This window comes from Anopheles bellator, chromosome 2 (genome assembly GCF_943735745.2).
Source record: "Anopheles bellator chromosome 2, idAnoBellAS_SP24_06.2, whole genome shotgun sequence".
In the NCBI taxonomy this organism is placed as follows: Eukaryota; Metazoa; Arthropoda; class Insecta; order Diptera; family Culicidae; genus Anopheles; species Anopheles bellator.
In genome coordinates this window covers 73,286,183-73,351,182 of record NC_071286.1, presented here as the reverse complement: position 1 = coordinate 73,351,182, position 65,000 = coordinate 73,286,183, and the positions used below count along the sequence as shown (strand labels likewise).

Here is a 65,000-nt window from a genome sequence, read left to right as displayed (position 1 = left end):
TATCTGCAGCATCGAGAGCAGCGGATCCTCTCACCTGGACCGTGATTTTAACATCGTTTCACACTCCTTCCCACACATTCGCCAGCGTACGTGTATGTGTGCGCCCGCGCAATGCTTCTGCGGGTTTTCAGCCGATAACTGGAGGGCACCGCCACCCCGCCGCCGTCGCCGCCGCCGCCAAAGTCTCCATAGTGTTCCGGAGGGGCAAATAAATGGATACTGATAGTGGACCGCAACCGCAACGTCTCCCAACGGGTTCACCCAACAACAACGGAGAGGATTCCCGGCGGCCGGCGTCGTCGTCAGGGCGCAAAACGATGAAATTGATTTTCGATGTAGCATTGTAAGAATGCTTATGTTTGATTATAAATCGATTATTGCGCCCGGGCCCAGGGACTATTCGTTTTTTAAAAGCCTTCCTCCAAAGCCGTCCGTGGCCTGCGGAATGCAGAATCCTGCGCCGCGCGTTAGGCTATTATCATTTACCGGCTGACACCCGGGCGGAGACCCGACCCCCACCTGAGGCCGATTCCGCACAGACACGAAGGCGCAAAGCACATTCTCCACTTACCTCGGGGGTTACGGGGTTTTTTTTTTCTTTGCGCTCCGGTGTTGGCGGCGCAACAACAACATGCAACAAATATGGCCGAGAAATGGTTCCCGGGTTGGTCGGGATCCGGTCTGCAGCGGGCCAACGGGGTAGGGCCAACGGCAAAAGGGTGTATTACGCATCGCCAAGATTTCGCCGAGCTCCGATCACAGAAACACAGCTCCGGGCGTAATGTGAACCTCTTCAGTTTTTGGGTTATTATTTTCCTAGCCAGAACGAGCCACCACCAACCCGGCCTCGAGACGCAACTGTTGCCCGTGTGCGGACCGGGGCAGACTTTTGCCGCACCCCGCCCCCCGGCACCCCGGTTCCCGGGGCCCCGTAATTCCAAAGTAAATAAACAACGGCGCAACAGCCAGCGCCAGAGAGAGCGGAGTAGCGAAGTACACTTCTTAACCCCTTGATATTTATTATGTTCACGCTTGGTGAAATAATTGAATTATAGAATTTTACCTGCAGGCCATCTTTAGCGTCGCACGGCAGTGCCGGGATCCGCGGCCATAGGAACCACCTCGGGGGCTCGGAGAACAAAATTGTAATTGAAGCCGAAACGCTCCGACGCATAACGAGCCGGGCCGCCTGGCTGGGCGCGAATTCGTTAAGGAAGCGCCCGCTGGAATGTCTTGTCACACGAGTGAGAGAGAGCGAGAGAGAGAGAGCAGCGGATGGAGTTGTCGAGCGGCAGGACGAAACGATGTCCCGATTTAGTTGGCCCCGCAACGTTGTTAAGAAAATAATCGATCTACAGATCGTCGTCCAGCCAGGTCCCGGCATCGGGCTCCGGATCGGCCACGAGAGTTATCGCATTTAATTACTTTAGGACAACTGTCCAACAAGACAATACCGTACCGTACGCCACCGTGTCGCCGCCGCCGCCGCCACCGCCACTGACCATGCGGGAGCCCCGCCGGTCTTGTCGCCGGTCTTGTTTAACAACTTAATAAAGTCGAATGCGCGTGATTTCGGTTCGGGTGTTGTTCCCGCAAACACAGCGTCCGGCCGACGGCACACGCGTGGCCAGGGAAAAAACGCACGGGAACACGTGGGGGTGAGGGGGGTTGAGGTTCGCAGGAGGGCCGAGAACAATGCCCCAGAGTGGGACGACGACCGGGGCGTGTGCATTCTTGTGGTGCGATCATTAAAATTGTTCCGTTTGTTTATCTTGTCTTTCGACCCAAGAGTCCGGGCGGACCCCAAGAACTACGCCGAGAGGTAGCGTTTTATCCGATTAAAGGTGGCTTACCGTGGCTACGACCCGCGAGATACGGGCCTCCGCCGGTAAGATGTCTTGTCTCGTGAGGGCGCCCGGGCACGAGGCGACACTGGACTCGTCGCTGGCCGTGTCCGCGCCCGGGTCCTTATCGCGCATCGCCCGAGCGTTCGCGAATTCCGCGATACGTTCGTTTGATTATTTAAATTAGCCCGGCCAAGTCCGCTCGGCTACGGCGGTCAACTTCTGCATAAGTCGCCCGGTTCGCCTGGACTGGATCGATATATCGATACATGTAGATGACATTAGAGAGATTTGAGGTCCTGGGATCTGTGCGCCTCCCCCCCTTCGTACCTGTGGACCTGCGGACCTGGGGATAATTATGTCACATGCGGTGCCTCCGCTGCGTGCCCGCACACTGACCGCAAAATAGCACTAATTTAGTCAAACGGCTGCCTGCCTGCCTGCCTGCCTGCCGTTGGCTGGTGTCCTAGCTGCTGACCGGAACCAACGGGTGACCATTTATCACGTGTAGTGCGCGGGCGAACCGCAAGCGTTAATCGCATCGGAAAACCGCAAGAACGTAAAATGTGTTCCGTCCCAAAGTGACCGAGAAATGTTTTACGGTGGATTTTATTTACACTCATCCGCGCGGCCGGCCGCGGGCGCAAACAGGTTCGCTGCGTTTCCCCGGGCAGCGGAATTCGGAAATTCGAAAGGGGACCGAACCGGTGCTCCCTCGCACCGTACACGCTTCGGACGGGCGGACAAAAAGAGGTCCCTTGGTCCCTTGGTCCCTTGGTCCCGGGCCGGGCCGGGCTGGTTAACATTTGATTTGTTGCACAATGTCCGGATGATGATACTCATTTAGTGCCCCTGTCTTGTCTATTTGGTCCGCCTTCCGCAAACACACGCGCGAAGCGAGACAGAAAACGGAAGAATAATAAACACACGGGGAAGTTCATCACAGCACAACCCGCCATTGTGGCCATCCCCAACCCGGGCCGGCGTGGTGTAATTAATAAGAGAGTGTTTAACACGTGCGCCACCCTGTGGCCAAGGCACCCGGGGGGCCCCCGGGGGCCCCGGGGGCCCTGGGGCCGACCGCAAAAGCCTACTGAGAGAGCTTAAAAAAAGCCGACCCCGACGCAGGGTAACCCGATAGTGTTACCGGAGCGCCAAAGACGCGCGCGGCAAACGGCGGTGGCCAGTCTGTGGTTCCTTGCGGGCAGATCGGTGGGGGCCCTGGAGGGGGCGTTTTGACAAAGGTGCGAAAGGTGCGAAAGGGTGGCCGAATATCTCGCCAGTGCGAAAGTGCGATTGCCCCTTTAAGGTGCCGCGTAACAGGTGGGATAATAAGCCGTTAAGCTAAGCCTCGTGTTACTGGCGTGTGGACTTGGTGGCATCGAATATTCATGGTCAGTTCTGGTCAGTGGCGGAGCTAAGAGGTTTTTGTGCCACGAGGAAGCACAAAGGTAAGTTTCCTCAAGAAACTGGTTGGCCGGTATTTAGAGCATCATCGACGCTCATCGTCCGGTTGGAATAGGCTAGACGGAACGGACGGACACGAGACACAACTCTGGAATCGGCGTCTGCAAAGTCTCGCATCGCGAGTGTTGTGCCAAAAATATCTCTTCAGTGAATGATTATGAAATCCAATATAGGCCACACAAAGAATTGTGTTTCCAAGCGTTTCTTTCTCTCCTTTATGATATTAAAAAATATGCAAACAGTACCTTAAATCCTTGTGGAAATCTGTAAACAGTACAGATAACGGCAAACAGCCTTTTGATACGTTCAAGTTGCAGCCTACTAGACCAACGGGTTCTTGCAAATTGTCATTCGAAGATTTTGATATACGAGGTGTGTTCAAAACGTAGTGTTAATTTTGAGTTTTTTCAAAAAGCATTTGTTTATTCAGAAATATCTGTTTTGTCCTTCTTAAAGTAATCCCAATCAGATATTATACACTAGTGTCGGCGTTATTTTTTTCCAATCCTTGAAGCACTTCCAAAAATCAATTTGTTGTGGTCTTGTTCAGGTCCTCCTTTGATGCCATTTTCATCTCCTAAAACGTAGCAGAGCGCCGTCTTTTCATGGCCCTCGTCAGTTTCCGCAACAAGAAAAGACACAGAGTACTAGATCTGAAGAATATGGTAGCTTTGGAATAAGGTAGAGTGTTGTTTCGGCCAAAAAGAGTGTTGTGCAGAGGCCAATTTTTGTTTTCCCACAAATTCGGGCGTTTGTAAGGGATTACTTCGGGCAAATTGCGCATAACTTGCAGATAATATTCCTTATTATATTCCACCACGCCCCGGCAATCGAGTAAAACTGTTTGCAAAACCTTCACATTCGACCGAACCTGGCTCTTCGTCGTTCGCATCTTCTCGGCCCTTTAAGAACATTTTGAACCAACCAACTACCTGCCAAAATTTTGGGCCAAAATATCTTCACGCGTCCATCAATAATTTCATGACTCTTTTAAAAGCTCACAGTATACCACACCTTTCGTATCCCACCACATGTACAGCAATAAACCTTTGCGCAGTGAATATTTCGCTTTGGTTACGATGGACCTGGTTCACCAAGCTGTATCCAGGCCTTTTTGGGCTAGGATTCTTGTAATAACTCCCCGTTTCATTACCAGTGACGATTCGGTACAAGAACCCCTTTTTTTCTGCCGTGTAAGCAGTAATGATGAAGTACTCCCCGCAAAAACACTTTATCAGGAACCAAACTCGACATTTTCAGACGCTTAAAACAGGTGTTGATACTTTGTCCAAACAAAAATTACGTCCTACACCTAATAGTAGTAGCGTGAAAGGAGAATGTGTTGAAGGACTTAGACTTAGAAAAGAACTTAGACATAGGTGTACTGCATAGTGTAGGGATAGCTTTAAGGGTGATGACATAGATTTAGAAGAATAAAGAATTGTCGAGTTATAAGCGAATTCCAGATATTTTCTGGCCACAGTCATAGGGATCAAAAGTATTACCGATGTCCACAGTCCACATATGCTGAAGGATGTGACGAGAGATGACAGATACCGTCCTCAACGCCACCGGCTTCGATAGGCGAAGGGAGCTGCCTTGCTGGTGCGCTGACAGGAGCGCCTCGGATACAAACGAATAATGGAGTGCCAACGCGAACCAGGATGTAGTTCTGGCCCGTAGTGCCTGCCTGCTTATCTGCTTATTGACCGGGCTGTTATTGGTTCGCGCGCGTCCGTTTGGCACACAATATCACGGTCAAACGCAATCATCACCACCGGGACTGGGCAGGACCGGGAACCCTTCGCGCGAAACGCGTTGTCGTCCCCCATTTCCGAGCGTTGATTGCCGGGCCGGGCTCTAAACGGTTCGGTTCACGGGCGGCCCCTCTTCAATTCTAGAGCAATTTGAATATTTGTAAACGCAGCGCAAACCCCTGGCGGCCGCCGGCGGCATGTTTGGGCATGAAGCAGCGTTTTAAAAATCGCTCAGTAGTCGGCGGTTACTCTCTCTCTCTCGATCGGGGCGGCGGCGTCTGGCCCCGGCATGCATGACCTTGTTTTGTTTCCATTTTATTCCCTCCCTCACCGGCACCTCGCGCTATCAACTTCGAAACAGTTGGCTTTTTGTTGACTTGTTGTTTGCGCACTGTTTTCCCGGCGCCCACCCCGCGCGACACACGACGACTTGCGACGGCTGTCCTCCGCAGTTCCCGTCGGCCAACAATAGGCCAACACCAGCGTAAGCGTATGTGTGCGACCGGCCGCCCGAAGAAGAAAGGGTTTTAAAAGGTTTTAATTAAATACTCATTGGGCGATTGTTACACGCAAGTCGCCGGAGTGCCGTTTTTAAATCCCCATTTATGCAAATGTAGTTCGAAATGACTTTTGAGTTGCCACTTTCAGGACATCCTTTCCTGAATCCCTTCTGGTTTCCGGTGTCGACACCGCAACAAAGAGAACGCTCGGCGAGAGTGTTGTGTTGCGACCGGCGGGTGGCCAGTGGTCAGTGAGTGTGGACTGACGTCCTGTGTCATCGGAGGAAGATCCGAGATCAAAGAGCGCCTTTTCGGACGAAAATATCAAATGCAGATTTTGATTGTTACCGTTCCCTTGCGTCAAACACCCGGAGTGAGCGTGGAATGGCCCATTAACACCCCGGAGCCGGAGCGCTGGTGTCGATGGGAGTATATGTTTTGTTTGCAATCATAAACGGAACGATCGCCCGGTTGGGGCCCCCCCCGTGAGAGAGAGAGAGAGAGGGGGTTGGGCCGTAGAAAAGTCCACCCGAAGAAGAAGGTGTTGGCCGCCGGTTAGGTGTGTAGATTGAGCGCCGGCGCCGTAAGCGGGACAGCGCCCGTCACTTTGAACTATCTTGATGATGGCCAACGCCAACCTTCCTTCGCCGCTTCCTTGTCGTCGTCGTGCATACGTGATAAGGACACGGCAACAACCGACCGTAATAAAATCAAATAAAAGGATCACTCGCTCGAGATAGTGTGTGGCGCTCGGGCTCGCGTGACAATCCTTTCTCCTTCGGTTGGCCCTACCAAGGATCTCGCCGGGCGTCGTGGCGTGTTTGTCGGAATAAATTAAAATCTTGTCCCGAGATCTTATTAAAGATTCAATCTTGCTCTCGCACACACACCGGCAGCGACATTAACCGAAGCCAGCAAAGTGTAAAATATTGTTTGGAATTATTATTACATTCTCAGGGACGATTATTTTCTTGAGCGCTCGGCTTCCGCGCTGGGCCGCGCCCCGCGCACACGCAGGACACGGTCCGGGGTCCCGGGGGTCCGGGGGTTCGGGGCGCGGCGCAAATGGAGAAACTTCAGATTTGTGTGTAATAAAAACATGAAACAAAAAGGGCACACGCGCGGGCGGGCCCTTCCCGTTTATTAGGTATTCAAATAATTTATATCCGCTCCGCCGCGCCAGGGCCGTCCTGGACCCCGAAAAAGGGGTGAACGTTTCGATTTTCGGCGAAGAAAGTTGGGCAAGGATTATTTCACGATTTTTCGGGGCACAAGCTGCGGGGGCCGGAGGCCCAAGAAGTTTTGCGGACCAAAACCGAACGGAAAATTGGGGTGTTCCGGTCGTTCCGGTTCCGGCGGAGCGGGGTCGTGGGTAGGAAACGTAAAACCAGAACACCGCACGGTTGTACGCATTCATTGTAAAAACACGGCGGGCGGCTCCGGGGGGCAAGAGTTGGAAATAGAAATAATATTATCTAACGCCCAAAACCTTAACCTGTTGATGATGGTTGTGCGGTGTGTATTTGCGAGTGGTTTTCCCGAAGAGGCGAAGTAGGCGAAGTAGGCGCAGTAGCCCGTAATACCATCGGACGGGGCGCGCACTGGATCTAAGGCTACTTGGGCCCGGGAGTATTAAGGAGCAACAGGCTTTAAGGCCGTGCCGTAAGACAGCGCTCCGAAGGGACAGGCAGAGGCCTATTAGAGCGTGAGGGATGTTTTAAGCGTGTCCGAATACCAGATTTTACGGATATTGTGGGGACCACGCTGTAAGGAAGAGTTGGACGAACCGTTTGCGGGATGTTGCTAACCCGTTACCTGCCCGTGGCCAAGGAGCAGAAAATTGAAATCGCTCTTTCGCTCGGTCCCCTTTGCCGAATGAATTATTAATTGCTGCTGAGCTACAGGTTTTCGCTGGACCGGGTTCGGGGGCCCGGGGCCAGGGGCCCGCGGTCACCCGCCCGCCGGTTGCGCCGTTTGCGCGAAATGTCATTTGAATTTTTGCCAACGATTTGCAAATGTAATCATACTTTGCATACTTCACAAAACGAGACGCCGGGTAAACAGCACCACATTTGAATTCCTGCGTGTCCTCCCCCGATCCCGGGATCCCTTCCGAACTCCGGAACGGTTGGCAAATCAAATAGTGTTTTTTCAATTACCCGATCCACAGCGCGGAGCGCGGTGGTTCCTCAAAAATGCATGGATATGAATCTTTTCAAGTATTTCTATTTGCACACGAAGCATAAAGGGCCACCCACTGGCCCCCGGGGCGATTGCATTGCGATTCGGTTGCGAATTGCATGCGTCTGCCGTAAGGGAGCCGGGACCTGATTTGCTTAGTTCGTGTTCACGTGGACGACACTCTGAAGAATTCAATTCCGAAGTTTATTTTTCATCAAACTCCCACTTCCGCCCCGGGAACCGGGCGCGTTGATGACGGTGGTGTGCCCTCTTGGCCGGTGTTTCGGTTAATTTTACGACGCCAGCAGGAAACCGCCGGAGCTGGCCGGAAATATTGATTTTCCCCCTCTCGGGTGCATTATGATGAAAACAAAAACGGCCAACAACTTGTCGGGCGGGCAAAAAACAGGAAACTCGAGATAAAAAAAAGACAGCCTCTTCGTTGGAGGTACGTCGTGGTCAGTGTAAGTGGGCCGATGAAACAGAAGAAGAACAGCAACAGTGAGCGAAGTGAAATACGGTCCAATACGGGAAAGAAAATCCATTCAGAGCGGCCCCCCAGCAGAACAAAAAATCCGGGTCCCCGGCTGGCGGTGGGGAGTTCGGAAATTTAATCTAACATTATTGGTTAAGCAACAGGAGAATGAACGGGGGAAAAAAAATGCTACCAACCACCGAAAAAAAAAGAGGCTCAAAAAGAACCACATTGAAGCTACTTTTTTCCTCCTTCGGTTCGGCCTCTATCGACAATGCACAGAGAATGACAACATCGCCGTCGCCTCCTAAGACAAGACGACGGCCGAAACGTCATTGATGCGGGCCGCAGGAGTGCCGGTGCTGGTTATTAAATGACAGGTAGCCCGCGTTTTTTTGTTTTCCTCCCGGGATGTGGGCCTCCCGAAGATTATTTTTCAGTTCGTCCGGCCCCCAGATCCCGGCCAGGCCTGCGGTAATGCGTCCTGACAGATGCACGCCGTAAGAAGATGCTGCCCGGGCCCGGTGGTCCCGTAAGAGTATCCCGAACGCTTTTTTGCCTTCCGTTCAAACGATTTCCGGCGCCCCGGTCCGCCTAATTCGGCGGGCAAATTTGAATATCGGCTTTCATTCGAATGAAATTCTGGAGTGTGATATTTGATCTCATCAAACATATAACCCGGGACACTGGCTGGCTGGCTGGCTGGCTGGCTGGCGGTACCGTATCCTGGGCCCCAATATCTTACCGGGCCGGGGTTCTTGAATTAGCCGGCAGGTTTACCGAGGCCCATCCGGCTGCCGCTCCTGGTGGCCCTACTAATTGGGCGCTGGACGCTTTCATCGATTGTGCCGCGCCGAGTGCCGTTATTGTTTGTTGTTTTTTGTCTCAGATGTGGGGTTCCCTCCCTGGCGGTGGACGAATGCATAATTAGACCCAGGGGGAATTGATTGCAACACTTGCAAAGGCGCCAAAGTCGCAGCCACTAATGGGCAAGACGCTGTGTTCTCTAGTTACCCTCTCAAGCCGGATGCTCCACGGTGTGTGTCTAGTGACCGAAGACGGACCGAAGAATTAGGAGGCCATTTGCATCGTAAAACTTAGTCCGGGCGACTGGGGCCGGCTTCCCGGAGTGGCGCATGCTAATTCGGCGGGGATTCTAATAATGCCGGACCATATGTTGAGGCTTGGCCCGATGAGTTATTGAACTAATAAACTTGTGCATACAAAACTTCACCGGGCCCGGGCGCCTTTTGTGCCGGATGGCCCCCGGAATCCTCGGCAGTGCTGGAGAAGGAGATTGGAAATAAGAAGAATTTAATTTGCATTTAACATCGGGAAGGCAGCGGCAGCGGCAGCGGGACGCCGGGCGCATATGGGTGTGCGTGGTCAGGATTGTATCTATTGTTGTGTCCGGATAAGAACCATAAGCCGGTGGGCCCAGCCGGGGCAGGGTGGGGGGGGAGGGCATAAAAAGTCGCAGACCAAGATTGCCCGCAAGATGCACCAGGGAGTCCTTCCGCGCGCGGGGTCGGGTCTGGATCCGGCGGTTCTGATTCTGCGCACCGAGCGCCATCGAGCTGTAAGGCGTGTTTTTGCAATGTGACGCACACGTACATATACCCAGGGGGGGGAGCCCGGATTGGGGACGACCGGCTCGGGGTGCTTCCGGAGCTCGCGAGCTATGTTGTGCTGATTCGCATACATAGATTAGGGCCCATCAAGGTGACGACGGAGCGTGCATTCCCTGGGTGCCGGTGTAAAGATTCGGTGCTGCCCCGGGCTGCAGCTGCATCCTTCGACGATAGCGTGTGCGCCGGGAGTTCTCCCCACACGAAAGTAATCCCTTGCCGAATCGAACAGTGAGGTGACTTCATATACCGCACCGCGCCCCGGTCTTGACAGCCAGCCGAGGGTGAGGGTGATAATCGATTGATTTCCTTCGGAAATGAACACCCGCAACACCCTTCTGGAGCGGAGCGAGCGAGCGATTCCGAACTGATCCTTTATTATTGCGCTTTTATTGCAGTTGTGAGGCACCGGGAGATAATAAAGTGGACCCCGGCCCCCGGCCCCGGCCGGGTGAGTAGTGCGCGCCGGGGATGATAAAACATAAAATATGTGACGATACGACGGCAATTCGGGGCCACTAGTTCGGGGGTATAATAACCGCCGCCCCGTGGGAGAGAGAGATTACGCAACAACCTTTGTCGAATTATTTGATTCGAAGCACTTCATCATAAATTGGCACGCGATAAGCAGTAACGGAATCGACGGTACACACGACGTTTGATTACGCTACGCCAGCCGATGCCTGACGACGACGACGGCGACGACGACGAGTAGCAATCAAAACTTTGATCCTTACGCAATTTTTCTTCTAAGCTCCCCAGCTTAGAGCACCCGAACGGGCTGATGGCTTATGCCTGCCACGGAAGGTGTTGTCGCTGTATTAGCCGGCAATAAGCATAACGCTGCTCGCATACATAAGCAGCGGACAGCAGCTTTTACGATCTCATCTTGCGCGCTGCCATCTTGCCGAGCCATATTGGCGCGCGCCGTTTTTTTTGGAGGCCCTGGAAAACGTGAAAACTGTGCGTGTTTTTCCCGGTGCTGTGAACGAACGTGATTCCCACACCGGGCCTGCGGAGCGAAAAATGGCTTATCATCGTTTGCATCGCTGGCCACTTCACCAGATCCGGATCCACGGACAATCTCTCTCTCTCTCTCTGTGTGTCTCGGGGCAAGAGATATCAATTTAAGGAATCTGACAGATCGGTTAGTTCACGGCAGCGCCCTGCATCCGAAAGGCTTCGTCATTGTATAGACAATTAAATCGGAACACCGATTTCGGTCCAAATTGAATTACATTACATCGCGCGGGTCGGCCGGCCGGCCGGGGATTTTAAAATCCTTCCCCCGGGGGCCGCCCGGGTGCGCTTTGAATGATAAAAATGGCCTCCGATAAGGGACGAGTATGTGCAATAAAAAATAATAAATAGTCATCGTTTCCTTTTCTGTTCATCGGTTGCGGAGTGTGTGCCGGCCAAGAAGCCGCCGCCGTCGCCGCCGCCGTGTGAAAGGATAATGGTAAAACGGATAACGGTTCCATCATTACGGTGGTGACATACGAAAAGCGATATTAAATTTATGTTCCGAGCCGGGGGCCGAAAGGGAGCTGCCGCGAAGAAAGCGCTGCGCTGAAAAGCCATCGAACGGCATCGGCACCGGGAAATATGAATATTGCGACATTTTGCCCGCCAGCCAGCGCAATGGTTTGATAAATATCGGTGGCGACGGTGACACACAACAAAGGGCAGGACAACGGGAACGCCAAACGGCGCAAAAAAGAAAAAAACGGGCAATCCTGTGGGCCATCAAGAGACCGTGACGGGCGCGCCACGGGAAGGTGATCGGAAAATGGGAAATCGTTCACGCGCGCACCCTTTTCTATTATTTTTCTGCCCAAACCCGGCCGTCCCAAAAAAACCGAGTGAAGAAAACCGAGAATCGAGAATGACATTTCACATTTTTGGCTTTTATGGCCCTTGATGGTGGCGGTGGTGGCGGCACGGACCTGGGGAATGAGTATTGACAAAAGCATTTTGAAATAACATTTATCACACGCGGGGCCACACGACACGATGAGGTTGCAAATGCACCCAGATATCAGACACAGATATCCTGTTACACTTGGTGGTGGTGGGCGCCCCTCGCCGGTCGGTTGGTGGCGCGAGCGGCCACGGATTCACACGGGCGGCGCACCAACTTCACAGCTTCGGCACTCCGGGTTTTTTTTGCGCAATCGCAAACGTTTCAATCACGGCCCGGAGAGAGAGAGAGAGAGCGAGGGCCGGCGACCCGCGAAATGAAAATTGGATAAATTAAGACTTCTTAAAAGCGCGATGACACAAAATTGAGGCTAAACATAATCGAGTTGGGGTTTCATTAAGGGATCTTCTTTTTTCCGCCGTCTTTTTCGCTGCGCATAAATAACGTTACGCCGTGGCCACGGGTCCGGCGGGAGCGCCTATTAAACAAAGTGATGGATTTAAATTGCAAACCATCGAGTGCAAACCGGGCACCGGGTTTTCTGCTACTTTTGGGTGAAGTTTTTGGAAAAAAGATTTTCAGCCTGAACAAATGCAGGGTTATAAATGCGGCTCCGATCCGTTATGCTAACATTAAAAGGCAATACAAGGTTATTTATTTTATTTATTTATTTGCTCCAAAGTTGCCGGCTTATCAGCATAAACACGATCTTTTGTGTAGCTCTTCAACGGAACGTTCAACGGAATCAAATCGCATGATCTTGTTGGCCAATTGACATCAGCAAAGCGCGAAATTATACGCCCAGTTCTCCCGCAGATCGATCGATAACCCAATCGTGTTGTGTGGCTCGTTGTTCAGTGTTGCTGAAGTCACTTGTCTTCTAAGACCAAGTCTTCAATTGCAGGCCAAACACATTTGTTATCATCTGACGATATCGCTTGGAGTTGCGGGTAGTGGTCCTGCCTTTCCTCTATAATAGGGTCCTATGACGCTGCCAACACATAATGCGCAGCATACAGTTATGTTTTCTGCATATAAAAACCTCTTTCATTCGATTAAGAGTTGTCAGCACCCCAGATGCGGCAATTTTGCTGGAAAAATTGGCGGTTTTGGCCTGTCGCTCAGGAAGCCAATTGACGGCGCCACACATGTCGACATAGATATAGATGAGGTGCCGCTTTCCAAACATTTGGAACAAGTAGCTTGGACAATCCTAGCGATGGTTCAAGATCCGCTGCAAAAAACAGAGCCGTTTGTGATCGGCACCTACACAGGACAGAAGCGGCCCGAAAGGATGCGTGATTTTCTCTGTCCGTTCGTTGAAGAGGTGACTTTTTTGTATGAACAAAACTTCGCTATAAATGGGGCATCCGTTAAGGATCACGGATTAAACAGTGTATGGTACCATTACGTCAGCGGGATTGGTACGATCGTTTGTCGTTAAAATTCAATCCTGCCTTTCTAGGTGATTTTTTTCGCAGGACCTCTTACTAGAGAATCCATCCCGTAGCTTAAGTCGATATATTCTAGACGGCATATTCTACTACGCGTTACTAGGGACCCCATGCACATTTTAGTATTAGGCGCTTGAATTGAAACAATAACAGTTGTTGTTTTGTTTAACAAATCGTTGTTTTGTAGGGTTGTCAGCAAAAACACGATCTTTTGCTTAGCCCTTCAAGAAAAAGTTCAACGGAATCAAATCGCATGATCTTGTTGGCCAATTGGCATTACCAAAAGGCGAAATTATGCGCCATCAAAGTTCTCTCGCAGATCGATCGATAACACGCTCGTGTTGTGTGGCTCGTTGTCCAGTCTTGCTGAAGTCACATATGTTGTAAGTTCATATCTTATGACGCTAGTCCATAATGGGCAGCACCTTTTACAGTCACCTTTACGAGATGTAACGGCCTCTCTTCAATCGATTAAGAGTTTGCAGCGCCCCAGATGCGGCAATTTTTCTGGAAAATTAGCGTTTTCGGCATGTCACTCAGGAACCTAATTGGCGTATTTTCTTCGTTATTGATGCTCAGTAGGCGATTCATTTTCTAAAATGATATTCAACTAAAAGTTTGACACTTGACATTAGAAAACTGTAAAGTGTCATGACTTTGCACTTTGCTTCGAATTTATTGCTCTAAATTCATATTTTTATGAGATTATATGAAACAGCACAGTACGAACATTGGTTTGTGTCTTTTTAAGCTCGTCTTTTAACATGTTTCGCCATAGGTCTTTTGTTCAGTTTTTATTTTCCAAATCCTTTGGAATTTGCCATTTTGGGAATTCTTTTGCAAAGGCACATAGCTTTTGCATGTTTCCCTCCGTTTTTGAGCACGGCCTCGTGTGCCTCATAAGTTGAACAGAAGTTTCTCCAAAAGCAATAACCCAACGATCACATTTCGTCAATGCCACGTGGCATAACATACAAATAGATTTAAATCGAAACATTTTCATTTCAATCATTTTGATACCTTAAGCATATTAAATAACTGCAATCCCAATGTAGAATATCTACGTACCCTTATGTAATCAAGCATTTATGTCGAACAAAGTTCCAATTGCAAAGAAAAACGATCACATTTCGCTCGTTCTCCTTTCCAAACGATCAAACACAATGGTGGTGGCCATTTGCGAACAATCCTTCCGGTCAAACTATGTTAATTTGCAATCGATTAAACGTTTCGTAAAGTTCGAATCACATCCCCAAAATGGAAGGCACTCCTAAGGCATTTAGGAGCAAAAACTGGTCAAATTATACACCCCCTCCCCTGTCGGGGTTGTAAGTGAATCAAACACACGCATTAGCAGTGCGTTATTCGGTGGGCGAATCTCTCTGTCGCCCCGCTCGAAACATACGTTTTACGCCATGATTTCGGATGTATAATTTCCGTTTTGGTCGCTGATAACTGATCGCGATCGCCCCACCGAATTCGACGTTAATCAAACAGGAATCCGAAGGACACGCCACGGGGCTCCACGGATCGCGTGTTGGCGGACCGGGCGCGGGGGTGGGGGCGGAGGGGGCTTTCTCGGGAGATCTCCCGAGAACCGTTTTGTAGCAATTACCGATACTTTTGTAATTTTGACATTTTGTTGACTGAAATCGTCGCTCTTCGCGCACCATCATTGCTCCTGGTGCCTGGTGCTGCTGCTGCCGTTGCTGTTGCGGCCGATTATGGCCGGTTGTGTTTATATACATTCACATGTAGATACATAAAGAAAGGGCCTGCAGGCCAGCTTTGTGTAGATGGCCGATTGCGCGAAACGGTGTTTCATTTTATTTTTCATCCTGTACCGAACGGATAGATGCACACGCTCCTTCTAAAGTGGCAAATAGTGGTGTCTGGGAAGCTCGATCGTTTCCCGGGCTTCCCGGGGGCCCCCGGGGGGGGGGAGGATCGCGGGAACTCTGGGAATGTAATAAATGTAAAATAAACATTAAATATGCACACACCGAGTGCACAATGGCGCGATTGCGAACTATTCTGCCAACTACCAGGCTCTCGGGTTCCGATAATGTCGTTTTCGGATTCGGATTTTCGTCAGAGTTGTGCGCCCCCGGTAGGTGTGTCTTAGCGTATGCTCCGCCCCCCTGCAGTCGTCGTTATGTTTTTATTTACACTCACACAGAGAGCGGGCACACACATACCCACAGCCGCACGATGGGGAACAACATTTAACAACAATTCTTTCGCCCCAACGTTTACACCCGACAGGGGCTGGGGGCAGGGTGAGGGGGCCCTTCGAGGGGGGGCTGACACATGGGGGGCTGAACTGGAGGGCACAAATAAAATATATCCTCCGTTTGTTGTGCGCCAATTCGAATAGTAAACGAAACGTACGCCGTGTGTTCCCCCCCACCCATTCCCCATCCCGCCGGGCTCCAAGTGGGGCCACCACCATCATCATCTGCGTGATCTGCAGCGACATCAACAGTAGCAATCGAATACATATCATTTCCTTCGGGGCGCGCACCGCAAACTGAGCGCGTCTGTGTGTGTGGGTTCGGCTTCGTTCGTGGTTCGTCGGGCGCTTCGGCTTGTCTCGCTCGCACCTCCGTGCTCACCGTTGCCCGTGCAGCCTGGTGCGTACTCGCTCGCTCCCAGCGCGAACGGGCTGCCGTTGTGTTGGTGCCCGCGTAAGGAAATGCGCTGTATATACGCGATGCCGGTGTGTGCGTGCCGGGAAACACAGCTACAGAAGTTGAAGTTGAATTGAAATGAAAATACAGTTGAAATGAAAACACAACCCACCTATTTTTGTTCCATTTCAATGCCGTCCGATTAAGTGATTCGTTCTTTAATATATATTTTTAAACTGTTATTTATTATTCGTTGTGACTGCGGCACACGGACCGGACCGGGGTGTGTATCACTCGGAGTGCTTTCGGCTTTCGGTGGTGCTCAGCAGCAACACGGCAGCAACAGCAGCAGCAGCAGCAGCCAGCATAAGCAATCCGATTATAGAATACAGTCGTAACGAGCGCGCGGCAGTACCACACTGCTCCGGCCGAGGAGAGAGCATTGGGAATCCGGATTCGGATCCGGAGTCGAGTCGTCGTCGTCGTCGTTTGCCGATTGCCCTGGTGCCGATTGTGACTGTGCTTCTCGGGAAATAAAATCTTGGCGCCGCGGACGGGAATCAGTCGCTGGCGCTAGTCCGCCTGGTGTGTTTGGTTGTTGGTGCCGCGGATTGCGCTCGTCCCGTTGCTTGGCGCGGAAGGGTTGTGCGGCGGAGAAGCGGGAAGAGGTGAACCAGATAACAAAACGGGAATTAAGTGCCGAGTGGCGATCGGTCGGGGGGCCGCGTTCAGGTGCGTGCGTGCGTTCAGGAATCGCGGGTCGCGTTTGGCGCGCGCGGGTCTGAAGGTACTTTTCGTGGGTCGGTCGGTCGGTCGGTCGGTGAGTGAGTACACAGTGAACAGCATATCGATCGAATCGAGGATGACGCTCGTCGGAAGATCCTAATCCTCCGGCTCCGGTGGTTCCTTGGGGCGCCGAAAGTGTGTGCGTGCGTGCGTGCGTGCGTGTTTCGGAAGAGATTCGAGATCAGTCAGTGTGCAGTGTCCAGTGCAGTGATTTGGCGTGAGGAGGATGGATTCCGCGATGGATACGGCCTCGACGGCCAGTGATCACAGTATCGCGTCGTCGAACGATTCCCGGGGCCGCGGCAATGTTTCGCCGCCGATCCCCCACAACGGGGGTGGCCCGGGGGGTCACCACCTGCATCATCAGCACCAGCACCACCAGCACCAGCACCAGCACCTCCACCAGCAGCACCCTCATCAGCAGGACAAAACGCGTACGCCGACCCCGGTCAGCCCGGTGCACAATAGTCACGGGAGCAGTAGTAGCACTGCCACCAACAGCAACAACAACAACAACGGAGGGAGCAACAACAACAACGGTAGCAACGGGAGCGCCAACGCCCTGAACAATCACACTGGCCCCGGGCGTGGGCTTTCGACTAGTCCGCTGAGTGCCGGGGCCCAGGCGGCCCAGCAAATGATGGGCCACCTGGCGGGGCACCCGCTCAGCCCGCCGCACGTGTCCACGCCGACCACCATGGGGATGGTCGGGATGGGGCCCCGCGGGATGGCCCAGAACCTGTCGCACATCCCGCCGCACGGGCTCGGGCTGCTGAACTCGTTCATGCACCACGCCAGCCCGCTCGATCTGATGGCCGCCGCGCACCACCACGTGCCGCCCCGATCGTACAACAGTCCCCCGCCGATCTCCAGCTCCGACCCGACGGCCAACGAGTGCAAGCTGGTCGACTACCGGGGCCAGAAGGTGGCCGCGTTCATGATCCAGGGCGAAACGATGCTCTGTCTTCCGCAGGCGTTCGAGCTGTTCCTGAAGCACCTGGTCGGTGGCCTCCACACCGTCTACACCAAGCTGAAGCGGCTCGACATCGTGCCGCTCGTTTGCAACGTCGAGCAGGTCCGGATACTGCGCGGCCTCGGTGCCATCCAGCCCGGCGTCAACCGCTGCAAGCTGCTGTCCTGCAAGGACTTCGACGTGCTCTACCGGGACTGCACCACGGCTAGGTGAGTGGGTCCCCGGCGTGGGGGAAACTCTGATGCTCATGTACACGCATATATATACCCCGGGGGCGAGAGAGCTATCAATTGTGTACCGGGGGTTAAACAAGCGTGTCCTTGCACTGCATCGAATGTCGTAGTTTGTCGTATTGTTTGTTGTGTTTTCTGCATGCATCTGTGTGTTGTTGTTGATTTGATTTCGCCGGGCGTATTAACCCTTCAGATCTGTGTCCTGGCATTGCCAAAGCATGTGAGCCTGCCAGGAGCACCAATATACCCAGTGCCCCGTGGTAACCATGGTAATCAGCGTCCCCGTTCTAATGCCACCACAGCACATCGCATCGGGCTGCTTAGATTCCATCGGGATGATGGGCCGCTCCTCGATAGGCCCGGCTATCAAAGTGGCAACCTCAGCGGCAACCGAACCTAAATTCCGCTCTTTTTTTTCGCGCCCGAGGCCCGCTCTACCACAGTTATTGGCAATTAAACTTTCGTCTTTTTTTCCCGACCGTGGCCAGCCCTCTGGCAGCGTGTACTTTCACGAGATGCATCTGTCGTTTGCTCTCAATGCCGAGCGTTTACAGGCCGAACATATGAACCAAACAAAAAAAAGGCACCAACATCAAATTACTATGGAGGCAAAACTCATTGAAGCGCAAAATCTTCCTATCTTTTAATCCCTTGTTTATGCCCGGCAGGAAGCCATTGCTGCCGAACCGGTTGCCGACTGCGGCCCACCGGGTTCGGGTGTTTAGGAGGGAAAAAGGAAACAGTTGCCGAGCGTCGAGTGGTTTGGGAACCGATTTTCAAACCCACAAAATAGTTTTTGTGCGGTTATGACAGCAGCAGCGGTCGGGCCCTCTAATGCACCACCGTCCGCCGCCGGCCGGAGAAGATTGGATTTCGATGAACCGGGGAACGCGGGGCTCGGGAATGTTGGCAATGGCTGGCCGGGCGGGCCAACAATGTTACTGGCCAAATACTTGTAATTCCCATTTCAACCCTCCCACCCCCCCTTTAATGTCGTCACTGGCAATCAGTCACTGGCACGATAAGGAAGATGATCGGACCCGGCAGCGGATCACCGCGATAGGCGCGATCACAATGGGTGTTGTGGGGCAGCGGGGCCGTTATAGAGCGTGAACCCCTCGGGGTGGCTCTACTCGGGCTGAAGTGTAATTTCAATCCAATCGGGCTCGGGCTGGCCCGGTAACTGATACGGACGGAGCGTAGTTGCGCTGTGCTCTGTTTTGATCGTGGAGTCCCGACGACGACGCAGGAAGTGGCGTTTGGTTCTTCGGTGCGATTTAGGTGGCACCATCGCCGGGCAGACAGAAGCAGAAGCTGGCCCCCACGGGAACCGGTGAGGATGCGAAGCCCTCCCGGTACACCATTCGATGTGGCTCATCTCCCGCGCTGGGCATACATTGTGTAATTATCGTTAACCTGCGCGTTAAGAAACGCGCAGATATGATTGATGGATTTTCCTCTGAATCGACACTGTAATGAACAGCGGCGGCGATCGGCAGCGATCGGTCCTAAATTACGACTACTGTCAGAGTCGTAAATCAGAGTGCTTGAGGAGCCCGGGAGAGAGAGAGAGAGCCAGAGTCTAAAAAGGGCAAAAACGGCTGTTCTTGTGCGCGCGCAATAACAGTGCTGATTGAAATCTTCGTTTCGAATTTAGGCATTAGTTCCAGTTAATTTAAAAGGTTCGGATTGTAATTAAATCGCAGGCAAGAAATGGTAATCAGTGAGTTTGAGTCCCGACTCCTAAGCCCACGTTCGGCCTGCATCAGCCGGAATGCGTTATTTTAATGATGTTCGAACACGGCGGATCGTAATGGATGTTTTTGTGTGTCTGTCGATGGCGTCGATGGATAGTTAATTGCCGCCGGCCGGCCGCGGGCGCATCGTTAGTGTCTACCCTTTGCCAGGCCACCGGTCGTAATGTGTGATACATTGTGCGCGCCCCAGTGTTTGGATGAATGCCGAGGAGAATTTGAATACAGCAGCACCAGCACCAGCAGCACCGTGAACCGTGCGAAACGGAAAATTGGAAACATTCGATTCCTGCTCCTGGTGGTGGTCCACTGATGTGGTGTAACCCCCGGGGAAGACCGGGGCGCAACGTAAACGAAAATATTAACCCCCCGCTGGTGTTGTGGTGTACTACTGGTGAAGGTGTAAAGAGGGTCATTTGGAGCGCCACCGCCGAATGGCGTCCTTCGCTTCCCCAGCACCCCCCGGGGATGAGTGTGAATTATCGGAATGGCCACAGTGGTACGAGAAAGTTCCGCGATTGAACTGTGACGGCTAAGCATCCATTCTGTATTACTACATTAAGGCGTCCTGTGAACCTAATCCTCCAGATGCCGATGCATATTATCCTTTTTTTTGGCAAATGTCCCTATGTCCTTTAACCATTTTTCTACTCACGAAACAGTGCCACGGTCACTAGGTGGCAAGTCCATTTAAATTGCGGGTTTTTTTTTTACTAATTTCGATCCTCTCACAGGACATAAAGGGAATTTTTTCAGACTTCTTTCTGTGGCCCTTTTTGAAGAGTAAGGTGTATGCCAGCCAACCGAAAACCGTTGAAGAACTGAAAGCTAACATCAAAGCGAATTAGGCCTCAAAAAAGGTCCGCTTTTTGTGTTTCTAATAGAGGCGATCAAGTGATCGATATTCTATTCTGAGTGAATTGTTAATAAACGGCATTCTATACTGCAAATAAGTCTTGCTTATTTGTCAAAATTGACTAACCAATAGCGAAGTTATTTAACATTTAAATAGTATGGATCGTGATGGAACACCCTGTATATTGGATCCTTCTAGTGGGAATAAATAAATAAAACTAGACGTATTTTGTTGCCTAAAATTGACGACATGCAATTCTGTTCACTATCTGGACCAAAAACCGTGTCTAGCTGAACCGATCAATCGGTTTCCGTGCGAAAGACGACAGTTCGAACATCAACTTGAGTGCAAACCTTTAAGTTGGTGTTTAATAATGTCCTTTCCGATAATAATAAAAAATATAATAACCATGTTGTTAGGAGGAAACCTTTTCCTTCACCGTCTTAAAGACTCTTCTTCTTCGTTGGTGAATTGCATTGCGATTTATGGATTCGAATTTCATTCTTTTGCATTCAAATCTGCCTCTGCCTCGAAGTCGTCTTTAGCTTACAAAATTGTGCCTCGTCCAATGAGGTCCTCAATCCTTGAACGATGAAAAATCCGCATAGATGCCGCTACTCGTCACTTAAACAACGCCTCGACCAACGAAATGGCCATGGAAATGGAAATTTTCTACACTCAGTGCAAAAGTTTGATATGTTGCCTAATAAGGGTGATATCTTTTTTATATATCTAGCTCCCCATGCGGACGAACTAATTCCGGCCCAAAACATGCATCACCCTGGTGGTGGTGGTGCTGTGTTGAAAGAATGCAAAAAAAACATTAAAACATGGGGGCTGATGGCGCCCCAGGGACGAACATTTACATGCACTTTGTCTCTACCATCCCCGGGGCCGGCCGGGCGCCGGGTTCGCACACCCGGGCCCCAACCCCCGGGGTGTGCCCGGGTGTTGATAGGGCCGCTCTAGTTTCGCTGGAGGTTTCTTTTTGCATAATTGGTCAGCGGAGTAATTTATTCTTAAAATCCGGGGATGAACGCGAGCGCAAGAATCGAGGCGATTATGACCCCGAGGAGAACATACGGAAAACAGTGGCTTGACGACGGCGACGATGGGGACGACGCAACGGATCGCAGTGTGCCGTTTTTCTTTCGCCTGCTTGTGCTTTAGATTTATGATTGAATGCATGAAACTCTCATTACATTCGCACCATTCCCCGGTTGAGAAGCAGAGTGTAATTCGAAGTGGCCGCCCGGCACGTCAGGTAGGCCCCCGGTCGGATTGGTGGTAGAAATTTGTTTCCCAATTGATATGGAATGAAATTATTCATAATAACTCCAAGGGCCCGACCCGTGTACGTACGTACATAAACATCGTTAGTCGTCGTGTGCATGTTGCTCGTAGTTTGGCCGGGCGGGCGATAAAAGTTGCAATGTGAAACCCGGACCGCGTGAGGCCGTTCATTAAGGGACGCAGAACGATCAAATTTTCGTAGCGTGCGTCTAGCGGCGGTGGGGTTTAATACCCCGGCCGGGCAGCTCCTAGTAGTAGTAATGTGTCGCGAAAGTGCACGACCAACCGGAAGGAACCGGAGCCACTATCGGGACCGGGCGGCACTACAATTCGTTCGAGTGTGCCGTGGCCGTAACCAGCACCCCAAAAACCTTGGGCGATTGTCTGGCGATTCGTATGATGGCTTTTGATGGCACCAGCACAGTGGGTGCTGGTGTGTGTTTCAGCGGGACATTAGTAGCTAATTCTATTAGGGCGAATTACGGCCCCCTGAGAGGGGTGGAAACCGAAATCACGGGGACGGCGCCGAACCTGACAAAGAATCGTTTAACATCCCGGTGTCTGGCTGGCTGGTTCCCCCTCGCCGACTTGTGGCCGGCGATTTCGGCGTGTTTTATTGCGAATTGATATTGAGGCAACAAAAGCAACAGCCCGGTCCGGGTTGGTGTCCGGGTCCGGGCCACATAACCTGTTTGGCGAACACGAGCCAAAGAACACGACGCGAGAGGGAAGAAAAGAGGCTCGACCGACGGCAGTGAAGCAAAAGGACGACAGGCGCGGCCAAGGATCCACCGCATCGCGCACCCCGTGCATCGTGCTGTCACCGGCACGCTCTGCCTCTGGGAAAGCGGCTCCGTTTCTACGCAACCACAGCCTACGCCGCCTGCTTTGTGGTTTTACACCTTCCATAGGCTGGGGCCGCCCCGCACCCTTCGGTTGGCTTCTTCCTGGCGTCGCCAAAGCTTTCGGCGGATTACGGCAGCCGGCGAGCCGATAGCAATTGATATGCATTTATGATCCTAATAATCAACCAGCGTGCGTGCGTGCGTCCGTGCGTGCGTGCGCTGCGTCCGTTGTAGCGCCCGTGTTCATGTTATTATGTTTTTGCAGCAAAGTACAGCATAACATCGCCCTCGGTCCCAGTTGCGTGATGTGCGCAACGTTCGTTCGTGCGATGTGCCTGTAACCTTTGCCTGCGTTCTGTGTTCAGCTTTTGTTGCTTTTTCCGAATGTTATGTGTGTTTAGATGATATATGTGACTGTGTGTTGCGTTTCCCTTCTCTCTCTCTCTCTCTCTCTCGTGTGCCTTTTTTCTGATCTGATTGTTTTTCCGCATCCGTATGACCATTGTATGACCACCAGCATTTACCCACCCAAAACTACAAACACCACTCCCTTAGCTAGTTTGCCTAACAACTTCACTCAATGAATGGATGATTTTTCTTTTTTTACTTTCAGATGCTTGTCCATAAAGCCACCTGAGAGGTATGCCTTCCGAAAATGTGTGCGCGTGTGCGTGTATGTGTGCGATTGTGATTGTGTGCCTCTAATTGTAGTGTGCCTAGAGCCCCGAGAGTCAGAGAGTCAGAAACATTAACCCGGGGAAACGGAACGCAAGGACGTGAGTGCAGACCAGGGCGCGCCTGGCTTCTTCGGAGGCGCCCACTGTGTCCCTGTGTAGGTATCTGGCCACACTTATGCACCGACACGAAGGCTGCTGCATTCCGCACCTTGAGCTGGAGCCTGGCTAGGACTCCGGGAGGAATTTTACACTCTCAAGCACAAGCACTTTGATGGTTGCACCGCCGCCGAGGTTGTCCCCCGGGAGCGCAGCATGGGGAATCATCCATTCGACAGTGGCATATTTTGTGGTTGTGGCAACAAATCCCGGGAGAGGTTGCCATTCTCAGTTGCAGCACCCGTACTCACTTTTCTGCCTCAGGGGACGTGGCACTTTATGGCCATCATTTCATAAATCGCGAATTTCATGTCGCAAGCAAATCCCTCGCGAAAGTTAACATAATTCGTTGTTTAAATGTTGGATTCCTTTTGTTAAGGTTCGATGACTGAAAGGCTCAACATCCGGCATTTCCTTGATACGATTTAAAAAATAAATTGCCTGGCTTAAAATGCTGAAGGAAACGGTTCTTTTATGTTTGTTATTATTGCGATATTGTTTTAATTTGCGTGTGAAGCTTATGTTGTTCCCCCCGTGCTGTTTTTTGGTTCTGTAACATAAAACTATCGATTGAACTATCTTAAGCTTAAAATAGCTTAAACTATCGATTAAACTAATGGCACCTGCTCAACTTGCTCGCAAATTGGGGAATCTTATCCCGGGCTTATTCGGTTGATGTATGCATAAACCGGAACATAGTTTTCAACATTATTCCAAGGTGTTTAATCTACAAAAATGTTGCGATAGCTGATAAAACAGCTGAACTTGAAAGCTATACAATTATTGGCATAGTTTATGGAGTTTGCTATCTATTTCGTCTCAAACTCACCCGAACCATCTGGTAGCTCCTTCGAAATGGGCCATCTTTTCTCGGGCGAGGATTTATTTAATTGACATCATTGTTTACGATTGTGCTTCGATTCAACGAAAGTCTATTGTGCAGTGTGCCGTAATTGTTTTGATTTGGTACGCATTAAACATGTCACCTCAAACACGACAGACACCGGGTTAAAAGATTCCTCCGCCAGATTTCTATAATGACGGTGATTGATCTCTCAATTAGAGAAGCAAGACTTCGCTGCTCCGGCATTCTGCTGCATCATCGTCGTACCGGGCCAAACCCTCGGTTGGGCGTCGGGTTATAGGTTTACGGCTTACCTCTCACATACGCCCACCGCCGCAGCGGTGAAATGGGAAAAATCCTGCCATCGCATCAAAGGGATACCACGGGCTCCGGCTGGGTTCCGGCTCGCTGGCCATCCGCTTGACGGAGAGGCCTTCGCCTTCTGCGCCAAACTTCTGGCCCCCCCGACGGTTCGTATGCCGCACGTCATTAGCGCGATCTTATCGGAGCAAAAGTATGTTTAATTCGTTTACATTTGGCTTCCATTTGGCAACATCGATCTGTGCTTCGCGAGTTCCCCGCGAGCGCACGAGGAGCCTGCTCCTGTTGGGGGGGAGCTACCGAGGGAGTGTAATGGAAAATTTATGCTCGAAAATTAATTTGTAGAAAATATAATTATTATTTTACTGAAACCCCGCGATATAAATCACGACTATCACTGGAGCGAGCGCATTCTTCGCAATACGATAAGTTACGGATAATGCCCCGGTCTGGCCTCCGACTCTGGCCGGGGGAACCCGGTACCCTGGCCGGGACTTTTCTTCGTCTTGGCCAGCACCGGCCGAAGAAAGAAAGGCATCGGAAGGCAATCTGTGTAATAAAAATAAAGATAATAAAATGCATAAATCAATTTTCAACCTACAATTACAAGTACTTGCCCGGCTCTCGGCCGGCAACACTAGCGCCCCGTTCCCGTTCCCCACTTTCCCTGTGGCACGGCGCAAACGAGGACCGCACACTCCGCGCACTCCTCGAAATCATAAATCGTTCCCGGATGTTAGTGGTCCCGGTGTTTTAGAGAAAGAAGCACTCCGCTTCTTAATGCCCGTTTCACGGATGCTCATGCGAGGAAGCGGGAAACACCGGTCTTTTTTAATTTAAACTTGCGCAAACTGAATAAAAAGCGGAAGGTTCCGCAAACCGCAAACGGGTGTTGGAGGCGCCCGAAATCGCCGAGGCCGGGGGTCGGCATGCCAGAATGTGTACATCACTCCGCCCGGCCGGCCTAGAGCTCCGTATCCGGAGCGCATCTGCGTGGTTCGGCGAAGTTTTGAGATTTATTTTGCCTGGCACCACCGCACCGAAGGTCCGGGGCTTTCTGTGAGGCCGATGTGCATGTGCGATACTCGGCACTGTCCTTAACGCCTCTGCGTTGGCGAGCCTAGGCTGCGAGACACGGCACGGCCACCTACTGCCTACTGAGGCTGACCAAATCGAGCGCAAAAACCCACTGCCAAATTTCTTACTAACAAACTCCCAGTCTTAACTCCAGTAACTCTCTGCTATCGCACAGTTCCAGACCTGGACGGCCACCGAAGCGGGGTCCGGTAGGACTCTCGATGCCAGCGTCCCACATGCCGCATCACGCGCAGCTGAAGAAGCACCGCCTGGACAACGGAGAGTTCGTGTACGAGAACGGGCATCTAAGCGGTAAGTCACCCTGATGATAATGCTCTGCGAGACACACCGGATCCCGGCAGGACCCGCCCCGGAACTATACATGTACATTTATCTTACTGCCCATCGGGGAGAGCAGATCCTTCACAATTTGCCACCTATGGGATAGGCTGAGGCAATTATTATTTATTATATGTGTAAAATTATTTAACATTTTATATAGTATTATTACCGTCAGAATTTAGAATCCGGTTGCCATTCTTCACTATTCGAGCGCCGATTACGTCGTTCGAATTCTGTTTCGGAAACATCAAACCGTGACTAGCCTCACAGACTACTTTGTTGTTCAAAGATACGATACGTTTAAAAATTATCCCATTTCAAACAATGTTCAAAATTAATATTGAGAACTTATTTTATGAAAATTTATGTTTTTGAGGAGCATTTTCAGGAGCATAATGATTTGTCTGAAGGTTTGAATCTTTAAATTCAATTGGCACTTGAATATGAATTAGAATGCATTCAACACAAAGAAGGATTCGCTGCGCAAACAGCAGTCTGCCGATGCAGCATAATGAAGCATAATCCTTATCGTTATGGCTAAAACAATAGATAAAGCCCCCAATGATAGAATTAATATAAACGGAATGCGGAATACAACCGGATGGAATGTATGCACTTATTCGAATGTGATTATTTTCCAATATTCCAATTTTCCGATTACAAATGCATAATCCGATCGTTGTGTTTATGCATCGAAGATTAAATCATCATCGTAATAAACCAATTCATAATAGGATAGGTGCTCTTCGTTTGAAATCATTATCAACGGCAATAGGGCTTCAGACGTATGCTGTGACTGAAAAATCTGGATAGCAACCAAAATGGAGTGCAGAGACTATCTGCCTAATGCATTATCCTCCGATTGGAGTAACTTGAACGGGCAGAATCGGAAGGATTATACGGTGCTCAGGATACAGGATTAGGAGCGTTTGCAAGGGGAACGATATGGAATGCCGCCGAAATGAAATCGATTAGAGCAGCTTACGGGTATACTATTAACAACCGGCGGGGGATTCACCAAGATCAAGTCACAAAAAAGGGCTCGATTTTCGCAACCCGAAAAAATTCGCCGTTTCACAACTGTCGAAATCGCTCGCTTTGAACGAGTGTGTAATAACAGTGCATTAATGAATTATGTATGTCGTAGTTCGAATGCATCATTGAGATTGATAATGGCCGGCCAAACCTTTACGCCCTTGGCTGCCTTGCCTGCCACAACATTGTCTGGTCTTGTCAGACGCGGAGCGACTCAGCGTCCCGTCCTCGTTTTGTGAAATATGTGCCTGGCCCCAAAGCGCCCAAAACGGTGATGTTGGGGCCGCCCGTCCGGTGATCGGTACGCATATATTTTATTTATGCGTGGTATACTTATAATTTGCATAATCAAAAAAACAAGAGTCGTTTTTTCGTGTCCCGTGCTCCTCTCGGGTTGGAAAACAAAAATCCCCGTAATAATTATCCGTGTGCGATGAGGCATGGCCGTCGCCGTCATCGTGGTCGTTGTCGATCACCTATTCTTTCCCGCTCCGGTGGTGTTGCTACAAAATATTTATGTTAATAGATTTTGGCTCGCATCAATCGCACGCATTCCGCAGCGGCGGCGGCCGGACCGATCGGACTCATATGGATCCCGCTCTAGAGGTGCTCGTACACATCGCGAAAGCGAAAGAAAGCGATGCGATCCGCGATGCAGATGCAGGGCAAAAGGAAGCACGTAATAATAAATAACAGCTGGAACCGTTTAAAATGATTATACATGCGCATTGGCGCAGAGCGCGGAGAGGAGAGTGCAGATCCGAGCCTCGCCGCAGAATGTGTCCGCCGGGGCATCCGCGATCCGCGGTTTAGCGCGCCTGGGATTTGGGTGCACACATTTTATTGAACGCATCCCGTCGGGGTGGCCCCCGTTTTTCTTCCGTCCCCTTAGACCTGCCGCGGCTAGACAAGTCACCCCTGCTGGCGAACGGGTACAATGCGCCGCCGACGCACCTGAACCACATACCGTTCATGCAGATGAATCCGCACCCGGGCGGCGGCCACCACCCGCTGATGAGCCCCGGCGTCAACCCGCACGGCATCCCGCGGCCGGACGGGTCCATCATCAAGGGCCAGAACATCCCGGGCATGGAGGCGATCGCAAGGTGCGTTGTGTCGTAGTCGCGCTCGCGTAGCGTAAAAGCCCGTTGAACCCAGTCCCCGGTTGCTCATCCACAGGTCTCACTCCGGTATTTGGGCAAATTGCAGAGCCGCGTACGAGGATATCGTGAAGCACCTCGAACGGTGAGTAGCCCCTTTGTTGCTGCCTGCCCTTTCGGGTGACGCGATAAACATCAAAACGGACGGACGCATCGACGGACGCAAGGACGGACGAACTGAATGTGTCTCTTCTGCGATGCGTCTCTTCGGTCCGGACCGGACCGGAGCAGTTGGCTGTTGCAGTTGCAGAGTATAATTTAAGGGTCCCCCCTTTTCTCTCCCATCCGCAGACTGCGCGAGGAGCGGGGTGATGACAGGACACCGGGCGTGGACCACAAGCCGCGCGATCTGAGCTCCCAGGGCAGCGGTAAGTGTACGCGAGACTCTTTCGCTCGCAATGTTCGCTCACCCCGTCCCGGGAATCCTTGCTCCGTAGGTCCACCGCTGGCCGAGTCACCGAACGGGCAGAGCCCGGCACTGAACCTGTCCAAGTCGTCGGTCGCCGACCACCACCACCACCACGCGGGTGGTGGTGGGGCCGGTTGCGTCGGTGGGGCGGCGAGCAGCGTGGCGCTGAGTGAACGAAGCAACCCGATTTCACCGGAACCGTCCGTGCACGAGGAGGACGAAAACATGAGCGAAGCCAACATATCGGACACGGAAGAGCCGAACGAGAAGGACGAAGGTAGTATGCGCGCGAGGACCTTGACTTGGACTCTCGGTCTAATCCCTGACTCCCCGTGGACAGATATCAGCGACTGTGAGAGAGACATTAGCTCACCGGTGCCCGTGTCCGGGCCGGGTGGTGTCGGCGTGCCGCAGGACCTCGAGAGCCGGGCGCAGGCGTTGAACTACTCCAGTCTGGCCGTCGCGGTCGGTGGTGTCCCGCCCGGCCAGGACCCGACCATCATCTCGTCCACGGAGACGCTACTGCGGAACATCCAGGGTCTGCTGAAGGTGGCCGCCGATAACGCCCGCCAGCATGAACGGCAAACGTCGTACGAAAAAGGTAAGAGCGCCGGGACAAATCCGCGATCCGACAGCGGAGTTATCGATCGATTGATCTCTGGGGCATCCCCTTCGGCGGCGGTCGGTGGTCGGCGATCTGCGTCGGGATCGCCCCGCCCGTCACTTCTATCACTTCTGGAAATCGGGCCCAAAAACAGACAAACGGACACACGGACCGAAAAATGATTCGGGAACGGCGGGGCCCATCAATCCGTTGATTACGTCGTCGTCCTGGCGTCCATGATGCCGGCCGGCCGTTCCCTGTGCGTCTGTCCGTCTGCATTAATATGAATGTAGATAAACGATTTCACTTTGCAGGTCCATAATTAAAGATAATTGTTATCGATTTTGCGCCTTCCCGTGGACCGGGGCCACATTCTCGCGCAGCTTTTCGAGGAAACGCATTCCGAGCCGGGCGCTGAGTCGGCCGCTCTCTCTCTCTCTCTCTCTCTCGGTCCGGCTCTTTACATGTTTGATTTCAATTCCACTTGTGCCGGGCTGTGCACTTTTCCATACGGTTTCGGAATCCTCCCCGTGGACCGATCGGTGTCGGTCTTAGAATGGGCCGTGGCCGCGCGGACATGTTGCACGTATAAGTGGTTGTTTCGCAAAATTTTCATCAATTTATTATTTTTATTCGCATCCTCCATCCGGGGCCCGGGCCCTCCGAGCCTCGGCCTCGGCCAGGATCGGGGCCCCACCGGTAATAATGATCTTTGCCCGGGTGTGTTATTCGTAAAAAGCAATGTTTACGTGAATTAACCTATCATTTCGGTTCGTTCGGACGGCAGTTTTTTTTTCTTCCCGTGGCCCCTTTTCGATTATGCTTTGGGACGCGGCCTTACCTCCCCCCCGGCCCGAGGGTCCCCCCCGCGCCCGTGGAACGCTCTCCCGGTGTGGATCGAGCCGAGTGATGATCGATATGATATTCCGATTAGTGTTTGAATTTGATTTTCAGAACCCATACCCATATATTGATGGATGGGCGACGAGAGAGAGAGAGACCCGGCGCAATCGTACGGCCTTCGGGGGCTCGAGCCGAGTTTTCCAGGGAAAATGGCCGGGACGATCGCATTTTTCGGGGAGGATTTTAATTATATTTCACTCACGTAAAATGCATATATTTTTCCGTTTCCGAAACTCGCGCCGCAGCCGAGCTGAAGATGGACGTCATCCGCGAACGGGAGGTGAAGGACTCCTTCGAACGTCAGTTGGCCGACGAAAAGCGGCTCCGAGGTAAGTGGTGCTCGACTGCGCGGCTCAAGAGGACTCTCTTGTCCAGTGCACACTCCAGAGAGGCGGGATACATATCCCGGGCCCGGGCCCGGGCCCGGAGCTGCGTTCTTTCGCGCCGTCCCTTGTCGGTGTCTTCTGCCCGGCCCCGGGATCGGGCGTTTATCCACAGAGAGATCTCGTTTAGAGATTATAGGACCGTTCGCTAAATTAGTCCGGCCGAAGACGCTTTGTGTGAAATCGATACGCCGGTCGGCCCTCCACACGTTTTATTTTCTGTGTCTTACTGGCCTGTCTTGTGGCAGCCGAAAGAAGGAAAAAAAAAGAAATGATTGATGAAATTCGTCAACGATTTAGCATCATAAATCACGTAATTGTGGAGTTTGGGACTTAATCAAATTGTAACCCTGTCTCGGCCCCTCCAGCCCTGTACCAGAAGCGGCTCAAGAAGGAGCGCCGATTGCGGATCCAGATCCAGGAGCGGCTCGACGGGGAGCGCAAGCGGCGGGTGCAGCTGGAGGACATCATCAAGGCATCGGGTGCGCCGGCCGAAGCGCTGCGGATCATAGCAGGTACGCGGGGTGGGGCCTGAGAACCTCTCGAGATTCTGGCCGGGGCTTCGGTTTGTGGTTCTGTCTGCTTATCTGCTGCCTTGTTTCGACTGTCCGTTCCGATGTGGTCCGTTTTGCACAATAGAAAACATAAGTAGCGAACAGCAGCAGCGCGAGAAGGAACGCGAGCGGGACGCGGAGAAGGAGCGCGAAAAGGACGCCCGGCACCCGGGACGTGATAAAGGACAGGAACGTGAACGAGAGCCGCTGGATCGTAATCGGGATCGGATCGGCATCGGTGGCGGCGGTGGCGGTGGTGTCCTCGGTGAACCGGATGCGATCCACCACCGGCCGGACCGGCACCGGGAGATCGAACGGGAGCGGAGGGCGTCCTCGTCCGAGCGCTACTCGAAGGAGGGCAGCCCGGTGCCGACGCTCGTCGCCGGGTCCGGCCCCGCACGGCCCGGAAGCCAGGAAGTGTCCCCTCAATCGCAGCCCCAAATTAGCGACGGCAAAACGTGGAACTATCCCGGGCTCGACCTCATGGCCACCGGAGCCTTCTGGCAGAATTACTCCGGTAAGTACCCGCGAGCGCGTAATGTGACATTCGATATGCAAATGGTTCCGAGCGAAGCAGGGCGAAGAAGAAGATGAATCCACCGCCGAAATTGCATTATCAGCGCTATTGAAAACCGGTGAAGCCTGCAATTGGCTGCGAACAGTCCCCGGCCGAGTCGAGCCGAGCCGAGGGTTGAGCACGGCAAATGGCCCATTTCATGACAATTCCAAGACGGTCGCCCCCGGATGGCGGCCACGCAATAATGATGTCAATCGTGACGTGTAACGAAGTTAGATCCATTTTCATAATCATTTTGCAATTTTACATCAATCTATTTATTTTATTTCGCTTCGCTGCCGCCGGAGTTTCAGTCGGAGTGAAGTGGCCCGGAGCGTCGCCCCGGACACTAATCGCTTTTCTTTTTGGGGGTGCGAGGTTGGTGCGCGTCTTTTTTCGCAGAAAAAGAAAGTCCGCCAGCCTTCCCGGGCTCAGTTCGGCTCGTTTGTCATTCGAGGGCCGGCGCCCATTGCTGGAACCCATTGTGAGCGATGAACATTTTTAGTCGATGAAAAATTTAAATATATATTAAAAGTAAAACAAAAGCAAATTGGTGTTTCCTGTTTCCCTTTTCGCTGTGTGCGCCTGTTTCCCTTTTTTCGAAGGCTCTCCGGTGCTTCCGCCGGCCGCCATTGTTGGCGCGTAATGCGTAGGGCCCCATAAATGGGTTCTCCGCGGGTACTTTTCCGGGCCCGAGCCCGGGTTCTGCTCTTGTATTTGTATTAAATGTTTTTCATAAACATAATCCAATTTATTCCCATTTTTTCTCTCGCTCACCGTGGCCTCCACGCCGGGGCCAACGTTATTATATTCAGATAATGGTTATGGTTTCTCTCTCTATCGCTCGCCCGGCCGAAAATGGTTCGCTTTCGGGCAAATAATTTTCCCCGAGGAGCCCGGTGGGGTGGAAAGCAGGTCAAAGGGAACCCGGAGAACTTGGCGGGGGGCGCGCGCGAAGAAGTGAAAAGCCGGCCCAGAGTGTACGCACCGAGTAAATTCATGCATTTCTAAGTGCTTCGCCCGCGCGCCCGCTCGTGTATCCTTTTTTATTTTCCGTGGATAAGTTGAAAATCTCCGAAAATCACATGCCAAGACGGTGGTGCCGTGCCGTGCAGGTGCCGTAAGGAGCGTAGCATAGCTAATCCCCGGGCAGAGGGGCCGACGGCGTTGAAGTGTGGCGCAGAGCCACCGGGCCGGGAAAGAAAAGAGGCGGCCGAGGACTTTCTTTCATTTTTGACGTTTTATGCAAACCTTTCACATTGCGGTGGCAGTAGGCCGCGCGGTGGGGCTACGGAGCAGCAGGCTATGATATGGCAAGTGAGACATCATAAACACGGAACAAAAAGTTGATTCAATTTCACGGTACGCGCGCGCCCGCTCCGGGATGATCCATTTACTTTTCGGGCTGCTGCAGTCCACGTCAGCGAATTGTGTGTCCCCCCCGCCGCCGGATTATGCTTCACCCGGGGGCAGTGTGTTTTTTTTCCTCGGCCTGCCTTAGTTTTTCTTTTATCGCTATCTGTTGCCCCGGAGTGTTGACGGTGCCGACGACGACTTTGCTCTGTCCCTACTTTTAATTTCTTAATACACGGCCCGGCCCGACCCGGCAGAGAGACATATCTTTTTCTTTTTGTGACTGCCAAGGGGCACCTTCACGGTTTCTGGCGCTATCTCACCTGCCGTCGTCCGTCGGGCGGGCGAGAATCCTTGGTGAGCTTATTTCGGATTTACAAGAGGATTTTCCGCACAATGTCGCCATTCCCGCCGGGTGGGGGAAAAATGACTCTCCCTCCGGGGGGCAGCGGCATAGGGTGTATGTAGCAAATCAGTTTAATTCTCTAGGCGATAATCGTCTCGCAGAAGCGTTTAAAATCGTACCACATTCCGGATTCCATTCCAGCGCCACACGCCACACCGATATAAAGAATTCATGGCTTCGGGGATATGGTGCGCGGGGGGAAATTTATAAAAAGGACACACCGAAAAAAATCTCCGAACCCGCGGTTTGCCTGAGGGTTTTCGGGAGGTCCTTCCCCCCTCGGTTGCACAAGTGAAACTAATTTTGCATGCTTTCTTTTCTGAGTCCGACCACGAATTTTCTTTTGTGACGCATTTTGCGGCCAACGATTGTTTGCGTTTAACAATACCGTTTCTTCCCCGTTACGTTCACGGACAGAATCACTCGCCCAGGAGCTGGAGCTGGAACGGAAGGCACGCCAGCAGGCGGTGGAAGGGGACGTGAAGGGGCCGCTGCAGGACCGCTCGAACTACTACAAAAACTCCGTACTGTACACTAGTGCCACTTAGTTCAAATTAATGCTAATCTGCTGCAGACCCGGCGAGGACCGAGGCCGTGAGTGCGCGACGGGCGGACGGGCGGTGTATAGTAGTGTATAACACATGTGCAATTATACTTAACACACTCACGAAACATTCAAATCACGGCGCATCAACGCATCAAGTATTATAAACCACAAGAAGATGGATCGGAGCCGGAAGGCCGGAACCGGAACCGGGTTAGTGTACATTAAATTGGCAGAGGTCGTTCTCGCGAGGAGGTGGCCTCCACGCACAAGAAAGCATAGCAGACACAAACACACGCGCAACTACATTTTACTACAAAATAAACCTTTTTATAGAGATTCACTCATAATACATTAATACATACCTGTACGAAGCCGCGGACACACAGTATTCGCAATAGTAAGACACGATTCAAACGGCACCGGTCAGGGGTGTCCTTCTCCTTGAAACTCGATCACGGTGTGATCTCAATTCGGTTCCGGACAAGCAAAACATTATCAACCGAATATGCATCGGATGGGTTTGGGAGAAGGAGCCACACCAAGTAGGCCACGAAATAGTTTCTCCCGGAAGCAGAGTAATTTACTTTTCGTTCTATTCGATGCTCATTTGAGTTGAACTGCAACCCCCTTTTAATCAAACTGCTGGCAGAGTGTAGATCATTCGTCCGGAAAGGCCATAGGACGCGCCGGAGGGTTGCCGGCTGCCGATTTCGCACCACGTGTCCGTTACGTGGTGCTGTACGTTCCACAGGAGAGTGTCCATTGTGAGGGTAAAAATCATTAAACAATAAACAGGCGCACACACAGGCAAACAGGTACACTGCACTTGATACTGTATAGGGGGAGACTAGGTGTTTTTTCCAAGGCCGTGTATGATGTAGGCGAGTATGTAGCGTAATTTGCAGATATACGGGAGTACGGCAGAGGCTAAACCAGAACAAACAGAAAAATCATACATGTACGAATGATAGCGCGGTGGGCTTAATAAAAGTATTTATTAAGAATTTCGAATTTCTGAAGCATAATATTTAGATCTGTAAAAAAGAGCAGGCTACGGGATGGAGCAGGTGGCGGCGCGCGCTAGTAACGAAGTCACTATCACTGGAGTATTAGATCGGTGGCAGTAGTTGCCGTAGCAGCAGCAGCAACATCGTACCGAAGGGATGTTACACAGAAGATCAGCAGAAAGATACATTTTTATAAGCGTAAATGTTTGTGTTTTCGGGAGGCTGGCTTCGAGCAGAAGGGTCTACGTGGCAGAGGGTAGGTTTAGGAACAACCCACAGTTGTTGGCGGAGGTGTACAAAACACGCGGCCAGGGGAACAACATTGGTGAGCAACCTTCGTTCTTCGTTTTTGTTGCGTGTGCAGGACTTAGTTTGCATTTAACAAAGAAAGAAAACGCGTACGACTGTCGGTGGTCGGGCGGAGGCCAACCTGCCGCCCAAGCTAAATGAGTTCACAGATTATTTATTTTAAAGTGACGTTTTATTTATCATTTTTAGCCGATTCAATGCGCTCCGCGGGTGATGAGACACAAAAACAGACACTGTTAGTATTGTTCGTAACGAATGATTTTACGTCTAAATTATGCTTTACAGTTTATTGTTATGAGCTAGGTTTAACTGACTGTATTTTAATGACACAATATGAACATGTGGTATGTGCTACAAACACAAAATAAACCTGTATCAATTAGCAATCCCCGGTCGACTGGTTTCCATTTATCCGCCCGTTCCGAAATGTACTCTCTGGTTGGTGATAGGTAAGTAGAAGAAAAAGAGCAAATACGTCAGATCATGTGCTAATTATTATGACGAATTGTTTTTTTGATTTTGAACGAGAATATGAGAAGACGAAGGAAATAGTCCGTTCGTAACTGTTTAGATGACGAGGTAATACACAATACATTTACAATTTTTAAAATTCAAATTGTTTTAACGAGCCTGTAAATGATTTATAGCTTTCAGCAAAATATGGTAAGTAGTTCTTCACACTCAGCTAAAAATTCTACACAAGTAAAAACATTTCAGAAGAACGGCAGAAAACGATGTTTTAAAATGAATGATGGAGGCTATACCAAGCAACGTTGCCGTAATTATTCGACCAATTCGGTAATGTTTGTTCGCCAATCGTGCTCGGAGAAGGCCATGTGTGGTGTTTTTAATAGAACAAAGCAAACTATATTTTCAATTTTTCTGGTTCCCCTTTATTGTAATGGTTTTTACGGGATTATCAGCTCTACTCGCCTATCCGTGGGCGCCAAACAGCTTTTTTGAAATTAAACTGTGTACCGCTTACTGACAGCATTGCTGGGGCGCTGAACACTTGTGACAGCGCGTGCTGGCAGTTTTGACAGCGGCTTCCTTGTGGCAGTTTGTTATTTATTTAGTTGGTAGTCGAATGCGAAAATGAGTGATCCGAAATTGGCGAAATATTTGCGAATATTCTGTGCAATACTCTGCTTCACCGGTGTATTGGCCTTCCCGGAGCAGGGAAAATGGGATTTTGTGCTAACGAAGGTATGATAACGCGGTAAGGTAACGCGCGAGGGGCGCGAATCTGGGTGGCTAGGTGCCAGCTGGACACTGGGCTGCTGGAAGCCAAAAACCACCACCTTAACAAGCTACGTGCCGAAATGACAAACAAATGACCAAATTGGTGTTACTCATTTCTTATCGCTTCAGCGGAACACGTACATTCCCATTCCCAAGTCACTTTACGATGGCTTTAGCATCTACGTTCAGGGTGAGTGGCGTCATGCGGTGTGTGTTCGGTCCCTAGCCCCATATAACGCCACGCTCCTCTCGTTTCAGTAACGTGCGAACCGGCCCAAGCGCAGCCACCGGCCAGCAACCACGATGTGCATGTGAACATTTCCTGGACACTGCGAGAGCTCAAGTGTTGGCAAGACTATGTCAGCTATGTGAGTATTGCTTCCTGGTTTCGGTCCCCTCTTGACCGTACTGAGAGTGGCCGGTGTGTTTTAGTCTTATTTCCTGCAAGACGAACGCTTTCCCGTGAGAAACAACATTACCCAGATTGACTCAGGCGTGTACCCGAACGTGTGCAGCAACGATCGCCACATCATCATTCCGGAGCTCAAGTTCGTTGCCCCCAAAACGGAGCCTCCAATACTTCCCGCAAGGAGAAGCGTTGCATCGGTAAGCCTTTGGATGGGGATTCGAGTTGCAACGCAGATTACTCATTGACTTAAATTCCAGATTCCTGGTGGAGAGCAGCAGCAACCAGTCTTTACAGTGACCAAGGATGGGCTGTACATTTTCATCATCCGGATCGAACCGGGAGGCAAGGAACCGCTTCGCTCGAGTGACAGCGACCTGGACACTCTGGGCGATTACATAGCGAACGTGCACGTCGAAATACGACGGGATAATGGCTACTTGTCGGCCGTGGATTGGCCACTGCTCCCGGTAAGTTCCGAGGAACTCGGGCTGCAGCTTCAAGCCTTAACCACTCGATCATTCTGATTTTCCAGTTCTACGGAGCGATGTGCCTGGTGTACGTTTTGCTCGGTATCGTGTGGCTGACGGTTTCGTTTCTGCAGTGGCGCGATTTGCTTCGGATCCAGTTCTGGATTGGTGGCGTAATCCTGCTCGGGATGTTGGAGAAGGCCATGTTCTACGGCGAGTACCAGAGCATCAATTCGACTGGTGTGTCCGTCAAGGGTATGGTGCTACTGGCCGAATGGGTATCGTGTGGCAAAAGAACCCTGGCCCGGATGCTCGTTATAATTGTGTCGCTCGGCTTCGGTATCGTTAAGTAAGTGGTAACCGGGCTCTTAGCCGTTCGGTTAAGTGAATTAACACAAATTTGCCCTCTCGTAGACCCCGACTAGGACCAATGTTACACCGCGTAGTAGGAACCGGTGTGCTGTACCTTGTGTTGGCCTGCGTAGAGAGCTTCCTGCGTATCATGCACACGAAGAACGATCCGAGTAATCAGATTCTGGTCGCCAGCATACCACTGGCCGTGCTCGATTCGGCCATTTGCTGGTGGATTTTCACGTCCCTCGTGCAGACGACGCGCACCCTGCGCCTGCGAAGGTTCGTTCTAGAGTGTGTGGCCGGAACGTTGAAACCGTGTCGCTAAATTGAGCTTTCCATTTCCCCAGAAACATGGTCAAGCTGTCGCTGTACCGACATTTTACGAACACGCTGATATTTGCGGTGCTTGCGTCGGTTGTGTTCATGCTGTACTCGATCAAGGTTCATCGTTTCGCTGACTGCCTGACGGATTGGAGGGAGTTGTGGGTCGATGATGCCTTCTGGCACGTCCTCTTCTCCACCCTGCTGCTGGTCATTATGATCCTTTGGCGGCCTACGAACAACAACCAACGCTATGCGTTCACTCCGCTGCTCGATAACCCGGAGGACGAGGATGACGGTACGTTGGAGAACAATAGGCTTCAATGATGGAACCTCCGTGGCTAAAACTACGTTCTTTTACAGAGGAAGAGGAACAGTTTGTGTCGGATGCGTACGGAGTGAAGATGCGAGGCGCCAGGAGCGGCTCACCGAAACCGTCCGCCAAGAGTGTGACGACCGACGAGGACAACCTCAAGTGGGTCGAGGATAATATTCCTGCCGCCATCGCTGACGCGGCCCTTCCCGTGCTAGACTCGGACGAGGAAATTATTAACACCAAGTTTGAGGTCTCTAAGATGCAGTAGGGAGCCAGTCGCGTATGTCCTACACTATACATTATTTAACTAACGGAAGATTGCCGGCACGCGCACGCGCGCGCAGTATCGTATTCTGATCGGTTCCTGACCGTGTTCCGGTCCATCCACGCGCTCGCTTTCGTCCACTGCACTGCGCAACGGGTGGGAGCTGGTCGTTGATAACAAGTGATAGTACTATTTCGAACGGCACTAGTCAAACGTTATAATTTACTCTAACGCCCTGATGGATCAGGGCAATGGAATGAAACTATTTGTGCGATGGTACCGTTCAGTAAGACCGTTGGGTGGCGAGTGTTGACTGGATTATTTGTTTGCGATGTGATTTCGGTATGTGTTTTTAATTCTAGTATATAGCAATCTTCTTCCCTGTTTCGCATCAAAAGCCTCCCAGAAACGGGGCTGCAACGCGCTCACAAAATTCGACACAAATCGATCGTAAAGTCGTGAAGGATGCGTAACTTTTCTTTGCCATTGCTGGCCATCCTTCTTCCTATTGCTAGCGAATGTGCACACCGTAAGCTAGGAACGTATCGCACGTTTCCGGACCAGTTTATGATAGTAGCTCTTCTATGGTACACTAGAAATAGGTAAACGGAAACAAAACCATTGACACCATGAATGACCATGAACAGAGAGAGGATTGAGAGGATGGGAGGTAAACTAAGATAGTCCTTATATATTAGAGACGGTTCGCGCTATGAGTACTTCTAGTATATTAGACCCAAAAGCTACAAACAATGGATTGTAAAATTTTGAACTCAAAAGCTTTCGAAATAAAGTTCGAAATAGGAAGCCGATAGCGGAGACAAGCACCTTTAATCTTGCAACCAACCAAGGATATGCCGCCGGAAACGAAAGGACTTAGCTTTTGGGCTGGCGATAAGGACGCTTTCTTGCATGAAATTAATCCACAAAATCCTGCAAACAAGTTTCTTGTTTTCCATTCAACGGTTTTTAATTTCAATCAAAAATTTATTAAAATTTAAATTTTATTTAATTTTTTTTTGCTCGGCAGCGTTGGGACAGTGAGCAAAAACTAAGAAGGGTGCAAAACGTATCCGAAACCGAACAAGTGCTCCCTTTCCTTCAGCTTCAATTTCTTTTAGCGTAGTGCCCCCTCTTAATCACCCTTCTTAATCGTTTCCATTTAATTTCCCTTCCGGTTGTGGTTTGATGCTCTTTTGCGGGGAACTATTATGGTTGTATCACTTAACGGCATGAAGGGTTTTGCCATGGCGTGGTATTAAGTTACACAACTTCTACAACAATATGGCGCCTTAAGGAAAAGAAGATAAACACGGACCAAAGAAGGAAATATTATTTCTTTCTATTGCTTTCTGTGTGAGTCACAATGGGCATATGAGCTGCATTTCTTATCAGAACTTCCTCATACGAGAGAGCGAGAAGGAAACACTTGGCTACTCGCCACTTTGGTGCGATACGCCCTCTGGTGGCGGGTGTTTGAAACTAAGTTTCAATTTTTTTCTCAAAACCGGAACTGCTCGTTACTCAACAGCTTACACAAAAAACACAAATTCGTAACGTCGATTAAGATATTTGACCATTACTTACCCAGGAACGCGATGCGTAGTCAATTGGAGAGAAACACCCAGAAAAAACGAAAACCACTGGATTGGATTGAAATTTATTATTAGAACTATTCCTGTAGCGTTGTATAACAAATTTGGATTTTGATTTGGAGCTTCTGCCCGCTTTCTCTCTTACACGGTTTTGTTTTACAAAATCTACGAGTGTCATACAGTCAATAAAAGGGGGGGAATATGGAGGGGCATAACTGTTTTGTGTACAAATTGTGTTGGCAATTTGATGTAAGGCTCGAACCGAACAGCTTCATGTTGTGTGGTGCTGATTCTGTATTTATTTGCTCGACGATAAAGACGATAAACAACAACAGACGGGTTGGTTTATGTAATGTACATAGAGCTTGAACGGCTCACCGTCTCGTCCATTAAAATACTATACTCTTATGCGTGTAAATTTTGCTTTTTGGCATTGTGATGGCAAGTTTTAAGTCTCGCTTGTGTGAAGCCTTTGAATTGTTCTCAGTCCATCTTGGTATTCACTTTTAACGTGTGACACAACCAAAGTATCCCTTCTCCAACAATCGCGCCCCCTTCGAACCGGAACCGGAAGCTTCCCGCGCTGCTCCCCAGCAGCTTACGTATCGTTTGATCGTTTGATCGATCCGTTTGATCTTCGTTTAACCCCTACAAACCAATATGGTACACGTTCACGTATATACAAATGTGTGTGAGAAGCTATAGATATGTGCTTTCCGTTCCCTTTTGCTACACATTTTAATTTAAAAACAGACTCAAAAGATTTACAAAATCGTTGCTTCGCATCTCTGCTAAGAAGGAACTGCCCCCGATCGATCGCCAGTGTGCTGATATCGTCTCTACGGGAGCCGCAGTTTGTGCTGGTTTTTCGGTGCGCGCCATCGGTACAGTTACCGCAGCGAAAGGATGATTCGAAGGGCTAGGCCGAGGAGCAGGATAAAATGTGGCCTGTCGGAGGCGACACTGCGGGCACCGCTCTCTGCTGCAATAGAGGTAATATTTATCACAAACAGTTGTCCTTGGATCGATGATGACCCGTTGGTGCCGTACCGTGTACGCGGTCGGCTCGCGTAACCGACGATAGTCCTGATTTGCGTGACTCAAGTATTGGCGCTTTTTGAGGTTTGTCCAGCTCCACGCTCTCCTCGTTGCTCTTCCAGTACACGGTCGAGATGGTGGCCAGGCACTGGTTTTGGGGAAAGAATGATTCGTATAGGTCCGGGTTTCCCGACTTTTAGGTTGCCGTTCCACTGACCTTGAGTTTCATATCGCCCCGCCGGAAGTGCTTCTGTTTGACGCGAAACTCTAGCCCCAGAATGGACGTTTCGAGCTGATCGGGCATCGACACGATCGTTGGATAGCGGCGCACCAGCATCGGATCGGCCAGCTCGCTGTTGATGTACCACGTGAGCTGTGCGGCCGGCCGAGCTCTGACCGAAGTGCAGTTCACGCGCACGTGGTCATTGATCTGATACCGCGGTTTGCCCCCCGTAATGATGGGATCTTCCTCGGGAAGAACTGCGAAATTCCAAGACGGTTGTGAAACGAACGCCCGACCACCACGAGAACTGTGTGGCTTACCGACAACCAGCATCATATCGTGTTGCGAAACGGTCTGGAAGTAGGGTGCTTCACCCGACACTTCACAGATGTACTTCCCGCTCGAGCCGGGGCCAATAGAATCCAGCGTGATGTGATTGTTGGACGAGTTGTGCACCTGGCAGAGGGGATGGGATCGGGATGTGAATGGCGGCCGGTGGCGACCAAAGGGCGATCGTCGCTGGCCCGTCACGAGCCCCACTTACGTTCACGATGACACCTCGCAGCTCAAGGACTTGCACTTCCGGTTTGTCGCGCGGCACGTACCGGTAAAACTCGTGCCCGTCCTTGTACCAGCGGACCGAGTACAGCTCATCGCCCTCCATTTCGTACGGACATTCCAGTCGCACCGATTGCCCCTGAATGGCGTGCTTCGGGACGACCACTTCCTTGAGCCGGACGGCACCGCCCGCGGGAACTGGAAGAACAGAATTGTTGGGCTTCACACTTTGCTTCACCACTCAGTCGGCACGTCGTCGATCGCCCAAGCTCACCCTGTACGAACGAAAGTAGCAGCGGAAGTAGCAACAGAATCAACATGGCATGCTTTCTTCGATCGGCCACCACGAGAACCATTTGCGGGCCACGAGAACCCGAATCCGAAGGGACACCAGCAAGCGCACACCCTATCACCACACCATTCGACGGACAACCGGGACCGGGTGATCCATCACTTTCGAAGCGCACATCCCCGCCCGTGGCCTCGCTTATCACTAATCCGCGTCCGACACTCCACGGCTTCCCGAAACACCAAACGGCCACACCAAATTCAAAAGCATAATACAGGGCCGCCCGGTATCTAGTTAATGGCCCGGTTTTTGTGCCGCAAACGAATGGGGTGCTTGGTCCCGGCACTTCACACTCTCTACTGTGGCCAGTAATTAAAAGCGCAACCTGCACAGGATGCACAAACACAAACCCACGCAGGGACACGATGAAACCGGAGACCCCGAGCCGGAGCGTGGTCGTGCGTTCGTATCCAGTGCCGCTGGTGGACTGCCGCAGTCGGGCTGGAAGTGAGCATGGGATTGCCGTGAACTCCCACATCTTCCACGCACAACAACATGCTGCGCGCGGCAGCTGACGGCGGGACGGCGGGGCGAGTGCTCCGTCTCGGTCGGAACCGTTCGTCGTGCGATCGTGTGTCAGCCGAAGCGGAACAACCGCGCGTCGTCGTCATCGTGCTGTGGGACCGGGGCTTACACGGATAACCGACGCTCTCGGCTCGGCGAAGCCACGCAAAGGCGCGACAAACACAAAGTGTAGCCGCGTAACCGCGTAACCCTCTGCACCACCCGAAAGGATGCATCCGGGGCCGCTTTTTGCGGAACTTTACCGGGCTTATGATTCACTAAATTATGTATTTTTGACAAATCAGCGGACATAGCCCTGGGAGCATGCGTCATGCGGTGAGCGGCGCCCTCGGAACGGCCGGTGGTCGGAAGCGGCAGATCGAACGGAGAACGTCTTCGACTACATAGTCATCACACCGAGGGGGCAAAACTTGACTCCATGTACGGCCCTGACGGCTGGTGAGAGAAGCGCAAATAATCGATTAGACACGCATTATGCGACCATGTGAGGGTGGCCACCCAATTATGCCTGGCCGGGAGGGTGGCCACTCTATTTTTACTACTCACCAGGCCGACGACGCGACGATCGAGCTGCCGCCGATGATGATGATGATGATGCTGATGATGTCATCGACCTTCGGTTCGCGACGAGTCCCAAAACACGAGCACGCACTCCGGTGACGCCTCAAGGGTTGACCGCCGGATGCGAATGGATTAATATCGGCGGGCGCGCAGAGGGCTACGGAATAACATTCAAATATCGGGTCCGCCGTCGGGGGCCAATGTTGCCGGCGTGAGGGCGTGTAAAACATTGTAAACAACGGCCCAATCAATGGCCAATGCTCCGGCTCCGACTCCGGCACGATCGACGGGCCGTCAACAATGGTCAGCGCGACGGGCGTCACGTCAAGCGGCCTACTTGATCGGCTCGTACCGAGTGTGCAATTAATTATGCACCGGTTCTAAGCACCGAAGTAGGCTTCGCTTTGCAATTCGTTATGTTTTGTTGCGCTCCGTGGCGTATCAACATCACACACCCGGCCCGGCCGGGGCCGTTTTGCATACACCCGGCCACGACGGACTAAGGAACCGGTGGAAGTGCCAGTGCAAACACGGCCCGTGTGGTTCAGCATCGTCGGGGGCGCGTCGTGTAAACAGGGATATTTTCAATTACCAACAACAGCCGACCGGAGAAGGAACCGCCGAAAAAGAAACCCTCAGCGTGGAGAGAGCCGCGTCGGTGGAAAATGTTATTTATGGGCAATTCCTCGCCCATACGGCACGGCGCACATTTGGCGACCCACCACCAATCCGTGCGGTAAATCAATAACCCGGGCGAAGGATGTGGCCGGGCACCGAGGGGGTTCGTCACAAGGGTACTTCTGGTAACGTGAGTGCGCTCTGGAGCTTCGGAGAAAACAAAGCAAATTGTGGTTCTTTCTAACCCCCCCCCACGTCTTGCTACTTCGTTTCAGGAAACATCTCGGACCCGGGCCCGGGCGGAATGGAAATAAATTTCCGAGAACGGAACACGCATGAAGAGCGTCTACTCTACAATGTCTCTGGATGCCTCTCGCGTTGCGCTGTTGCGGATTGAACACACAGGGTCAGTGCGGCACTAATCCGGTAATCGAAAACGATTAACGCACGGCCTCAGTTCGAGGACCAATCATCGATTAATCGTCACCGCGCCGCTCCGAGATGGGCCGCTGAAGGGTGTAACGTTACACTTTCCTCGGGACGCTGGGTGACTGACGTGACCCGGACCCGGCTCCCGGCGAGTGCTGTTTTCTCGATTCCGAGAGATAAAAAACAGGCGTCGGCGGGGCGAACGACATCTGCGAAGCGTTAAGTGGTCGTGGGACCCATTTTTGGTCGCACTTGGCCGTGTATGGTGAACGCATCTCGAGGCCGGAAAGTCGAGAGGAAATAATAAGGAGAACAAATTGCTGCTTCCCGCGAGGGCGCGCGCAATAATCGATGGTGATTGGATTGGTGCAGCCGCCGCGTCGTAGTTCCCGTTCCCGGGCACTTTTTGGGCCTGATATTCAATCTACCGGATTGACTCCCGGCGGCGTAGGGGTCCTCTGCCATCGCCCATCATAAAGAAGCTGTTCTTTAGCTCACGGAACACCGGAGGCGGCCCCGGAGTGAAGTGCCCAAAAGACATTATTTCATTTTATGAAGTGCGGCTCGGAGCGGCGCACTGCTTACGATCGTACTCACGATCGGGGTTGTAAATGGATCGCGCGTCAGTGAAATGCATTAGCGCGATGGTGTGAACGATCGAGAGATCGTGTTTAACAACCCCTTTTTCCGCCTTTTCTTTTTAGTGTTTCCTAACTATCCACACCGAAAGGATCCCGAAAGGAACCCTTTCCCATGCGAGATCGAACCAGAGGGGACACTCCGGACCGCGATCGGTGATCAATGTCTCAACACGTATCACTTTTCGCCAAAAAACGGGCCGGTGGAAACTGAGCGAAAGGTTTGAAGGACGGACTGGGCCTGTCGCCCAAATGTGCACGACACGGCGCGCGCACTCACGCTTCCTAATTGAAACCATATGGCCACCCGGCGGCCCATATGATGGTGGATGGCGGGACGACCTCATTTTTACGCATTATCGGGAAGCCCTCCGGTCCACATGACGCTTCGTGTTGCGTGGTTCCCGTTTTTTCGGGGCAGATGGGATCGCTAGAGCAGGCCCTTCGTCCGAAGGGAGGTCACCAACGCCACTGCGCTCGGTGCGCCAATCGTGCGCAAAGTCGATCGTACTTCGAGCGCTTCCGTGGTTCCGGGTGACTCCGGCGTCTCCGTGGGGCGTTTGTTTGGTGTTTTTTGGCCAACCGGCCGGCCGGCCCGGAAGATTGGGTGTCATTAATCACAGCGGTGGGTGCGTGCGTGCGTGATTTACGGCCTTCGGACCCGGGACTGCGGGCGTGGTGCATGTGGATTGTAAACAGCGCTACAAATACGGTTCTCGTAAACAAGGAAAAGTCGGGCAAGAAGTTGGGCTCTCTAAACGCTCGCCCCGACCCGACGTCGTAGGGTCCCGTTTTGTTTTTTTCGCTGTTTGTTGGCTTTGACTTACAATTGACTGTTTATCACGGGGCACGGGATGCGTGCTGCAGTTTCCATTAGTCCGCAATAAAATCGATCGATCGCGTGGCTCGAGGACCGCGGGGTGCCTTCGGGTCAACAATTGCTCGATATCTGTCCATTAGCTGCGCAAGGTATTTGGATGTAGGTTAATAGGCACGGGAGGTTCTTGTTTTCGTTCGCCCGGCCCGGCTCGGTACTGTTTGCTTTGCATCCTGCACCGGGGCCCCTACCTACCGAAACCTAATCCGCCGTCTCCCCGGGCATTGTCCGGTAAGTGGGGTGAAAAGTGCAAGTCAAAGGTTTGGTGGACTCGCGCCGGACCTTCGATACAAAGCCCAAACGTCGGTCGGCGTCACGCCGCATGACTCATGCGCGGCTCGGGAAACGATTCGGGAAACGTATTTATCATGACGCGGGACACGGTCCGGCCCAACGAAAGGTGCCAACAGCTGTCATTAGGACGCGAACACAAACGGCGCAAATAGGGCGAGACCCCTTTGTAGGAGGGCTTCGGACCGCCGGACGGGACGTGAGTTTAATATTACAGGCACAGCGTCGTGTCCCCGGCATGATTCACGTGCATTAATGGCGATATTTTATTAAGTTACTTATTAAAAGAAAAGGTGGCCCCGGACGGATCAAATGATATTGCATTATCCCGGCACCCGGTTGGGGCAAGGACGATGCCGGTTCTTCGTCGGTCGCCGGCGTCCGCGCCGAAGGACACCCCGGACACACTCGGACGAAACAAAAGGGCCACTGCTCCGAAGGAACCGGAGTGGGCCGCCTTCTTTTGTCTCCGGTCACGTACATCAGCAATGCACTAACTAGGTGAAAAAGAGTTGTCTCCATCAGAATTACGTGACGCCGCTGCCGGCGACGACAACGGCGACGACGACGGCATCCTCTCATTGTTTCATTACTCGAGAACATCCTTGTCCTTGTGCAGGGCACTGCAGACTGAGAATGCCGCCGCCTCGGTTACACGTCCGAACCGTGTGCGAAGTAACGACCAGGCAGGGCGCCTTCGTGGGGCTCACAGGATTTGATTGCACCGAATTTTATCACATCCCCACGATCATATGCTGTGTGGAGCCTGTGGCCGGTGAATGCACTTTTCCACTTAAAGCCCTCCCCCGGCGGGTGGGTGTTCGAGATCCTCAAGGAATGATTAGAGCCCGGCCCCGCCGGCGGATGGCCAAAAACGGTTGTCGAAGGCGATTAGATGGCCGTCGCTACGTCGCGGGGCCAGTCCGTTTTAGGCAGTCGGCAGCCCTAATTGGAATCAATTTATTCTTTGCCAACATTTAATTGTTTAATTGGGGTTGACTCTCTGCGACTCCGAGCGACAGAGAGAGAGAGTGAAAGAGAGTGACGAATGAGGGGATTCTTTCCCGGGTACGAGCACCACAATTTTGCAGAATTCAATGTGACACTCCGCGTAAGAGGAATTCTTGAAGAAATTAACATTCTCCCGAAAACCCTGGAGCCTGCCACGGCCATAGCGTGCGTTGACGAGTCCGATCCCGACGCTCCTTTCTGGTGCTGAATTTCTGCTGACTCCAATTCATTCCATTTCTGAAAGAAAAAAGGAACTCTTTAGTGACGGCTGCTTAACCACTTATTGACCCACCGGTTGAGCTGTCACCGGGCGTTTTTGGTTCGTAGGATCTTTAAATGTGCGCCATCGATGCGCCAAATAATGGCAAATGTAAACATGCACCAAAACCCATCAACCGCAGCAGCAGCAGCCGGTGGCCGCAGTCGCCGGGTTCTCGTGTCACGCCGCCGCCGCCGTCGGTATCTGCCGTTGTTTCGATAATGGAGAAATAATGGATTAATCAGTGAACCGTGCTGTGGCCTCACGAGAGGCCGTAGACCTCTTAAAGCCGGTCCGGCCAGCCAGCCGACATCCGGCGCCATTTTGCTGCGGCATGGGCAAAAATGTTGTGCCCGTTACACGTTATCATAAATCACCCGCGTCTGATCGCCCTCCGTCGGTGGGGTCACCGGGGAAGCGGGCGGGGTGGGCGAAAAAATACCGACGGCCATCGACGTGTATCGAGTGCTCTTCACGCGATTCACCACTTCGCACTGTTGCGTGATAGGTCGGGCCGGCATCCGGAATCCTGGCTGCTTCTATTTTACGCATCGGCCGCGCGCACCGAAAAGAAAGCTCCGTTTGTGGAGCCAATATATTTAATCCTTCGCTGAACTGGAAAAATCGATTCCGTTGCACTTGCATTTTTTATGGCCAACTCGGTCCTCGCAAAAAACGTTCCGCCCCGCGTTGGGCCTCCCCGGAAGTAGCCGGTGCGACGGGTCCGAAAAAAAGGCGCCCCACAGAATGGACCGATGACGATGATGATGAGGAGAGGAGAGCAAAAAAAAACGCGGAGTCCTGGCCGGAGAAGGATTCAATGCGGTTTTGTGCACACGACGGCGACGCGCGCCCCAGTTGATTACAGCCAGTCGGTAATATTTGTGGCAAATGTTGAGACGGCCCCGCATGGGGTGGGCGGGTTCGCGTCCCCCCCTAGGGGCGTTGCGGGTGCCGTGCCGTGAACAAGAGATAAACTCTGGCACCCCTTCCCCGGGGTGGGTTTCTCGGATGCGCACGGATCATAAATTTGATTTTTAAAGCCAATCATGTGTGCCATCATGTTTCGAGGTTTTTCGGTTTTCGGTGACGCATTGAAATGAAGCGCCTGGCATAGGGAAGGCACGGGAAATCAATGGGAAAACAATAAATTTGTTGGCCGGCCACACCTATGCGATGGGTTAATTTACGCGCGATCGCCAACCCATCGATCGCCAGCGCCTTGTTTCGCCGCCGTGTTCCGGTTTCTTCCCAACACACACGGATGGCATAATAAATGTCACAACCACTTGATTGACTACTTTTTCGGGGCGGGGGCCGGGACCGAACGCGAGCCGGTTGGGTGGACACGGTCTACGATCGTTTAATTTATGATGAAGGTTTTGATTCAATTCTCCCCGTTCTCGTCCGCTTGTGCGATCGTCCATCCGTTCCGCTCCGTTCGGTCCGGGAAGAGCTAATTGATTGATAAAGCATTTACATTCCATCGCCATCGTCGTCATCGTCGTCGGATACTTAGAAACGGCCAGTGCCTTCGCGGCGCCAGGGTTTGATCGGTTGGTACCGACACCGTCCACCAGGGTGCGCTGCGAGCGCGCGCATGCGCTTCACTGACGGAATGTTCGTTCGTTCGGCAGGAAGGGTTTCATTTTGAAGCCCGCTTTAAAACGGTGCCCAAACGGTGGTAGCCACTCAGCATCGTCCTCGGGGAACCGAAGGACAATGAATTTCTCACTATTTTTATATCTTTTCCAGCGAAATTAATGAAACAAACCGGCAGTATCGCTCGCATGAGCACGAGTAAAGGGTTTGAACCGTAGCCGTAGCAACGAACCCGGCCATCTAGACGGATGGTCGCTCGTGCAGCATTCCCGAACACACGACGAAGACGAAGGACAACACCATCACAGAGTGCGATGGCGATGGGAAATTCAGTCGCTAAAACAAACTAAACGCGGACAAAGCCCGCACGTTCCGCGGTTCGGGTTGTGAACATTGGGGAACCGTGCAGTGTGTGGTGTGTGGGTGGCGGGGACCGTGCGTGAGCGGTGATGAAAGTGAAATGATCTGAACCCACGACGGAGTGACAGAGGTGACTTCCCAACACACATTTTGGATACCTGTGCAGTGACCATTTGATACTGTTATTGTTGTTGCTGCTGCTGCTGTTGTTGTTGATGCAGGCCAACCCGTCCCACCCCGACATGCTTCGGAGGGCGGCCACAACGGTGCAGTGGCTCTGAGTGCATAAAGCAGGTGACAAATACATAATCGATCAAATATACTCGGTGGACGAGAATGCGTGATGCGTGCGGCTTAGACAAAGGGATCGCGGCAGGCCGGTCCTCGACGGATTGTTCGGGCGTGTAACACAGGATAGTATGCTAGCGTGGCCTACTGCTGCTGCCTCGAGGTGCATCACCAATGAAACGATATGAGCACGTATGCGTACACAGCTCGCTGCAGGGAAAAACGAAAACAATGCACGAGATGTGGCGTTGGATAGTGTTACTCAGTTTGTTGTTAGTCAAAGGTAAGTGGAACTCTGGGTCCCTACTTTTATGTCCGGCAAGAGCCCCCCCGTCATCTTCAACATCTCCCCCCGAAATTGCTTGATTGCAAGAATGGCGATCCTTTTCTCGTGATTCGTTGTCCGCACACTTTCGAAACACTTCAAACATCACCACTACATCATAATTTCGCCCCATTAGTATTCCTTCCTGGGCCGAATTTTCCCGGTTTCGCCTTCTTTAATTACGCGACCTCAGCGACGGAGCAGCGACGCGGCATACTTTGTTTGTTCGGGAAGTTTTGGCAATGCTCAAAGCGAGCGAAGAAAACATCACCGAAATGGCGCGGCGTGGCCCTGGAATTAATGTGGTGAATTTCATTTGCCCCATCTGCTCTCTCTCCCTCTCTCCCTTCGGTCCTTCGGCGGCGGCGGCGGCCGAATTTGGCAGAATTCGCGTCAGGTATTATGCTAACGGAGGTCCGGGTGCCGAAGCACACGATAAAGGGCCACTCGGTGCGGCTCGAGTGCCACTACGACATGGAAGGGGAGGCCCTGTACTCGGTGAAGTGGTACAAGGATGGACGGGAATTTTATCGATATGTGCCAAGAGACGATCCCCCCGGGACCGTGTTCCCGCAGCCGGGCATCGCGGTGGACGTAAGTGTCTCGTCTCGGTGTCGTCCGTTTCCGTTTTCGCTCGGGCCCTACATTTGACCCCCGTGTCGTAATGTCATCCCCACCCCTCCCTCGCAGCTGCTTAATTCGACCAGCGAGCAAGTGGTGCTGGATCCGATCGATCTCTCCTCCAGTGGCAAATATCGATGCGAGGTATCGGCCGAGGCGCCCTCCTTCCAGACGGTCTCGGACCACGGCGAAATGCTGGTAGTCGGTGAGTAGCCACGCGCCCGGGGGGGTGGAACTGCAATGCAATGCCATGCCGATGTGTGTTTGTTTGTGTTGGGCCAGTGCTTCCCGAGGAGGATCCGCACATTACGGGCGGCAAGCCGCGGTACCAGATTGGCGATATCGTGCGCGTGAACTGCACATCTGGCCGCTCGAAGCCGGTCGTCCATCTGACCTGGTACATCAACGGGGAGGCGGCGGACAGTGCGCTGGTGCGGCGCTTCGAGCCCATCGTGTCCGGGCCGGACAAGCTGGAAACGTCCGTGCTGGGGCTGGAATTCCGTGTTAAGGCGAAACATTTCAAGCGAGGCGATATGAAACTGAAGGTAGGACGAGGGTGCGCCCCTCGCGCGGCCCCATAAAGGGCGCGTGTGGCCGCGGAAAGAGAGCGAGAAATATCTAAAACATGCAAATTTCTGTGTTCTGCTTTCTGCTTTGCTTTCTCGGGCCCCCCTCCCAGTGCCTCGCCACCATCTCGACCGTGTACTGGAAAAGCAACGAGGAGAGCGTGGAGGGCGAAAAGATCCAAAAAGCGCCAATGCTCGAGTCCCGCCGGGCCGTTTCCACCGACACGCGAGCGGACCGAGTTCAAGGTAAGTTTCTTTACGGCCACAAGAATCCGCCGCGACCCTCCGATGCTCTTGCCTTACCCTCCCGGCCTCCCTTCGCTTTCGGTGCCCAATTTCAGCGGCGAGCAATGATGCACTGGCGAATAAATATTCATCGGGCCTGAATTTTGCATTACGCGTGCTCGGATTGCTGCTGGTCGTGAGCGGCGTCGGCGGCGGCGGCGGCCTCGGATCCGTCTGCGGCACGGTGGCGACCGGTCCTTGGCTGCACGGTGGCTCCTAAAACCGCTGCAACTCGCGAACTACGTGAACATGGCGGGGCGCGCGCACACTCTTCAGCTGTAACAATTTTATTATCATTCACTATAATACATTCCGTCCCGTCAAGAAGCGGGGATCGACCCTTTTCGACCCCTCCGGCAGCAGCGTGACCGAGGGCGGTGGTGAAGCGGACTGCGCCAAGCCTAGCCACAGCGCAAGGACGACGACTTACTCACCAGCCCCAGCTGTCTGTCAGCGGAAGGAAGCACCGAATTAGAGGCCCCGGACATCACGTGGGGGGAATCCTCGAGTCCTGCGTTACGGACCCTGCTGCTGCTGATGATGCATAGCACGCCACCGTACGACTGAAATGCAGACCTGAACGCGCGAACACACCACTTCCTAACGTGGGGGGATTCGGTGGCGTAGACTGGCTCTCTCTATCCCTACCCTGCACTAATGATCTCATCGACACGAACACACTTCTCAATGAATAAGGGCCCCGCAGGAGACTTTCCCGTGGAACCGGAACCGATTAGGATGTACAATCGCGGTTGGCCGCGCGTTCCCCACGAAGCGGGGCGCCCAAAAAAGGATTAAACAAACGAAATCATATCAGTACACCGACACAATGAAGTAATATCTCGATGTGCTTTTTCACTGTTTTCACTCTCCACACTGATCCCCCCAAAACAAAAAAAAAAACAGTAAATGGAGGACACAAAGAAAAAAAGATGGCGCCCAAAAAGTGGACGAACGCGAATCGAAAACATAAAACATATCACTCCAGTGAATATTTGAAAATTTAAACGAAAACAAAAAAAAACGGAAAACGGAAAACACTTTTGCGCTCCTTTTATCATCTCGTCGTGGATAAGTCTGTGTCTGTGTGCGTGTGCGTGAGTGGGTGTGTGTCGCCGGAACCCGTGGGCCACACGCGCCGCCACCCCCGATGCCGCCGATCCGTCTCTCTCCTCCTGCGTGTAAATAATGTTTGTACATATTGTAAAACTGATGGGTTTGTCCGGCCCCGCTCGAGACTCTCGTTGGCAAACTGGTTTTTTTCCCCTCTATACTTTCCTGGTCATGTGCAATTTTTAGATAAAACAAACGTCGGAAAGCAGAACTGAAAGTCAGTCCAACACACACGAAACACAGGACACGCACACACATACAGCAATCGCGCCACTACGAACTACTAACTACTAAAAACTACTGCAAACCCTAATATAACAACTACTCGGCCGTACTCGGTAAATACTCTTCTAGTGAAAATTGTTACTTCCGCGGGGCCGTGCACGGTGCACGGGATGTGCGCAGGATGCGCCCCGCAGGAACGATGAACGATGTGAATGAATGCTGGTCGACTGATGAATAAAGAATACTTTTATCCATTACACGAGATCGGACGCGTTAGATGATTCGTTTCCGGCGTTCCCACTTTTTAGCGTTTATATCACCGGATCGATAGTTGGTTCGTGGATCGGGAATGTTTCCGCTGAAAGGAGAGCCTGTGGATTGATTTTGCTAAGGTAAGTGTTCATTGTTCGTACTCCGATCGGGGATCTCTGGGTTGTCGCCATGGTTACATCTGCGAACTGAAACGTCAAACCGAAGCTGGTTGGTTGAAATTAATTTTATGCACAAACCATGTCGAAATCGCGACCGTCTCACCGTAAGAATTGTGTGGTGGCCAAAATGGCAAATTAATAAACGTCCGAGAAGTCCGAGAGAGCCCCTGGTGGAAGCTGCGTGTGTAATTGATGCGTGACAGTTAATGGGGCGTGCAGGAACCGCGTCGCAACATTAGAGATCCTTGGCTTGGCTGGGTGCCACCGGCGGAGTCCCCGGGGAATTATCAATCAATTACTTTATTTGCCAAATAAATGTCAAATATCTTTCACATCGTTCCGGCCACCGAGCCGACCACCACCATCAACAAAACGGAGGACGACGACGACGACGACGTGTGACACTGGATCACCCGGGCACAGGACACGTGGCACGTGGTCGTTCGTCGAGAGAACCCGGTCAAGAAACCTGGTGTCCGACGGGGACGCACCGGGTGTCGGAATGCTGTCCACGCACTGACGGGCCGAGGGCTGCAGGGCGGAAGAAGGGCGGGCGAAAGCGTAGAATAAAAGCCGGACCGGCGGCACCGGCAGCAGCAAATAATGTCATTTTATTTATGTGGTGACTTTGTGGTGGTCCACCGCCGTCGCCGGAGAAGTCGCACTCCAAAAGGCCAGGTTAAATATCCAGGACCAAGGGGAGGATCGTATCCTGCCGTAGAGAAAAGTGCCCCCGGGCAGTTTTTTTTGCCGCCGACGACACCACGCTGCTCCATTATCCGTGTGTGTCCCCGGGCCCGGGGACACACTTCTTTCCGCCCATCGTGAGGCGGCCATCCTCCGATGGCAATATCCAAGATTTATGGTTTCTGTAATCATACCCGCAGAAGTGAAAGTACAAACGACCTGCTACGTGTCTGGTTTTCCGGATGTTTACGCCATTTGATGACGCTGCTCTCTCTCTCTCTCTCCCTGGGGTCTCCGGTGTTGTAGGCCCCCCTAGGGGGAGGGTAGCGTCCAGGCCTTTGCGACGTGTAGTTTACTTTCTGTCGCCGTAGGTCGGGGCAATAGGAAAAGTTGTGTCATTTTTCATGTAGTTAGCAGGATGCTTATACAGTTATTTTAGGTGCGGTGCTCCCGGTGCCGATGGCCACGGTTCGGAGGCGGGGGGGGGGGGACGTCGCCCCTCGCCGTCCATCACGCACGAAAGAGGAGCGGCTCGGAATTCGGATAAACGCCCTGCCCCGATGGGAGATGATCGATGGATTACAAGCCATCGGAAAAGTGTTATTTGATTTACTGCGGGAATTTCCCGCTCGATTTGACCCAAAGCGTGCGTCCTTATGCTTCTCCGGTTCTCCCCGGTCTTTCTCGCTATCGAGCTGGCCTACACACTGAGGACAATTAAGAGGCAATGAGTTTCTTCCTACGAAGGACCGGTCAGGAAGCTGCGCCACCGACAGAGCTAGACGATGCGGACCGACTCCGAAAAATGGTCCCACTGTGAAATGGTTAAAGTTGGACGATCGTCGACTGAAAAAGTGGGAACCATTACAATAGCACACCGGAAACGGTTGGTGTCCCCGGTAGTTCCGGTTTCATACCCAGCCCGGCCGTCTGCGGCCCGGTTCCGCCGGCTTTTGTCGCCGAGATAAGTTTGCTCAAATGTTATTAAAGTCATTACTCTGCACAACGCCACGCCACGCCACGCCTCGGTGTCCCATTTCGGGCCGGCACCGGGCGGACTCCGGTCTGTGGTGCAGTCCGTTGTCTTTGCTTCTTCGTGTGTCCGGATCACATACCAGGCCCCGGCCCCCCGGTCACGGAGTTTGCCGGTGCCGCCGGCCTTGTTTAGTGTTCCTTGTGTTCCTTTGTGTCCAGCGGCGACGACGGCCAGGACGAAACGGCGGAATGGGGCTAAACTACCGAAGGCAAAGTTATAAAAAGTTTATATATTTTATTATTATATAATTCATCTGTTGAAAGCATTTTTATCACGTTTGCTCCTTTCCCCCTCGGTCCAGCGGGGGGTGTTGGTTCTGGCCCTGCACCGGACCGGGTGTCGTCGTCGTCGTTGGCGAAGGAGCCGGGTTGCTTCGCCGGTTTTCTCCGGGGAAAATGAACACGTCAGATAAATAAGTACGCAGGGGCAAAAAATCCTTTTTAGCCCAGAGTAAGGGTCCCGACGTGCGGACGAAGGTGGATTCGCGTAGGTCCACGCGGTCCATGCCACCGGGTCGGGGTGGGGCGGGGTGTCAACGTCCGGGTCCGGGTCCGGGTGTTGACGAGGAAACATGTCCGTCCGTGTCCGGGGTTCCCTTCGTGTCCCTCGCTTTCCTCCGCCTGTGCCCTTCGGAAAGGGACTCTGCGTCATTCTGCGGATTTTGTGTACTTCCCGTTGGCGTGCGCGTCCTTTAAGGCGCTACGGTTACCTTTTAATAACCGTCACTCCAGCTCAATAGCCCAGCAATATTCTTTTGACTTTTCGAGGGAAAAATGGCACAAGACAAAAACACTCCTCGAGGGCACCTCGAGACACGAGACGACGAATCCTGGCCCGTCCGATGTAAGCCGGCCCTGATGAGAAACATGATTGCCCGGGGGCCGGAACGGGGCCGGAGCCTATAAGCGTTATTCATATACATTTTCTGGCAGAAATCTTTCAGTGCGCGAGAGGCGGCCAAACTTTTCGTCGTCCTTCGTCCTCGTCTCGTCTCGCGCTCTCTCTCTCTCTCTCTCGCTTGAGACAACGTCAACGCGTACAATGTTAAAGGTTAACTGAAGACAATCGGAGTTCCGAGAAGTTTCTACGCTACGCCAAAGTTCGCCCTCGCCAAAGTAGACGTCCGAAGCCCTCGTGCGGCGAACGGCGAACAAAGTCGTGGTCAATAGACGTTTGTGCGGGGGGCAGCAGCCCCCCCTGAATGCAGATATCGGGCCAACTGCTGGAACTTTGCTACAATATCGGAGAAATCATGTTGGACAAATGAATGCGCCACGGTCCAAGAAGGGACCCCTGTGAAGAAGACGAGACCAAAGAGAACTGGAGTCGTAAGGGCTTTTGGCGGGGCAGGCTCCTGTTTCTTGAGATATTTTGAAACATTTATTTTTAATATCCCTCCTTCCGCCAGGCGGCCGTTACTGGCCGCTGGCGTCAATGGCCACCGCCCCGCCCTGCCTTCCGGCTAGTGGCCACCCCCCCCGACCTGTAATGAGTCGTTTCGGCCATATGCGAAACGAAATTAAATTTTCCGCATGAAGATTAAATTTAATTAAATGAAGGAGCATCCTCATAGGTAGTCCGGACCGGAGCCGGAGCCGGCGGTGGTGGTTCCGTTATGGAACCCGGTCCTCCTCCGGGTAAGGTGTTGTAGGGAGGCCGCCGCTTAACCCAAATCCGACTGTTCCGCATCACCGACTGGCGGGGATAGAGGGACTTTTGATAGTTGTAGTTGGTCTATCCGAGAACGACGGGATATTTCGTTGCCCATTCCCGGCTCAGGTTCTGTGCGGTGTCAATCAGTTCTCAGTGACGAGTTAATAAGCGAAACTGGGCTGGTGTCCTGGGCGTTCAAAAAGGGACTAAAAACTGTCCATAACTAATGGGTCGATAGCGGAACTAAAATGTAATTTTAATATTTAGGATATTTTTACCCATTTCTCTTTGACAAATAATTTGCTGTGAGTTTAAGAAAAGAAAATGCTGTGAGTTTTGAAATGGCTGTGAGTTTCAACAGAACCGCTGCCAACAGCCGGATAATCATCGGATTGATATCTAATTTGCACACCTTACACCTAGAAGCAGTTACATTTGATAAAAGATAACAAACACATTACACTGACACTGCTCACATACCTGCCCATTCATCAGCCGATAATTTCAGCCCACAAAAACGGAACAGCTTGGCGATCGGCGGCCGTGTAACAGTGCAGTGCTTGCCGAGCACAATAAATAAATGCAAACAAATGATAATGAACGCAGTGCGGTGGCTCCAGGTTCGTCTATTTAGCCGAATGTCTTGGCGAGTGTCCGTGGCGTGTGTCCCGATGAAAGCCACCGCGGCCGCAAATGGACAAGATAGAGGGACGCGCGCCGGCGCTCGCGCTCTATAAAGATAACGACGGTAAATTTGTGGGACATTGAAGCATAAATTTTCATATCTCTCGCACCGAGCGAGTTGTCCAGGGAGCCGAGGTGGACCCAAACTTTTTGCTGGCCTTTGTGTGCCGCTGGCCGCGTTTTTATAGAGCAATTTCGCCGTGGCCACCTCGGAAAAACATTGAAAACAAGAATAAAGGACACCAAATTAAGGTTCCTCCATTGTCATACTAAACTAGCCACCGTTCCGAGCTCCATTTACATTTTTCTATCGTTCCGAACCGGAACCCCGGAGATGTCGCCCCGAAGGAGAGTGGTCCGGAGATTGTTTCACGACTCTTCATGGCGGCCAACTTGCTGACTGGTGCATTAATCATAATTGAATGTAATCAGGCTGTCGATCTCTCGCGCCCTGCTGGAGAGCTCCGGTGGTCGGCATCGTTCTGCCGGCCAGGTAAATGGTTGATGGTGTCGTTTGTGGCCACCTCCCTGGAGATTCCCGGGAGAATTCCATCTTCTTCAAGGAACGGTGTTCGTTTCGTTTAATTTAGAGACAAATTAGAAACTCGTGGTGATAACAATTAAAAGTTTGGCTTCGGTTTCGCTGACGCTGCGCAATGCTGTACGCCACCTGTACGCTACATATTGAGGACCCCGGGACACCATTAGGCCGCGTGTCCGTTCTCTGCGCCTCTCTCAACACACTTAACGCAGGAAAGCAGGCCCACGTGGCCAGCCCGGGGTGATGCGTAGAATCCGCCAACCTCTCGATATCCGCCCCGGCGTAGGCACCCTCCCTCCCCGGTCCGAACGACGAAAAGGAAAAGTTTCCATAAAGAGCATGGTTCTGACGATGGCGGTGGTCGCGCGGTGGTCCTGCGCCCTTGTTTTCTTTGGTTAATGGTAATGGACTTTTCAAGTCACAAAAGCGCCCCCATAAAAGCCGGTGGACCAGCGTGTGGTAAAAATAACGCGCCAACCAGCGCGATTTCTGTCATTTAATTAGCGCCCTTCTTCCGGAAAAAAGTTAAAACACGACGGCCGTTCCGAATCACTCTAAGATCACTTTCTTGTCCGGGGGCGTTAAGCGGCCGAACAACTAGCACCGCAATTGCAATTAAAGCACAACAATTGTCACCAACTGGGCCACCCATTGTGCCGCCACGGGACACCGGATTTGTTTGTTGCATAAAATATTGAAGGTATTTGGCGAGGGCTGGCAAGTGTGAAATTTGTCTTAAAATTGCCTCCACCGTGGCCACCGCCAGAGAGCGAGAGCGCTTTTAGAATGAAAATTTATGGCCGACAGCCGTATCGCACCGACCACAGCACAGGAGCAGCAGCAGCCCAGGACACAGGACACAGGACACGTAGTAGTGAAGTTTCAGGGCGGGAGGGCGATAATATTTCCACTCCTTTATCTCCAGCAAAGGGCGACGAAGTAAGCGGCGACAAATACACAATGGTCATCGCGGCTGTGTTGGTGCTGTGTCTCTGTGTGTGTGTCAAGGTGCTGGATCATGGTTGGCCGGCTTTTGTTGTAATCCGAGTAGCCAAGTGTTTCGGTCGGGCAAGAAGGAAAAGTTAAAGTGTTTTCAAAATGGCGGGCCAGAGCGGCCCTTGGCTTGGCGGCCAACGAAATGGACAAAATGCAATAAGGGCAACTTAGTGGTTTTGACTTCTCGGTTCAACGCTAGCCATTTACTCATCCGACCGCATATTCAGAACTCAGCACACCGTCGGGTCGTGGAGTCCGTCCTCGGCACACAACAGTGCCATATTTTAAGTCCAGTGAATTTCTCTGCAAATCCTTCTCCCCGGGCAGAAGAGCAGAGCGTTTTGGAAGCCGGCGAGGTGTGAAGCCGTTGCCCTGTCCTGGTTTGCCGTGTGGCGGTGGGCGGTTCCAAGTGTCCTCCGGGAAAGGCTCGACACCAGGACGAACGAAGGTGGCAAACAGGCGAATTACCGGTTGGGCGCGCGCGTCATCGTGATTTGCCAGGTTGGTGTTTTACAATTTAGAACACAAACATTTTAGCGAGCCCGCAGTGGTGGCTTTCGGTGTGCGTGCGAATGTCCGGGGCTCTGTGTTTTCGGAAAGGATGATCGCGAGTGCCTAATGAAGGTTTACGGGAAATGCGGTGGCTTTACTTCACTGAAGTGCGCTGTCTATTGTGGATGGTGTGGTGGGTCCGAATTTGTTTTACTTTCATGGTTCTGCTTCACGTTTTGTGTGTCCTTTTCACGACAATCAGGACGAGTGACACATAAAGCCACACGGCGCAAGTGAGAAAGTGATTAATTTTGAAGTGCTATTAATACTTTTAAAGGCGACCACCGGAAACCGGTGCCCGGTTCGGCTCGTTGACCCACTGTTTGGCCTTGCTCTCTCTCTCTCTCTCTCTCGTGCTCCCCTCCCTCGGTCGCGGTTGGTGTGGAAAAAATGCAAATTATTCGCATTGCTTCGTTCCGCGCGCAAAAGTAAACATCCAGGGGCCCGCGCGGATTAGCGAAATCCTTTTCATGCTTTTTTAATTACAACGTCACCGAAGCAAACCGCAGGAATTTCCAGCCCGTCGCGCCGGCTCTGGCTGATAAGTCCCGGGCGGGCAGGACCTGGCCCCGCGGAATGGAACTGGCCACGGGATTTGTGGGGTGCCCCAACACAAGACCGCGCGACATCCTGGGAAAGTTGCCGTCTGCTGGTTACCGGCACTGTGAGGAGTGCGGGGCGAAGCCCAGATTGGGCTGAGTTCATCTGTCTCTCGGGTGGATGTGGAGTATTTTGGTCTGCATACTTTACCCACCTTTTTTTCCCCCGCCGCACCCGGGGGTTGTTACGCATGTGGATGGTGTGGTGCCAGGCGGAATGTTAGGCGTCGGAAGCGCCGGAAAAAGTGCCCTGAAAGTGACGGCTATTTGGCCCAAAATGTTTCGGAATCGAAAAACTTTGCCTTTCGCCGATAATTTGATAACGATCTAGAGAGGCGGTCCGTCGGCGGGCGAGGTTTCGTCGGCAATCTATCGATCTAGTTACATAAAAATTAATCCATTTTTTTCGTGACCGGAACTTTGGGCCTAGGAACCTAGGGAGAATATTTATTGTCAACGATAGAAAAGTGTTTAGTAAGGAATGTTCCACTTACGATATCTGGATGGTTTTGGGCCCTGGTTAACTGCGATGGGTTCGGCAGGAAGCTAAGTTGGTTTGATTCGTTGTGCGGTCTTCAAATGGTGTTAGGCAATGGCTTTCCCACGTTCATGATACATTTTCACAGACGTTTAGTAAAAGGGATTCCTCGGGGAAAATCCATTTTTCGGGCTGCAAGCGAATGAAGAGAAGAACTGTGAGGCGGACGTTCGCAGCAATCATCATTCGTGGAAACTCTGTCCGCAGCCTACTGCGAACCCCCCAGCAGGTGAATCCCTTTCCAGGCAACTGTCAATCGGAATGTCAGTCTCACCGGATCTGAAAGTTTTTCCTTTATCGAGCAAAGCACTGCTCCAGAGGCCTACTGGGATTTATGCGTTGTCTTCTCGGAATGAAATGGAAACTCTTTTTCCACATTCAGGTTGCTTACGTGAAATTTATCTTCCAGGATCCATTTGGGGGGGTAGGCTACTAATGTTCACGCGATTAAGCCGCCCGAATCGAACAGCTCATTTGCGCACGGGGCTCCAGAAATGCGAAAGGACCACTCGCCAGGACATTGATCATTGTTTGGTCCGCCCGAACGAAGTACAGGGCGGGGTGGGGTCTGCCCAATAAAATACCGCGAAAGAGAAAGCTCTTTCGCGTGGCACCACATTAGTGTGCGCGAGAGGCCACGTGGCCGCCACCGAACACAAATAGTAAATCGGTTTCGAATTGGTCCAAATTTAGAGCGACCATTCGCGTGGCGGCGGCGGCGGCCGCCGCAGGTTCCGCTCCGGCGCCAGGACCGAAGCCGGGCACTCTGCAACATTGGATAATTTGGCATTGCGCGCAATCACCACGCGCGATTCACGCGAGGCGAGCAGTCATAAATTGCAGGACGAGTGTGCTAAGCCGCGGACTTCGGGGCGGGCGGCGGGCGGACGAATGGAAAACGGGGAAAATTATGGACTCGATTGGGTACCGGGGAAGGCTGGTCGCCACCAACGAGCGACAACACAAAGCGGTTCAATTGAGCGATAATTTAACGTGTGCCGAAAATGCGATGCGTCGTCGCGCCGACGCCGATCGGTGGTCACAATGGGCGTCGCCGATTGTGTTAGGGTTTCGTTAGGACCTCCGCCACCGGAAGGGAAAAAAAAAACTCGCGACACCAAATTTGTAAAAATTTGCACCGGGCGATGAATTATTTCGCGGCGCGCGCTTCGAATCCGTCGGAACACCGGGGACCCACCGATTGGCGCTACATATGTTCTCCTGCGCGTCCTGCGTGGTGCTTGTTTTTGTCTCAAAGTGGTGTACTTTCGCCGTACGTGCTTAACGGCGTCTTGAGTTACAGCTCGCGTGCGCCTTAGACTCCGGCCGAAAGAAGGATTATTGGGAAGCATGAAACGCGGCTGCGTACGTGACCACCCCACCTCGGGTGGGTGTTGTGATTCGAGGCAAGCGGATCCGTGTCGTGTCGCGTTTCACAAAAGGGAAAATAGTTTCACACGTCTGGAATGTGCTGCTGCAACCTTTCGACTCACTCTTTTTTTTTCGTCGGCCCAAATACGCCACCCGAATCCTGGGCCTGGGCCCGGGTTTGTTACGGGAACCGCTTCTTTATAGCACCGCTGCACGCTCGCCGGCTGCAGCCCGGGGAATGTGCACCCGGACGCGGGGCCGGGGCCAAGAATGCTATCAAAATGCTTTATCGCGTAATCTCGTTTACAAGGAATGACACATAAGCGTGCGGCGGCTAATAACGGAGGTCGGGCCGGGTTCCGCGAGATATGCTATCAATGTTGACTCGTGCCGTCGCCAGTGCAGATGTCCTCCGTCCGCCGTATTTGAAGAATTCGTTCGACTTGCCACCTGGCCTGGCCTGGCCTGGGCCGATTTGGCAGCTGGTGTGCGCCTGGATTACCTTGCACCTTGCCCGGGAATGGGTTGTTTATTTGGGCAGCTTCGAAGGACTCTCGCTCTCGTCGGGGTGTAACAGTCGAATGTTTGGCCAGCGGGGCTTATGCAGATAATGCTGACAAATGCACGGCCCAGGGCCCGGTGTTCGCCTACGAAAAGGGCGAACCACAAAAAGGGCGGCCAAACCTCGGACGGTCCTGGCGACGATTACCTAATTGCAACGAGCGTTTCTATTATATTCGCCGTGTTGTCGTTAAGCCTATTACAGTTTATCGAATTATATCAGAATGTTCTATTTTCATTACAGCGCGCCGCCGTGGCCCCGCTAATCTCGGTGCGCTCGGCTTGGGCGGAAGTTTTTCTTCGCGAGTCTCGCAACTTCTCGGCTTGCAACGTTCACACCACCCGGAGCGCTCCATTGGTAAATGGGCCATTAGATTGGAGCCGAGAAACAACGAAAAATGAGATTGGATTATCACAATAGCCGGGCAGCGCCGGGCGGCGATTTTCCTTGTAGGCCGAAATGGTGTAATTAGGCGTGTAAGTGAGGTTTCTAATGAGACGGAGAGCGAAAAAGCAGCCGAAAAGCCGGTGGCCACCACAACAGAGTACCAGTATCATTAATTATTTAGCCATTCGTATGCTCCGCTCGTGCGCGCTCGTAGCTTACAGCTCGGGCGATATCAATTATAGGATAAAAATATTCGAACAAATTTATGCCAGATTTGGTCCGTGTTGGGCGCCCTATCGATTGCACGGCGTGTAAACGTGATCGCGGGCAGCGATTCCTAGGAACCGGGCCTAATGGACCCGGCACTGAAGGTGAATTTGTTAATCAAAGAAAGATTTCTGTTCCCCTCGTCTGATGAACTGCCGCAGGTTTTTGGGACCCTCGAACCCGAACGGGGCCAAAACTTCACACTACGACATGATAAATTATTGACACGGGCCACGGGGCAACGGGTTGGCCTCGGGCGGTAGTGGCCCCCACGGCGCGGTGCCACGGTGCAGCTACCGGACGGGATTTCTTTTGAGATGTGGAACTTTTTTGGGGCCCAGTTTTTGGGAAAGCGCCGCACGTACCTTAGTAGTTCTCGAAAGGCGTCCCGCCGTTTTTTTTTGCACTTTATCCAGAAAATGGATTCGGGAAGTTTTGGAGTTCTTCGCTCACGGTTTGCCGTTTTCTTGCCCTTGCCCGGGGAGGAAATGTGGACTTAACCTTTCGGGTGGACGGCTCCTTGCTGGTGGCGTGAAAAGTCACACCAAAGTTTGAGGTTGTAAAAATTATCTTTCCACTCGCCGACGTCGTCGTCCTGGTCCTGGTGCGCATTGGCGTAATTCTTTTCCGGTTCCCACTGTGGTCCACCTGGCCGAGAGAGGTTCCGCTAGCCAAAGGGTTCCGCGTGCTGCGTAGTTGCGTTTCATCCTCTCGTCTCGATTTGGAGACTGGAAAACTTTAAAATTGTAAATTAGTTTCGACTGCGCCTTAAGTGCATTTTGCCGTTTGTCCTGCTTTATGACCAATCAACGTCCAGCGTCCTTCCGGCCGGCCGGCCGGGCGAACCGGGAGGAAATGAAAATTAAATTAAAACTTTTAATTTATGGTTTTACCACCACCAGGCTCGTCACCGGTGCGTGGGTCCGTGGCCGGACTCGGTGGTTGTTAATTAGAATTCATAACACAGGGTGACCGATAAAGAACCAGGACGCTCCTGGAACGGCAATTGAGCAACACAAATTCGAACGATTCTGTTGTTGTTGATCATTAATCTAGAGCGGCGTGCGACAACGTTGCGCAACCACAGGACTTCAGGTTCAGAACTCCCAAATCCCGGCGGTCTATTAGCATATTGGCGATCGGCTACACAATCTCCCGAACGAAAAGCGTTTGAATCGAACGATTTGTGAGCAAAGTTTACCGAGCTGCTGCAAGCGCAAGAGTCTTCATTTTGGGAGCCCATTAACATTACAATGGCCAAGAACTGTCCGTGTGGGTGGGTGGGTGTGTGGTGGAAGTTTTCACAATTTTCCACCCCGTGCTTGCTTGGCGGAGAAGAAAGTTTTAAGTGACAAATAAACTCCGATCCGACCGACCGACCGAAGGACAGCAATTGTTCGGTGTCGGCATCTTTTCCGGTGTTTCTGGTGGCGGCGGCTACGGCGTCGGTATCTTAACGCATTTAGAACGCGCTGGTGGCTTGTCGGTGGTTACACGGTACGGTGGTGGCCACCGCTAAAAACCCTCCGTGTGTAACTAGCACGTGGCACTTATCCGTAATCCATTTCGTACTATCGGAGCGTAAATTTACCGAGCACTTCGGTGCCTGGACCAACTCTCCTTCGCCTGCATTGCGGCGGGGGGGAGGGACCCAGGCGCAATTTGCTGGGACGGGAATTGCTTTATCATCTTCTATTTGGAGTGCACTTATCTGTGGTTTGGCGC

At 52.1% G+C, this 65,000-nt stretch overlaps 4 protein-coding genes across 4 annotated transcripts; 3 read left to right on the top strand and 1 right to left on the bottom strand.

Moving 5' to 3' along the window:
• The first annotated feature begins 16,869 nt into the window (after positions 1–16,869).
• On the top strand, positions 16,870–34,031 carry LOC131210434 (dachshund homolog 2). Its single transcript, XM_058203683.1, has 14 exons — positions 16,870–16,981; positions 17,057–17,128; positions 17,216–17,825; positions 23,211–23,237; positions 25,827–25,985; positions 27,889–28,155; positions 28,259–28,294; positions 28,501–28,577; positions 28,647–28,895; positions 28,959–29,219; positions 30,371–30,454; positions 30,877–31,023; positions 31,148–31,579; positions 33,795–34,031. Exons 1-14 carry the CDS (start codon positions 16,870–16,872, stop codon positions 33,923–33,925), a joined length of 2,664 nt encoding a protein of 887 aa, XP_058059666.1. The 3' UTR covers positions 33,926–34,031.
• Positions 34,032–36,310: 2,279 nt separating this feature from the next.
• On the top strand, positions 36,311–39,455 carry LOC131210435 (transmembrane protein 87A). The gene is made up of 9 exons (XM_058203684.1): positions 36,311–36,446; positions 36,612–36,672; positions 36,741–36,850; positions 36,915–37,088; positions 37,149–37,358; positions 37,424–37,707; positions 37,773–37,991; positions 38,060–38,331; positions 38,397–39,455. Exons 1-9 carry the CDS (start codon positions 36,336–36,338, stop codon positions 38,615–38,617), a joined length of 1,662 nt encoding a protein of 553 aa, XP_058059667.1. The 5' UTR covers positions 36,311–36,335; the 3' UTR covers positions 38,618–39,455.
• Positions 39,456–40,341: 886 nt separating this feature from the next.
• LOC131210436 (uncharacterized) lies at positions 40,342–42,773 on the bottom strand. Its single transcript, XM_058203685.1, has 6 exons — positions 42,303–42,773; positions 42,015–42,226; positions 41,791–41,926; positions 41,465–41,727; positions 41,260–41,395; positions 40,342–41,191 (listed from the first exon to the last, which is right to left on the bottom strand). The coding sequence occupies exons 1-6, from the start codon at positions 42,382–42,384 to the stop codon at positions 41,100–41,102; spliced, it is 921 nt and encodes a 306-aa protein (XP_058059668.1). The 5' UTR covers positions 42,385–42,773; the 3' UTR covers positions 40,342–41,099.
• A 6,783-nt stretch (positions 42,774–49,556) lies between these two features.
• LOC131208386 (uncharacterized) lies at positions 49,557–53,181 on the top strand. Its single transcript, XM_058201121.1, has 6 exons — positions 49,557–50,119; positions 50,547–50,755; positions 50,852–50,987; positions 51,065–51,327; positions 51,462–51,594; positions 51,690–53,181. Exons 1-6 carry the CDS (start codon positions 50,011–50,013, stop codon positions 51,851–51,853), a joined length of 1,014 nt encoding a protein of 337 aa, XP_058057104.1. The 5' UTR covers positions 49,557–50,010; the 3' UTR covers positions 51,854–53,181.
• Positions 53,182–65,000: the final 11,819 nt, after the last annotated feature.

What these genes read in the sequence shown, in the direction of transcription:
- LOC131210435 (XM_058203684.1), top strand. Translation starts at nt 36,336, where the DNA reads ATGAGTGATCCGAAATTGGCGAAATATTTGCGAATATTCTGTGCAATA. An exon ending in GGCAAGACTATGTCAGCTAT is followed by an intron (nt 36,851 to 36,914) that starts GTGAGTATTGCT and finishes GGTGTGTTTTAG; the next exon opens with TCTTATTTCCTGCAAGACGA. An exon ending in CGCACCCTGCGCCTGCGAAG is followed by an intron (nt 37,992 to 38,059) that starts GTTCGTTCTAGA and finishes CCATTTCCCCAG; the next exon opens with AAACATGGTCAAGCTGTCGC.
- LOC131210436 (XM_058203685.1), bottom strand. Translation starts at nt 42,384, where the DNA reads ATGGTTCTCGTGGTGGCCGATCGAAGAAAGCATGCCATGTTGATTCTG. An exon ending in GGGGCGATATGAAACTCAAG is followed by an intron (nt 41,396 to 41,464) that starts GTCAGTGGAACG and finishes CCCCAAAACCAG; the next exon opens with TGCCTGGCCACCATCTCGAC. An exon ending in GCGAGCCGACCGCGTACACG is followed by an intron (nt 41,192 to 41,259) that starts GTACGGCACCAA and finishes CCTCTATTGCAG; the next exon opens with CAGAGAGCGGTGCCCGCAGT.
- LOC131210434 (XM_058203683.1), top strand. Translation starts at nt 16,870, where the DNA reads ATGGATTCCGCGATGGATACGGCCTCGACGGCCAGTGATCACAGTATC. An exon ending in GGCATGGAGGCGATCGCAAG is followed by an intron (nt 28,156 to 28,258) that starts GTGCGTTGTGTC and finishes GGCAAATTGCAG; the next exon opens with AGCCGCGTACGAGGATATCG. An exon ending in TCTGAGCTCCCAGGGCAGCG is followed by an intron (nt 28,578 to 28,646) that starts GTAAGTGTACGC and finishes CTTGCTCCGTAG; the next exon opens with GTCCACCGCTGGCCGAGTCA.
- LOC131208386 (XM_058201121.1), top strand. Translation starts at nt 50,011, where the DNA reads ATGAAACGATATGAGCACGTATGCGTACACAGCTCGCTGCAGGGAAAA. An exon ending in GAGGCGATATGAAACTGAAG is followed by an intron (nt 51,328 to 51,461) that starts GTAGGACGAGGG and finishes CCCCCCTCCCAG; the next exon opens with TGCCTCGCCACCATCTCGAC. An exon ending in GCGAGCGGACCGAGTTCAAG is followed by an intron (nt 51,595 to 51,689) that starts GTAAGTTTCTTT and finishes GCCCAATTTCAG; the next exon opens with CGGCGAGCAATGATGCACTG.